Source organism: Hibiscus syriacus, unplaced genomic scaffold (assembly GCF_006381635.1).
Source record: "Hibiscus syriacus cultivar Baekdansim isolate YM2019G1 unplaced genomic scaffold, ASM638163v2 tig00111837_pilon, whole genome shotgun sequence".
Classification (NCBI taxonomy): domain Eukaryota; kingdom Viridiplantae; phylum Streptophyta; class Magnoliopsida; order Malvales; family Malvaceae; genus Hibiscus; species Hibiscus syriacus.
Genome location: NW_024063194.1, coordinates 546882 through 618970, shown reverse-complemented (window position 1 = coordinate 618970; position 72089 = coordinate 546882). Strand labels below are relative to the sequence as shown.

The 72089-nt window shown below is 34.9% G+C and overlaps 2 protein-coding genes and 1 pseudogene across 3 annotated transcripts; 2 read left to right on the top strand and 1 right to left on the bottom strand.

Moving 5' to 3' along the window:
* The first annotated feature begins 6216 nt into the window (after positions 1 to 6216).
* On the top strand, positions 6217 to 13782 carry LOC120171766 (two-component response regulator-like APRR1). Of its 2 annotated transcripts, none has more exons than XM_039179419.1 (7): positions 6217 to 6828; positions 7763 to 7924; positions 8043 to 8176; positions 8330 to 8497; positions 10069 to 10153; positions 10817 to 11232; positions 13572 to 13782. In XM_039179419.1, exons 3-7 carry the CDS (start codon positions 8156 to 8158, stop codon positions 13626 to 13628), a joined length of 747 nt encoding a protein of 248 aa, XP_039035350.1. In that variant the 5' UTR covers positions 6217 to 6828; positions 7763 to 7924; positions 8043 to 8155; the 3' UTR covers positions 13629 to 13782. The 2 variants fall into 2 exon arrangements, with proteins under 2 accessions (XP_039035350.1, XP_039035351.1); XM_039179420.1 differs by lacking the exon at positions 6217 to 6828 and adding an exon at positions 7582 to 7591.
* Positions 13783 to 27202: 13420 nt separating this feature from the next.
* LOC120171918 (two-component response regulator-like PRR1) lies at positions 27203 to 27583 on the top strand. The gene has a single exon (XM_039179525.1). It carries the CDS (start codon positions 27203 to 27205, stop codon positions 27581 to 27583), a length of 381 nt encoding a protein of 126 aa, XP_039035456.1.
* Positions 27584 to 50558: 22975 nt separating this feature from the next.
* LOC120171798 lies at positions 50559 to 65927 on the bottom strand (annotated as a pseudogene).
* Positions 65928 to 72089: the final 6162 nt, after the last annotated feature.

The window sequence follows — 72089 nt, the reverse complement described above, 5'->3', positions numbered from 1 at the left end:
GATTAGTATCTCATATTCTCAAGCTTGGAGAGCCAAATGATATGCCTTGGAATTGTTGAGGGGGTCGCCAGAAGCATCGTTTGCCCAACTGCCGGCTTATTGTCACAATTTAAAGCTGAAAAATCCTGGGTCGGTAACTCATATCAAAACAGATAGAGATGGACGCTTTGAGTTGCTGTTTATCGCCATTGGTGCTGCGGTTAGTAAATCAATATAATTTTGTTGACTCATTTTTGTTAGTTACATGCATTTCACATTTAAATGATTATATTTTTTGTGTATATGATTTTGTAGATTTGTTCGTTTATTACTTGCATACGCCCAGTTATTATAGTTGACGAAGCACATTTAAAAGGTCGATACCTTGGAGTAAACTTATTAGCAGTAGCCGTGGATGCTAACAATGGGATACTGCCAATAGCTTACGGGGTTGGCAAATCTGAAACCTCTGATTCATGGACATGGCTTATGGGGCATCTTAGGGATTGCATAGGTCCTATTAGCAATCTGACAATCATATCCGATAGGGCAAACTCAATTGACAACTCTGTTAGAATGTGTTTTCCAGATGCTTTTCATGGACTTTGTGGTGTTCATTTGTATAGAAATCTAAAATCAAGGCCTGCTGGTATAAAAAAATCACAAATGGACATACTGGAAGGCTGTAAAAGCTTATCGGGAAGTGGATTTTAATAAGCATATAAACTGTTTAAGACGTGTTTTACCTCAGTGTGCTCAAACACTAGAAGATGTCGGGTTTGAAAGATGGTCAAGAGTACATCAACTTGGAGTAAGATATGTTTCATGACGTCTAATAGTGCAGAATCAATCAACGCTTTAAGTCGTCATTCCCGGAAATTACCCATTACTATGTTAATGGAGTTTTTTCGAGTCTCTATTCAACAGTGGTACTACAAGAAAAGAAACCATGCAGGTATTATTTCTTTAAATTCGTAACTTATCATATATTTTACTAAGTATTATTTATTTAAATTTACAGGAACATTGGAACATCGTGTTACACCATGGACTGAAAAAAAGATAACGAAACGTGTTGTAAAGTCAACGTCATGGAGAGTTGAACCATGTTCAAACACTTTGTTTGAAGTACTGGATAATAACTTAAATGGGCTTGTCGATCTAAATGCAAAGACGTGTAGTTGTATGAAATGGCAAACATCTGGTTATCCGTGTGGCCATGTTATAAAAGTTGCTCTTCATCTAAACCAAGATGATTCAAGCGCATAAGCTATGGATTGCTACACTACAGAAGTATATCGACAGACTTATGTCGAGATTGTCTACCCTATTCCACATCCTTCTGAGTGGGACATACCAGATGACTTACAAACAGTTTTGCCACCAGCCATGGACAGAAGGCTACCTGGCCGACCAAAAAGTCACGATCGTATACCGTCTAAGGGTGAAGAGAAGAAGAGACCGACATGTAGTCGGTGCAAGGAAAGTGGTCATACAAGGTTGACATATGGATCACCAGTGCCATAACAATCATCTTTTCCTCTACCAAAATATGGATCCTCATCAAAATCCCAATCACAACCGGCTTCACCTTTTGGGACTGTTAACTTAGGTGATTTTTAAATGCAAACGTTGTATTATGTGTATATTATGTGTGAACTTTTAACATTTTCAGTTAGGCATGTATTAGTAACTTGAGTTTGAACATTGCTATGATATGTTCAGTTGTTATCACTTATTAGACATTCATTTGACTATAGCAATGCGGAAATGACTATCGCAACGAGAGAATCGCAATGCGAAATGAAAATTGCAACGAGAGAATCGCAATGCGAAAATGAAAATCGCAACGCGAAACTGAATCTACATTATGTTGAATGCAAAACAGACTATCGCAACGCGGAAATGACTATCGCAACGAGAGAATAGTAATGCGAAATGAAAATCGCAACGAGAGAATCGCAATGCGAAAATGAAAATCGCAACGCGAGTTGCGATAGTCATTTCCGCGTTGCGATAGTCTGTTTTGCATTCAACATAATGCAGATTGAAATCAACAAATCAACTATTACTTTTCAATCAATTAAACAAGCACAAATAATAATTATGTACACATTAATTAAACAAATCAACATTTATAAATCATATTTTACAAATCAATTAAACAATCAAAAAATAATAATAAGAATTATTTCCTCATCAATTATTGAATCAACTTTTACACCCATACATCCATTTCACGCAGCTCACTTCAGGATTAACCTGCATAAACCAAACATTGAATCAACAACACTTTCTACACATCTAAAACCTACAAATAGAAAATTATTGAATTCTAGCTACTTAACCAAACATTTTCAAACCAAAAAGAGTATATATGTTTAACAACACTTGCATTTGACTTACAAATTGTTTATGGATACTTTCATAACGCAGATGCAGGTAGGCAACGTCTCGCATATATCGCTCTAGCCATAAAATGCCAAAACCACAAGCCTACTGCACCTCTATCTCTATCGGTGGGAGGTAGAAACTGTGTAATTCATGTCGTCAAACGCTCCAAGCACATGCATACGAGAGGACCACAATCCCCTCTGGCTTCCTTCGTTTGTTGTGGCGCGGTCTCGTCTCTGATAACTGTAACATTGAACTTCTTTGGCTTCTTGTTTCCAGAATTAGTCCAATAATTAATTGCATCCAAGAATTTAGCTAAATGAGAGCTCCATCCCTTAATAATATCTCTCAAATCAGACAATGATATGTAATTTATCATGCTGTCATATACTATTGTCTTTAGGTATGGGAGCTGAAGCTCGACGAGAAGCCAATGAGTACGTTCCAAAACATGGATAAACACCTGCATCGAAATGTAATAATTCAAATTGCGCACTTATTTATGAACACCTTTAAAATATTTAAACAAATAAATACTAACCTTATCGACCTCCCACCATGCAGGATAAAGTTTAGCTTGTCCATTAGCCAACACATATGATTCATGTCGTTGATTCTTCAAGTGAACTACGTGAAAAGACGTCGGCATAATTGTATATCGTGTTTTTTTTTATATTTTTCTTCAATTTCCTTACAATTAGAAGACGTGTCACCCATGCATCAATATGCTGTTTTACAAAAAAAGACATATATTAGTGAATTACATAAATTTTAAAAAAAATTAATCAAACTGAAATATAAGAAGAAATATAAGACTTACCCCCCATCGAAATAGCCGTTGTCTTTAACCCCTAATAATACACCCCACCAAGACCGTTCAATCAACAAATAACACCCTTGCTCCGCTCATGTAGATAAAAATCAACGCGATCTTAGCCCAAAGGGTATTATCCAGAATTGTTTCCGGTAGTTGTTCCTCTCCACTTCATCTGCCGGAATAGTATTGGCCGATAACTTATACGAAAGCCAACAGTATCCATCATGTCCGGCACGTGAGGGGGCTTCTCAATAATTCGATATTACGCCGTGTGAATCGGGCTCTGGAATGTTGGGAGGGACCTCTCAACGATGACAGTGGCCTCTTGAACGGTGGAGGGGACTCTTGAGGGATGGGGCATCTTGAACAATAGGGGAGGCCTCTTGAACGATGATAGGTGAGTCGGGCTTTTCTTACGGATTCTTCGCACTATTGGGGTGAACGGAGACGTAATGGCACATGCACGCCGTCTGATGCGTGAACTCCGTCTTGCAAGAAAAACCCGACGTAGAGCATCCACCTTAGCGGGCCGCTAAAAATAAATTAATACATAATATTAAACAGTGAAAATAAAGACAAATATATTTCAAACTTGCACGGTATTCTCCCAAGTCATTATTATATCATTGTTCACAAAATGCATCAGATAACATTCCAGAAGTAAGCACTTATATAAACATTAAAAGGATAACATATAGGTTTAGTGCAGGTTTAATGACAACATAAAGAGTAGTAGTTTATTCTTGAAACTTAAATTTCAACACTGTGAAGTTAGTTGGTATGAAGTAATGCAATTTTTCAAGTTTCAATTATGCAAGAATGAAGAATCAAGTATCATCGAATTTGACTATAGAAATCGCAACGCGAAATTACTATCGCAAACGCGAAAAAATTGACTATCGCAACGAGAGAATCGCAATGCGATTTTCATTTCGTATTGCGATTCTTTCGTTGCGATAGTCAAATTCGCATTGCGATAGTCATTTTCGCATTGCGATAGTCATTTTCGCGTTGCGATTTTGTTGTTGCGATTTTCTCGTTGCAATAGTTATTTTCGCATTGCGATAGTAAACTATTCTTCTTCTGCAAATTGAAACTTGAATGGATTGCATTACTTCAACCAAAATACAACCAAAAACAAATACTAACTTCACAGGGTTAAAGAATAAACAGTTAAACAGTATTGACACCAACCGAATGAATTTACTAAGCAATCTAAGTGAAATTACGAGTAAATTTATCATCAAGTTAAATATGAAAAATATTAAACTTACCTCGTTGCGTAGAGTATGAACCTCATTCTGCAACAATGCTACAATCTCACGTAGAGCTGCTACCTCACCACGTAAAGTAGACACCTTAACACGCCATGCACCATTGTTATCGCGTAAAGTACCGACCTCCTCACGCAAGGCATTGACCTCATTACGTAACTCCCCTAACTAATCCCGTGGAGGTGGAGGTGGAGAACATGGAGATAAACGTCGTGGCATCTTTGCCGGTCGCCTATCATGAGGTGATGATGGAGAAGAGGCTCGATGATGTGACAGAATAGGTGATGACTCTCGTTGTGGAGGTGTATATTCGGATCGATCAGGTGATGGCTCTGGGTGAGGTGATGACTCTCGAAGTGGTGGCTGCTCATCATCCGTGCCATCAAAAAAACGCTTACTAGCTTGCCACCAATCAGTGGCAAGCTCAGCTTTCGTGGGTGTCAGCCTCTGTAATGGAGTGTTGGCCTCCTAACAATATAAAAGCTCAAACAAAGTTAAATGTGTACTAGTAATAACTTGTTTATAAACATATGATAGTATTTGTGTTAACTTACATTATTTATTGTAGTATACGATAGTAAATCTTCCCATTGCTGCAAGGACCGTTTCCTCTTCCAAGAAATAGCCCTAGGAATATCATTAGAAGTTTTTAATGCATATGTCTGCATGGCGGGAAAGGCCTCAAATATCCAAATCTACAAACAATATAATAACAAACATTAGTAATTGTTAAAGAATTAATTATAATTTTGGAAACATTATATAAAAATTATTACCTTAAAGGCCCAAATAAAGCCTGACAAAGTGTATTTGGAACCATTGCCACGCAAACTTTTCCGATCATCAAAGGCAGATGACAACTTATTCCATGTAGCTTTCCATAGATACGAACCCCACGGAAACAGGTTCCATGTATTTAGGTCCTCTACCAATTTAATTAGATCATTAGGAATAGGTTGTCGGGCCTCTCTGCCTAAAAAGCCGGCTTGCAAAAGTATTAGAAGGCATACTCGGACAACATCGACGTCATCCATCCGAGTAAAACCATCTTTCTTATTCAATAATCTCGTCAAGTCTTCCACGTGTAAATTCGACAGCTCAGGAAAAACTCGGGAAAACCATGATAGGCAGGTAATATGTCTAGTGTACCGATCTACATCATCGTTTCCGAAGCGTAGACCGGTGATTAAGCAAAACTCTTCCCGCCCAAAACACGTATACGCCGGTGGAAAATCAAACCATATCTCTTCATCACGACGTTGTATAGTCTCTGGTAGATCGCTAGTCACGGTTTGAAGAAACAGATGGGTCAACATAGCATCTCCACCCGGATGTTATACTTTCAGCCATGACCCGAAGCAAGTATCGTCAAATATTTTTCTTTGTGCATGTGAAAGCTTCGACGCAATTGTTTTGGCCAGGCTTACTTTATTTCTTAAGGTCAATTGAGCCGAATAAAAGTTCTGCAAAAACAATAAACATATCAAGTTAGATATACCAAAAACTACACTGTGAAGATATAACAAGAACAATAAACATAAGAGAAAATAACCTCAGTGACAAAAAATGCCTTATAATATACGATTTTAACCAACTTTTTTTGGATTTGCCAAAATGACCGACTAAATCACAGTACGATCGATAATTCGCAATGCAATCTCCGATATCGTAAATCAGTTTCCGCAACGCGATTATACCCACTAATATTATAGTATCTTCTAAAAATTGTCTGAAAAACAAGACACAAAAGAACCCAAATCAAAACCGTAATTCAGAAACCCTCTTCTTCGTCCCTTCCCCTTTGGCGTTATGTTAATTTGTATCGGATCCTTGGCGACCTTAAGTGTGAGCCGTTGATGGCTATCTCCATCGTCATCACCCCACCGTCAGATTGGGTCCACTTGAGCTTTTGCTTGCCGTTTATGGAAAGGGATTCGATAAAAAAATGAGGAAATATAGGAGTTTTGACTAGCAACAACCTTTGTGTTTTATTAGGTTTGAGTGTACGGACGGAAGAAAAGGGATGCAATCTGAAAATGTTCTCTGGAAAATTGAAAACCCTAACCCCAATTTTGTTGCCAATTCGGATTGTTGGAAAGAAGAAGCCTATCTTGGGGTTTCTCTAGTACTTATTCTTTTTTGTAAATTTTTAATTTAGAAAGAAGGGGTTTCTTGAAAAAAAGTTATTTTTTCTGGGTTTAGGAAATATGGAGAGCAAAGAGTTGAATTTGAATAAAGAGTGTAAAGCAGAAGGATCCGGAAATGGGTTTATAGATAGGAGTAAAGTGAGGATTTTGCTATGTGACAATGAAACCAAGAGTTGCGAGGAAGTTTTTTCACTTCTTTTGAATAGTTCTTATCAGGGTATACTTCAATCCTGTTATTGCTTATTTTTCTTTTCATCTCTCATTGAGGTGTATTCTTTATATTTTTGTTTCTTTATTTGTACTTTTTTTTATGTTGATCTTGCTGTTGTTGGTTTGTGTGTTGGATATTGGGTATTTGAAATCAAATTCTATGTTATAAATCTGTAGAGTGTTTTGCATTAATTTATTTGTTGCTTTGGCTTTGTACTTGTGTGATCTAAATGGTTTTTGAAGTATAGTGGATGATACTGGTTGAATTTTAATTTATAAATTTGAACATATGTTTATTTGTTTTTTCCCCTTTCTGATTATGCTACTTTTGCTTTTTGAATTTAGTCTTCTGTTTTGACTTGCTTTGATTCTGGGAAGCTCAGTTTTCATCACTTGGTAGAAAGGATATTTGGGCTATACATTTAATTGCCTTGCCTGGTCGTCTTCTAGATCCTTGATTCTCATGCTTTGCCTTGTAAATAAACAACTGTGTACAGCCCCAGTGAGAAATTGTTGTAGGATGTGGATGAGAAGTGAATTCACTTGTGAGGAATCACCAGTTAAAGAGAAATTGGGAAATGTTATGTTTGTTTGGACCGGGGCCATGTATGTTATATCTAGAGCCTTTTGATACATATAGAATAATAAGAGTAGAAGAAGATGGACAATCACATGGGTGACATTCTCAGTTGAGTTTTGTTCCCTTAGTGGCAATCCGCTGATCTAAATAAGGATTTTCATAAATCTTAGAGCATGTTTGTCTTGTCTTGGTTTAGATTGCTTTTACATTTTGTAGCAATCAACTATTTAGCTATCTTCCATGACTATATATTGCGTTTAGGAGTGCTTTTCGTATGTTTACCTTTTGAAGTATCGTGTCAGCTCTATTTTTTTTTGAAGTATCGTGTCAGCTCTATGATTATGCTACTTTTTATTCACAGTGACTTCGGTAAGGTCTGCCAGACAAGTTATTGATGCACTGAATGCTGAGGGTCCTGAAATTGATATCATACTTACTGAAGTTGATCTCCCAATGACCAAAGGAATGAAGTTGTTAAAGTACATTACGCGGAATAAGGAACTGTGCCGCATTCCTGTTATTAGTAAGTTTTCCATGTACCTTCTTTTCTTCAGCCATCCAACTTTCATGACCGTGAGTTTCCTTTTCGTGTTTGTGGTCTTATAATTTTTTATATATTTTTCTTTCTTTCCCATGATAAGTGATGTTGGCCCAGGATGAGGTCTCTATTGTTGTTAAGTGCTTGAGGCTCGGTGCTGCTGACTACCTTGTCAAGCCTTTACGGACTAATGAATTATTGAACTAGTGGACACACATGTGGAGAAGGCGGCGCCAGGTTTGTGGTCCATTTTTCTCCTATATTATAAAATTAGATCCATTCCATTGGACTGATAGTTCCATCAACAGCCATTCCTTCACAGGTTTATTTTGTATTATAGGGATGTGAATCAAAAACCATTTATATTAACTAAGATGCTTTCTCTGGCAGCTTGGTCTGGCCGAAAAGAATATCTTAAACTGTGAATTTGATCTAGTGGCATCAGACCCTAGTGATGCCAATACAAACAGTACTACTTTGTTCTCGGATGACACAGATGAAAGGTCCCGGAAGAGCTCTAATCCAGAGATGAGAGTTTCAACTCATCAAGAAGAAGAAGTAAGTATTGATGTTGGATTGCCAAAAATGTGCTATTGTGCATTTAAAATTCGGGAAAAACATGTTTTTACTGTACAGTATTAGATGCTGAACTCTTACGCTCTAGTAAATGACATTGCAAATTGCAATTGATTATCTGGGCATGAGAGCTTGATTCCATTATAAGTTCTAATTGCTCCAAAAATTATATTCATAGTTGCTGAGAAGTGATTGTATCTTCCAAGAATGAATAGAATAAAACTACAGCCAACACCCCTCCCCCAAAATACCTGAAGTCATGTCCCGTGGATTTTCAATCCGGGTATTAGACATGCTATTCTCTCATATTTCATAATCATATGGGCTTCCAAATGTCTCCCCAGCCATCTTTACTAAACTGATTTGAAGGGATACTTCGGTTGCTTCTTATTGATCATATGCAATTCAGAAAAAAAATGTAGCTCTGTATATTATATTTTACCTTGGATTTTGAACTCCATAAACATAGTTTCAACCTTACTTTTCTAAGGCTATTGATACCCTATTCTCTACTTTAAGAGGTTTAAGATATGGAGCCTTTTTGTTAATGTCCCACACTTCCAGTTACGTTCTTAGTTGCTTGATTTTCTTAGTGATTTGATATTTGTTCATTTACCATTTTGAATTACCTGAACTTTAGAGAGCAATTTATATACCAAAAAGTAGAGAAATGATGTTCATTGTTTGAGTGGGAATTTAAGAAATAACCTTGTTGACATATGATGGCATTCCCTCCCTCCTTTCATGGTCCATATGCATGAATTCAAGCTTGGCAAATATCGTTGTCTATTTTCTGTTCTGTAATGATCTTAACCGAGTTTTAGAAAGCAAAACGTGTGGTTTAAGGGTATTTTCATTATCCTCTTCCTGTTTATATTGTTGCTGTTAACATTATTCCTATGTTCATTTTATGAAACCAACTGTGCCTGAGTTATTATTAGTATTTGGAACCTGTAAATCAGAAGACTTGAATATGATCTTTGCAGAATTTTGAATTATAGACATTTTTTTTGGGGGGGGGGGGTGTGTGTGTGCAAGAAATTACTGTCTGAAAAAGGAAAAGAAGAATAAGAAAACTAGCCTTGACCAAATTATATCCAACACCTAAAATATGAAGTGTTTAATGAATGTTTTTATATGTGAATGCATATGTCATGAATATGTGTGTATAATATGAGCGATAAATGTAGCGAACTTAACTTGAGAAATAAATGAATTATTGTGGTCAACCTTTGGGCCATATAACTTGCGAGATTCTATGTGCTAAAAGAAGTAACTGGTGTACCAAATTGAAATTAAAAGGAAAATGAAAATTATAATTTCAGATTTGCAAATGTCTCAAACTATTTGGTCCTCCAGAAAGATATATATGAATTATTTAAATTTGAAGAACTATCATCAAGCATGCTGTTTGATGCTTTCTGCATGTCTGATCAGATGTCTGTGCATGTCAGATCTCTGTGTGTACTTAATGTTGGAAATGTATGGTGCATCTATCATGTTACAAATCAAATGTATGGTTTGTGTTCATACAAGTATTTTTCCTCTTTCAGTCTGCTGCTGTTACTGCTGAGCCTCCTCAGACTGAATTACCAGAATGTCGTCCTGATGTTCCTGGAATAAGTGATCGCAAAACAGGTTGATTTATCTTAAGCTGCTTCTTGCATTGAACTTGTTAGGTTGTCCCTTGAACTGGACTTGCCTTATTGTGTTAAGCTTACGGATTCTCTTCCATCAATGCATAAGCTATTCTTAGGAATAGTGTGATATGACATCTTTTTGTCTGTCTATTTTCATGTTCTATGTAAAAAAAAAAAAAGCGAAGTCTTAGTCTGAAGTGAGTTCGCTTAATGATGTCTATGAATGCACAGGATATTATCATGTTCTACCATTAATCAAATCAGACTATTTTTCTTTATCTTTGAATTGAAAAGCCTTCAAAAGGAGTACTGACTTCATAAGACTATCTGAAGTTTTGATACGGGATTTGATTCAAGTTTATTTGATGGCTAGGTTTTTGTCTAACATTTCTGTATATTTTATAACACTACATGGATGCTTTTGCATTCGAGGCTTCACAAACGGATCCTGGCTTGTTGATTTACATGCTTGAACCAGACTTATTGCTGAATAATCTGTTTTCTCTCGAATTTATAGTTCATGACAATGTGAGTACTGTTTATCATGGTGATAACTTTGCAATTAAGGAAAAGCATGACTGTGATTCTCTTCCGGTTTCCAACCTTGTGCATTCTTGGATTTCTCTAACTATAGAGTTGTTGGAATGTTTATATTCTGCAGGGCTATTTTCATCTGTCCCGAAGAAGAGTGAGCTAAGGATCGGTGAGTCATCAGCCTTCTTTACTTATGTGAAGTCAAGTGCAGCCAAAAACAGCAGTACTCAAGTGGCGTCCTCTAATAATGAAAACGGTGCTCAAAATAAGAGCATTGAAGAGAATCTTCCACAATCACTTCAACAATTGGTTAATGATACCCTACCTGAGAACGGTGAAACATGGGAAAACAACTCTCTAGGTGACGATTTTCATAGCAGCAGTATTATTCCAGATTCCCTTTCCTTGGAGAGGTCCTCAACTCCCGTGTCGGTGGAATTTAAGGAAGACAAGTTTTCTCATTCTCAGGTACTTGTGCCTCCAAGAAGTGAACCTCAACATGATGCATCAGGGTTACCTGCACAAAGTGCCTATCTACACTACATGTCTGGTGTAGACACTAATTTTTCACTTTCATTAAAATTAAAATTATTGTTTTTATTATTATTATTATTAATATATATTATTATTATTATTATATAAATAAATTACAAAACTGGAGGCCCGTTTACATGCCCATACCCAACTCTAGCCCAATAGTGATTGGCCCAGATCCAGAAGCTCACAGGAAACCCTAAACCTAATTTAGGGTTTGTTTCATCATCCCAGCAGCCAGCCGCCTCAGCTCACAGCCGTTGGATCTGGCTTTGATCCAACGGCCCAGATGGTTCCAGTAAAAGAAGCCCTAGGGTTTCCTAACCCTAGGTTATCATCCAAACTGCCTCAGCCAGCGCCGCCGTCGCCTTAGATCGACAATAAACGGTTGTCGCCTATGATTTCAGATGATCCATTCCAGCAACAGCCACGAAGCCACCCTCTTCGAAGACTCTAGAAACACCACGTTGGTTATCCACGTCGCAGCTATGGGATGAGTCACCACATAGTTTGGTGACTCACCAGATAAACCCCTTTGGACTGGTCCGATGAGAGCCTCGTCGAGGCTTATAAAAGCCATGGAGGAACCCGCAAAATAAAAAAAAAGACAGACGAGAAACAGAAAACCAACAGACGAAGCAAACACAACGAACACCAGCAACCAGGGGCAAGAAAACAACCAAAAGAAAAGAAAAGGAGAGAAGCCTTACCCTTGACACTTTGTTCGCACTCAGAAATCCCAAACGTCACCGGAGATCCAAATATCGAAGGTAAATAAAACCTAGATCTACGGGGTTTGAGGGATTTTTATGACAAAAGGAGGTTAGATTTGGTCTTAGTGTTGAAAGAGGGCTATTTTAGGGTAACTTGGCGATTTTCGGCCATCGTAGAGGGTGGCCGACGGGGCAATTGGCGTTGAAGCAAGGCGATCGACGGTGTTTGGTTCTCCCTCCGGTGAGGGAAAACCAGAGAGAACGAAAGTTTCTCTCTCAAATGAGAGAGAAGCAAAAATTAAAAATGAAGGAAGATGACCCTAGGGTCGGCCATTTAAGGATTTAAATACCCTTTTCCAAACGACGTCGTTTTGGGATGGTGTTTATGTAATTTCATAAGGGGTAAACCCTTTCCGCGGTGTTCCATGTTTGTAATCTTTACAAAATAGTCACCACTAGTTATTTTTGTTTATTTTAATTTGACATTTGATTTTTTTAGTCATTAATCAGTAAATATTTATATATTTAGGATAAATATTATATTTAGTCCCTCATATTTTTATATTTAATATTTCAATCCTGAATAACTAATAGGTTAAATCACATTGTTAGCGCTCAAATTTTATAATATTTCGAATTGTGACTCTAGTTTTATAATTTTACATTTTAATTATTAATTTTCATTTTTGACTATGAATTTTTTAATATTTTACATTTTAACACTATATTTTTAATACCTTTTATTTTAATCATTATTTATTTGAAATGTTATTTTATTACTTTTATATTTTAATTATTGCTTTAATTATTATTTTATTATTATTTTTATTTTAAGCATATTTAATTAATTTTATAAATAACTTTTAATCATATTTTAATATATATTTATTTTTCAATATTAAGAAAGGGCAGTCTTAAAGCAACTGGATATCCATTTTTTGATATTTCTAAAATAAATATAAATTATATATATTAATCTATATATTTTAATTATTTTTATAAAAATATTTTATTAATATTTATTTATTTTTTAATATTAAGAAATGAGCTGTCTTAAATCACCTAAAAGTCATTTTCTTATATTCTTAAATAAATAAATATCCTATTTTTTTAGTTATATATTAATTTATTTTAATGTTTTTAGAAAAATATTTTATTGATATTTATTTATTTTCTAATATAAAAAAGAGTTGTCTTAAAACACCTAGAAGTCCTTTTCTGATATTTCTAAATAATCTTATATTTATATATTAATATATTTTTGTAAAATTATAAATTTGAAAATAACAGAATTATAAATTAAATATATCTTTGAATTTTTAAATTTCTAATAATAGAGATAACTTATAATTAATAAAGTACCAATTTTGGGCGTTGTAGGGGTGTTAATCCTTCCCTAAACGTAACCGACCACGAATCCCTTTTTATTTCTAAAAAGAATGAATTTTTAGTTATACACAGATCAATTTATCTTTTAACTGATGTTTTCTTAAAAACTCTTTTAAAAGATAATTTTTAGGTATTCGACCTACCTGACCCAAAAGGCTGATGGCGACTCCCAAATTATTTTAAACCATTTATTCACATTATTTTCCCGCCGAGTAAAAAATTCGTGCCAGGGCGAAAACCGGTTACGACATCTGGAGTTTTAAATCAAGTTATGATGCCGTCATCGACTCAGTTGTTTCATAACAATCTCCACGACCTTCATAATCATACAAGCACTGCTATGGTGCCTCATTATAATCATCTTCAACAATGCCTTCCCCATCCTCATGTAAGCGGGATGGCACCATTTCTATACTATCCAGTTAATATGTGTGTGCAACCCGGTAATCCACCAACTGGTCACATGTGGATTTCGAGGTTCATATGCTCTATGTCTTCGTGAGAATTTATTCTTCGTGTCAGGCATAGAGAAATGTGTCCCCTCGAATTGAACTCGATCCGTTTAAAGTCTGAAGTGGACTAGGATTGAGGGTTAGCAGCCCAAGGGGGCATCAACAAGGACAGTTCGAGTACCTTTACTCCTAGAACTGAAACTTTGCATATAATAAACCCTAGAAACTCTCCCGATCTGCAACCATGCCGAAATTTTGTCCAAAATAGGTGTACACAAAAGAGAAATAAGTTCTAACTTTTGTTTTTTATTGATTTTTTTTTTCTGAATAAATGCATGTGAATTGGTAATCATGTGGTTATGTTAATTTTTCCAAACAAAGCATGGAACTAGAAAACATGAGGTTAGGATTTATATACCATGATAGATAGGATTTTTTCCTCTTTTTATTAATTGGTACTAACCAGTTTATTTTTTTCCTTTCTCATTTTTATTAGTCTAACCTGTTTGCATTAATTTGTTTTGTTTGAATTGCATGATCATGACATAACCAAAAGGTGTTTACTTGAAAGACTGTTCATCAAATTGGAAAGAAATCGTAAATAGACAAAACGTTTTATGATCAAACAAAATATGATGCGGCCAAGGAAAGACATCCTGAGGAAACTCTGAGGATAGAAGCAAGCAATGCACACAGAGATCCTGTTATATTAATACCAAAAGTACTCCACAAAGATCCTGCCAGATTGATACCAAAAGCAGTCTACAGTAAGAGTATCAGTCGGGACATGCAGAATAGAGGAGGTTTTTATGAAGCTCAAGCATGTTGTTTAAAGGATCAAAACACGAAATTGAGCACAAAAATAGAAGCCATGCATGAAGATTTCCAGAAGATCAATCAAGCCTTTCGAAATGCTGGCATAGGAAACACCCCAGAAGAGTGGATCACAAGGGTCACCAAGCTGAAAAAGAACTGCAACATATATAAAGATCTTGTTCAAGAACTTCTTGGACAGAAAGGTTCTCTTACAAGGGAAAATGAGCAACTCCGAGAAATGACACAGAAGATGAAAGAGAATGTCATGGAAGAAGTTGCAGTCCAGACAAATAATATGGTTCTTAAGTGATAGATTTAGCTGATTTACAAGGAGATGAAGCAGACTGAAAACTCAACTTTGAGCATGAATGGAAACTAACGGGCTTTGGAGAAGTTAGGAGTGAAAGATATCCTTATATGTAAAGTTTTGTTTGATGTACCGAAACTTTTGTGTTTAATGAAATCTGTTCTAAGATGATCACTCTTGAGTAAACACCTTTTCATACATGCATTTGCATTTTGCATCTTTGCATTTTTCATTGTGCATTTATACTTTTATATTTGCTTTTGTACTATACAATTTGCATTTTTATTGTTACATTCACATATTTACATTTGCATTTACATTTTCATTTTTTACGTTTGTATTTACATTTTCATTTTTACATAATTACATTTGGTTTTAAACTATTTTACATACATTTAAACATGAAAACATGAGAGTAATTCGTGGAAGATTCCATGAAAAAATTTATGAAATCAAAGTGGATCTAACTTGGTCTTCCTAAACAAGGATAAGAACCATGAATGAGATTTTAGCAAGGGTTGGTAGAATTGAGAAACTACAAGAGCAACTTATCAAGACTCAACAAAAGATGACTGATCAAGTAAAAAAGTTCCAGGAGGATTCAAAAGAATAATTGACCAAATTGATGGACCTGGTGAATATTGTAATCCATGGAGAGAAACCCTTAGAGGATCCTGTTGTGAAAGATTTGAATGGGATTATGAATAATGTAGATGATACAATGGAAACAAATGACCAGAACTTTGCCAAGGAATGTGGAAATTCGATAAATATCCAAAAATCGAGTATGACCCCAGAAGATGAGACAAAGATCAAGTTGAAGAGAAGCATAGAAGAAATTTCAGTACCATTGAAGAAAGCTAAACAAAGCAAACATCTAGATCGTAAGTCACAAGGTCTTCAAGAAAGCAACGAAAATAATTGTAATGTGACAGTGATGTCAGGGGAAATTCTACCCAAGTTTCCTTCAGTTTTATGCAGCAAGTTATATCCTGAGTTACTCAAAGCCCATCTTATTGGCCCATGTCAAGCTAAGCCTTTGTTGCCTCCTTACCCGAGATGGTATAATGAGAAAGTCTTTTGTGAATATCATGCTGGAATCCGAGGACACTCTATCGAGAATTGCGGTAACTTCAAAAGACAAGTTCAAGACCTTTTGGTTCATAAAATCATAAGAGTGGATGTTAACAATCAATCCATTTTGATCAAACAACCGGGATTCAAACCCCAAAATGAAGTTAACACAGTCAAGGCATATGAAGATCATACAACAGAAGATATTGAAAAGAAAAAAGGCAAAATTAAGGAATATGAAGTATGTATGACAGATTCAACTCCTGATACTTCTCTGATACTAAAGAATGAGAAAGAAATGAAAAGAGAGGTAATTCGAGATTGACCCATCAGTTTAAGAATGAATGGGAAAAATGTGACTCTGAAGAAACCTCAAACATTATTATCAGATGTTCTGAGGACAAGTGAAGTAATGGGCAATATAAAGAGTCTAGTGAATACTACTCCAATCACAGCTGCAAGATGCATTCAGAATCAGAACAAAACTTTCATCACCAAAGGAAGCTGTTCTGAATATAAAATTGAGCCCAATTTCCACTCGGGGAAGAAGAAGATGATGATAGAGACTGATCAGGAAGAAGCAAAGATTTGTGCATTTGAGGGTTTATCCAAAAAATTTGACACAAAAGATGATCAAGAAATGGGGGGCAAATGAGGACGAGAACTCTGGTCCAATTGCACACTTAGCCTTATCGGAGTAATGAGGCATGATAAGATAAATAAAGTGGAAGTGTTATCTACCACTGTAGTACTTTCTATTTTCAGCATCTTGTTTGAACTTGTTTTTTGTTCCTTTCTACACCTTTTGTGCAATAAATAAATGTGTGTTGCTTTTATGGTTATGAGCAAGGAATCAAGTTTTAACCTTGAGATTATTGAGTATCAAGTAGATTAAATATTCTTTTAATTTTTCAAGAGTTATAGATCTCTTTGGCAAGTGGTAAAATTATATCTTCCATATCCAATGCCAATTACTCAACCCTTACCAAAACCAAATCCTGACACTACAAAGACTCTGAAGAAGTGTCTCTACCTGTTTTTGAGACACCTACTCCAGATGTTTACCTTTTCGGGTAGAGTTGATCGATTCATTATGTTACCTTCCACCATATACATGACTTTAAAAGTCACACATTTATTCTTCCAAACACAAAACCATCATAAACCAAAATACCTCAAAAGAACCAAACTTTCAATTATCTGGGAATCTTCCTGCAAGAAGAGACGATATGAGGCATCATGAATCAACTTATTGAAGATGATTTCGAGTGATTGGGGCATACTCAAAGAAGAAGGAAAAATTTATTGATTGAAATAAATATATCATGCATTAATTACATTTTTTTCATGTAAATAAAGTTAATCTTGAATATTCATCCCCCTGGAGATACCTCTTTTTACAAGGACTTCTATGTATGAGATGACTGAACTTCGCACACAGATCAAGCATGCAAATTCAGTAACATATCGCCCAAAGATGAATGGGGCATTTGCAGGAGCAAATAAGAACCTTAAGAGGATCATTACAAAGACCACTGAAGCTTACAAAGATTGGCACGAGAAGCTACCTTTTGCCTTATATGCATATTGAATTACTGTGCGAACATTTACTGGGGCAACACCTTATTGTTTAGTCTATGGGATGGAAGCAGTATTACCAATTGAAGTTGAGATCCCATCATTTTGTATCCTAAAGGAGGAAAAATTAGAGAAGACTGAATGTATCCAAGCTCGATTTGATCAATTAAACCTTATTGATGAGAATCAATTGAAAGCTATTTACCATGAGCAAATACATTAGAAACGGATGATGAAAGATCACATCCGAGAGAGTTCCAATAGGGTGATCTAGTGTTTAAAAAGATCTTGCCTATACATAAAGATTTCCGTGAGAAATGGATGTCTAATTGGGACGGGTCAAATATTGTAAAAAAATAGGCCTTTTCCGGAGAAGCATTGATTTTGGAAGAAATGAATGGGAAAGTTCTGAGAAACCAAATAAACTCAGATTCTGTCAAGAAATATTATACTTGAAAAAAACAAAAGGAAAAAAGGAGAAAAAAAGAAAAAAAGGGAAAAAAAGAAAAAATTGAACCAAGATGGGTGACTCATAGAGCCTCAAGTTACAAAGTTGATCAAGTACAATTAGTTCAAAGATTCATATTCGGCAAGAAGAGCAAGAAATGTTGAAGATATGAGAAAGTGGGAATGGACCAAAAAAAAATTGGCAGTCTAGAAGGATCCAGATGATAGAAAAATCCCCAGCAAAGTAGATCTAAGTCAAGCAAAACAAGATTGAAGGCATCCAATTAAGAGAGAATATCTTCATAATTCATTCCGCCTCTCAAGATTGATTTTTATTTGCAAAAATTGGGTTTTAAAATCTTTAATGCATGATATAAAAAATGATAAAAGGGGGGTTCAAGATGTAAATTTTTAAATAACATTTTGAAACCAAAGGAGGATTCGAGTTGAAAACCTGAAAAGGCGGCTCGAATATTGAATGGTGCAACAACGACATAAGAGACGATCTTAACCTCTTAATGAAGCACCACACATCCCAAAGATGTTCCTGAGAGTCAGACACAAGAAGTATCTCTACCAGATGAGCATAACAACGAGAAGTATCTCTACAAGATGAGCATAACAATCATTTCTTCAAGTTAACCCAAAGAGACATATATGCTCGACTAACCTGAGAGACCTACTTTACCAAAATCAACCTACACCTCAAATCAATCAATAATTTTGACACTTGCCATAGGACTATGAATTTTGAATGATTTAAAAGTGTAGTTGATTTATTTGATATTCATTAAACTTATTGTTTATGATTTGATTATATTGTGAACCTAAAAGGGGTAATACTTTACAAAATTCTTTCATTCTTCAATAAAGAAAGGAAAAAAACATTTTCAAACAGGACAGTCTCAAATGAGGAAGGTCCTTGAAGCAATTGTTGCTTATTCTACCTCTGTTGTAGAAAAATAATGAACGAGGCCAGAATAATGAAACACTTCACATTTTTGAAGGCAAATGGTCCAAGAAGCCAAAATGTCTGGAGAATTGAACTTGTGACACTCTCCTAAGACATTATTAGCAGCTCATCAAGAAAGATTATCGTTTATCTCATGCTGAGGGCGATAAGCATCACCAGAAAGATTATTTTCCCCAACCATCAATTCATGTTCTCTAGAAGATTACATCATAGAGCCATGAACAAGTCACTACCTGCACTCTGGTTATACCGTGATGCTGGCTCAAGTCTTGATACATCATTGCTACTTCTTCTATGGCGATCATTTTCTTTGTCAAGATGATATCCATTATGTCCTTCAGAAGATTGCTGAATTTGAATTTGAGGACTTATGGCACAGAATAAGACATTGGAACAGAATCTACCCTTATAGGCCTTTTATATAGGATAACATTGGTTACAGGATTCCAAAAGTAAAGATAACCAGTTTTACTATCAACTAAACCCTTCCATGGTTCGGGAAAAGTGAGATATAGCAGTGAATATCTTGAAACAGCAAAAGAGACAGTCACTGTAGCATTCATTCCAAGAAAATGCACCAACAAAAATCTTATAGTTCATCCCTATGATGTTTATTTCTTCCAGTAAGGTTGTTACACTGGATGCCACCAACAACAAGGTCGAGTCCGTTAAATCTACTCATCAATTGCTCCAAACGATCACATTCAGTTCTTGAACATTTCAAGGATATGCCAAGACAGTAAAAGGCAACATTTGCATCACTGATTCCAGAGAAAAAAGACAGAACATTGATACCACCTGAGAACATGTCTTTAGCAGATCCTCCTCCTCGTGTATGGTTTTTAGGGAAACCTAGAAGCATTTCCACCTCATCAGGTTCAAGAGGAACAACTTTATTCCTTCCAACCCATACCAGATTCCATTTTCGACAATCATCAAGAACATACTTCTGGACACTCGAAGATGACTCATCATAAGCTTCAAGAGCCTTACGGATCCTTTTTGTCAATTTGACACTTCATGTATATATTTGTAAACAGTTCAACTTTGTTCTGGGAGCCCAGAAAGGCCACCATTTTGTGTCAATGAAAAAGCATCATGTATGGCGCAAGGAGGAAGCAGAATAAAAGGAAATCTGTTCTCAATTGGCAGATTATGAATATAGTTCCTTTTCCGTGCAGCAGCACAAAAATACTTCAAATCTACAAATTCTGGATTTACATTGTATAAGTACCATGACATTTCAGTCCAAGCACCAACTGGAGCAAGTTCCACGTTCTCATAGTAGAAATAAGGAGACCCAATAGCATATTCTAGAAGTGTTCTTTGAGTTATCTGATCTGGTTTGGTATAAACCCCAAAACCAATCATTGGATTTGAAAGATGAATTTGCTCATAGTAGAAATAAGGAGACCCAATAGCATCTTCTGGAAGTGTTCTTTGAGTTATCTGATCTGGTTCGGTATGAACCCCAAAACCAATAATTGGATTTGAAAGATGAATTTGATGATAGTCTTCATTAAGAAGCTTCTTCTTTTCAAACTTCCTCTGCTTCTTCCTTTTCAAAAAAAATCATAACCCGAGTTTTGCCTTTTCTTGTAATTGAGATCATTGCATAATGGCTTCCTATCTTTTACTGAAAGAAGTGCGTCAGCAGCCTTAGCAATTTGAGCAGCACATATAAAATCTGTCAACTCTTTAATTGATGAATTCGGACCACATCTCTCCATGGCTATTGAAGCCTCAACCTCTGAATATCCTGTTTTTGTCAAGTATAACAGTTTATTCTCCTCATCAGAATCAGAATTCAGGATTTCCTCGGTATCAGAAAGAACTATCAATATCTGTGAAATCATCCTGAAAGATCGCTTCATAATCAGATGAATTGTTATCAGAATCAACATGTTGCATGGGTGTGGATTTTTGATGAGCCTGTACCACTGTATATGTAGTCTTGCTATTGCATCAGATTACTGTTCGCATAAATTGGTTTCTCTCCCATAAAAAAGTATATTTCAGAGATGGCCTTCACTGAAAGATGATAAGCCACTGTGTCAGCCTGGAACGGATTACCAAGCTATTTATATTTCTCTGTCTGACTAAATCCCTCTAGATACTGAAAATGATCACCTCATTCAAAAGACACATATCTAAGACGTTTTTGTCAGAATGATTGAGTACTTCTTAAGTTTGTGACAAACATGAGGAGAATTTCTCCAGTTACTTGACAATACTACTTTTTAGTGACACCAGAATGAGAGTATTCAAGATAAACAGATTTGGGGCACGAATAAAGCTACAAGTACCTACAACAGTTCATTGTCAAAATGGACCTCGTGGGATCATGACATTTCATCAAACGACATTGAGAGTGAATCAGACAGATCTAGAGGGACATCTTGAGGGCCCATTTCAACCAAAATAAATATTGGGCATTTTGAAGGCTCACACAATATGAATATTTGGGCATTCTTGGAGGCTCATCTCAACAAGAAGTAATGTTGAGCACTCTTTTAACATCTTTATCAGCAAATGTTGGGGCATTTTAAAGGTTCCTTCAGACAGATCCATGTGGGGCATTCTTGGAGGCTCATCTCAACAAGAAATAATGTGAACACACTTTTAACATCTGTATCAACAAATGGTGGGGCATTTTGAAGGCTCAAATTAGCAAGAAGCAAATGTTGGGGCATGCTGAAAACCCTTTTCAATCAGAATCAGGAATATTGAAGTTTTCTGAATATTTATATCAGCAAAATGCTGGGGCATGCTGAAAGCCCCTTTCAATCAGAATCAGGACTGTTGATGCATTTTGAACACTTCTATTAGTCAATGTTGGGGCATGCTGAAGGCCCATATCATCCTGTGTTAAAGATCATTAATTTGAGAAAATATTTCCAATGAGACAGAAAGATATGAAGAATGAAAATGATGAAACAGTGACAGTCGAGCTGACTATACATAATTGCTTTATTCATCAGGCAGTTGCATTAGAATCCTGTTGTTGAACAAATATTTATTCAGCAAGTATGGTTTCAAATACCCAATCTTCTTAAATCATGTGTCACATGACAGTGTGTTCTTTATTAAACTACATCATGGATAAAGATGGTCCCCAGGCAGACTACTCGATCCAGGGTTCAGTTCCTCAAGATCTCAGCTTTGAATTTTGTATTCTGTCTGTCTGTGATGATTTGAAATATTTCTTTGAGATTCATGGCAGTTAGTTACAACCATACTGTTGGGATTACGAAGTTGTTTTTCACAATAGTTTTCGCTTAATCGATGACATTGGAAAGGGAGACTCTAGTCACTTACATTACTGTTATTCCCGCTGTTACTGGGGTTATCATTACCAGCCAGGCTGAACTGAATTTTTATCTATTTTGGGTTTATCATGTACGTTTCATCCCCAGCATCAAGAATTCCACATATATCTTTCTGTACATGGATCCTATAGCTGAAGTGTTTCTACTTTCTACAATGCTCATTACAGAAGAAAACGTGATCAGTATCACACTTGCCTTTTCCCGAGATGATATCAAGAGCAATTAGTGTCTCCTATTCAATTCGACACCAGCACATTTTGTGAATTTGACCAACTTTTTTGGTCATACCAGTATTTCACTTGTATTCCCATTGAGTTTTGTTCTCAAGTGATCTTGTGACATCATACAAAAACTTTGAACACTAGGTAAAGAGCTTCAATGATTGAGAAATCTGAGCAGAAGCCACAGAAAAGGATGAATGTGTTGTCAAATGCTTTACGAACATCTGAGCAGAAGCCACAGAAAAGGATGAATGTGTTGTCAAGTGTTTTACATCTGAGCAGAAACCACATGAGATGATGCATGTGTTGTCAAATGTTTTATGAACCAGTTATTCTGATGCTGAACCAATGTTGTGATCATATGGTTTCCATTTTTGATCCAAGATGAAGTTTGTCTTCTCCAACTTCAAGATTATAAGTGAGATATAATGAAGATTTCTTTCCACAGAAGGAGAGCTGAAATTTTAACAACAAGAAACTAGTGGAGCCAATTAATGTTGAACGACAGGATGTTGTTAAACATCTCGACATGATATGGTCCAAGTTGCCTTATTCGAGATCTGATTAGATGTGAAGACATGAAAGGAATTAGGATAAATCCTGCTTATGATATGTTTCAAGAGCCAAATCAGAACAGACTCTACTCTCCTAATTAATCTCTGCAGAGTTTGACATATCTACATCTATACTATTCAAAGATGATAGATTCTATTTTCAAAGATAAAAGCTTTATTGAATTTATGCACAAGTCCAAGCAGAGAAAGTTGGTTTTATCCAAGACAAAATAGGGCATCAAAGTCATAATTCTGACTACGGCAAGAGTTCCACAAATGAAACATTTTTTCTGAGACTTAAATGAAGCAAAGAAGACACAAAGATACAGATTGATAAGATGATTCTGCAGAAATGCAAGCTTGATAGCATAAGTTTCTACACTGATATCCAGAGGTAACCCTGGCAATAAATGATGAAGTGAAGGAAGACCAAGTTCACCACTTTGAAGTCAAATGAAGATTGCATCAACATTCATGCATTCATAAGAATATCATTTACACAATAGACAATGCATTACATTGATACATCTGAGTGCATTCAAACATGAAGTTTTACAGATCTTCAGAAGAACAAGAAGATTCATGGAAAAAATACCTTACAAGAATAAGGTATTCAAAACCGCAAATACAGGAATCACGAAAACATCTGAAGAATAGATGGACGTAATCCACAAAAATGAGCATTATCTTGAGATTGGGGCATGTTACCCAATCAACATGTTATTTCAAAAAAAATAATGAGAAAACGATTTCCATAGTTTCTCATTTTATCTTTTCTAAAATGAAATTGTTGAAAAGTAAGAAACGATTTCCTTAGTTTTTTTGCTTAGTAAACTGTTTCCAACAGCCTTATCTTGAGATTCGGGCATGTTACCCAATCAACATGTTATTTTGAAAAATAATGAGAAAACGATTTCCATAGTTTCTCATTTATCTTTTCTAAAATGAAAATGTTGAAAAGTAAGAAAACGATTTCCTTAGTTTTTTTTACTTATTAAACTCTTTCCTATATCTGTAAGTCCTGTAGTGCATGATGTTTCCAAAAAGCCTTCGGGAGCTTTTTGATGTTTTCAAAGCCTTAGGGTCATCTGTAAGTCCTGCAGTGCATGATGTTTCCAAAAAGCCTTCGGGAGCTTTTTGATGCTTTCAAAGCCTTAGGGTCATCTGTAAGTCCTGTAGTGCATGATGTTTCCAAAAAGCCTTCGGGAGCTTTTTGATGTTTTCAAAGCCTTAGGGTCATCTGTAAGTCCTTCAGTGCATGATGTTTCCAAAAAGCCTTCGGGAGCTTTTTGATATTTTCAAAACCTTAGGGTTATCTGTAAGTCCTGTAGTGCATGATGTTTCCAAAAAGCCTTCGGGAGCTTTTTGATGTTTTCAAAGCCTTAGGGTCATCTGTAAGTCCTGCAGTGCATGATGTTTCCAAAAATCCTTCGGGAGCTTTTTGATGTTTTCAAACCCTTAGGGTCATCTGTAAGTCCTGTAGTACATGATGTTTCCAAAAAGCCTTCGGGAGCTTTTTGATGTTTTCAAAGCCTTAGGGTCATCTGTAAGTTCTGCAGTGCATGATGTTTCCAAAAAGCCTTCGGGAACTTTTTGATGTTTTCAAAACCTTAGGGTCATCTGTAAGCCCTTTAGTGCATGATGTTTTCAACATTTCCATATTACTTAAAATAAGCCGAATGAAAAATTATTGTCTTTTTTGTCTTTGCTTTATTCTTGTTAACACAAGAATGAGCAAAGAGGGGCAGCTGTAGACACTAATTTTTCACTTTCACTTTCATTAAAATTAAAATTATTATTTTTATTATTATTATTAATATATATTATTATAATTATATAAATAAATTACAAAACTGGAGGCCCGTTTACATGCCCAGACCCAACTCTAGCCCAACAGTGACCGACCCAGATCCATAAGGCCATAAGAAACCCTAAACCTAATTTAGGGTTTGTTTCATCATCCCAGCAGCCAGCCGTCTTAGCTCACAGCCGTTGGATCTGGCTTTGATCCAACGGCCCAGATGGTTCCAGCAAAGGAAGCCCTAGGGTTTCCTAACCCTAGGTTATCATCCAAACCGCCTCAGCCAGCGCCGCCGCCGCCTTAGATCGACAATAAACAGCTGTCGCCTATGATTCCAGATGATCCATTCCAGCAGCAGCCATGAAGCCACCCTCTTCGAAGACTCCAGAAACACCACGTCGGCCGTCCACGTCGCAGCTATGGGGTGAGTCACCACATAGTTTGGTGACTCACCAGATAAACCCCTTTGGACTGGTCCGATGAGAGCCTCGTCGAGGCTTATAAAAGCCATGGAGAACCTGCAAAATAAAAAAAAGATAGAGACGAGAAACAGAAAACCAACAGACGAAGCAAACACAACGAACACCAGCAACCAGAGGCAAGAAAACAACCAAAAGAAAAGAAAAGGAGAGAAGCCTTACCCTTGACACTTTGTTCGCTCTCGGAAATCCCAAACGTCGCCGGAGATCCAAATATCGAAGGTAAATAAAACCTAGATCTACGGGGTTTGAGGGATTTTTATGACAAAAGGAGGCTAGATTTGGTCTTAGTGTTGAAAGAGGGCTATTTTGGGGTAACTTGGTGATTTCCGGCCACCGTAGAGGGTGGCCGACGGGGCGATTGGCGCTGAAGCAAGGCGGCCGACGGTGTCTGGTTCTCCCTCCGGTGAGGGAAAACCAGAGAGAACGAAAGCTTCTCTCTCAAATGAGAGAGAAGCAAAAATTAAAAATAAAGGAAGATGGCCCTAGGGCCGGCCATTTAAGGGTTTAAATACCCTCTCCCAAACGATGTTCGTTTTGGGGGATGGTATTTCTATAATTTCATAAAGGGTAAACCCCTTCCGCGGTGTTCCATGTTTGTAATCTTTACAAAATAGTCACCACCAGTTATTTCTGTTTATTTTAATTTGACATTCTAATTTTAATATATTTTGTTTTAGTCATTAATCAATAAATATTTATATATTTAGGATAAATATTATATTTAGTCCCTCATATTTTTATATTTAATATTTCAATCCCGAATAACTAATAGGTTAAATCACATTGTTAGCGCTCAAATTTTATAATATTTCGAATTAGGACTCTAGTTTTATAATTTTACATTTTAATCATTAATTTTCATTTTTGACTATGAATTTTTAATATTTTACATTTTAACACTATATTTTTAATACCTTTTATTTTGATCATTATTTATTTGCAATGTTATTTTATTACTTTTATATTTTAATTATTGCTTTAATTATTATTTTATTATTATTTTATTTTAATCATATTTAATTAATTTTATAAATAACTTTTAATCATATTTTAATATATATTTATTTTTCAATATTAAGAAAGGGCAATCTTAAAGCAACTGGATCTCCATTTTCATATATTTCTAAAATAAATATAAATTATATATATTAATCTATATATTTTAATTACTTTTATAAAAAATATTTTATTAATAATTATTTATTTTTTAATATTAAGAAATGGGCTGTCTTAAAGCACCTAGAAGTCATTTTCTTATATTCTTAAATAAATATAAATCCTATTTTTTAAAATTATTTATTAATTTATTTTAATGTTTTTAGAAAAATGTTTTATTGATATTTATTTATTTTCTAATATCAAAGAAAAGAGTTGTCTTAAAGGATCCAGAAGCCATTTTCTGATATTTCTAAATAATCTTATATTTATATATTAATATATTTTTGTAAAATTATAAATTTGAAAATAACAAAATTATAAATTAAATATATCTTTGAATTTTTAAATTTCTAATAATAGAAACAACTTATAATTAATAAAGTACCAATTTTGGGCGTTATAGGGGTGCTAATCATTCCCTAAACGTAACCGACCACGAATCCCTTTTTATTTCTAAAAAGAATGAATTTTTGGTTATACACAGATCAATTTATCTTTTAACTGATGTTTTCTTAAAAACTCTTTTAAAAGATAATTTTTAGGTATTCGACCTACCTGACCCAAAAGGCCGATGGCGACTCCCAAATTATTTTAAACCATTTATTCACATTATTTTCCCGCCGAGTAAAAATTCGTGCCCGGACGAAAACCGGTTACGACATCTGGAGTTTTAAATCAAGTTATGATGCCGTCATCGACTCAGTTGTTTCATAACAATCTCCACGACCTTCATAATCATACAAGCACTGCTATGGTGCCTCATTATAATCATCTTCAACAATGCCTTCCCCATCCTCATGTAAGAGGAATGGCACCATTTCCATACTATCCAGTTAATATGTGTGTGCAACCCGGTCATCCACCAACTGGTCACATGTGGCCATCGTTTGGGAATTCATCTTCCAGTGAAGTGAAACCTAGTAAGGTTGACAGAAGAGAGGCAGCCTTGATCAAATTTCGGCAGAAAAGGAAGGAGCAGTGTTTTGATAAGATCAGATATGTTAATAGAAAGAGGCTAGCTGAAAGAAGGCCTCGAGTGGGGGGACAATTCGTGAGAAAGAATTGACCTCAATGGCCAACCTGCTTCTGCTGATTATGACGAGGACGAAGAAGAAGAAGCAGAGCAAGTATTAAGGGATTCGTCACCTGAAGATGATATTTCTGGATGCTGATGCTTGCTATCATACCCAATCGCCGTGTTTTTGTTTGTGCGTGCACGTCTTCTGGTTTTCACCATGGATGAATGAGAACTAGTTGCAGTGTACCAAATATCAATCAGGTGAGTTCGATCAGGGTGCGGAAGTCAAACCCTGGCTCACCGATTGACGGTGAAAACGGGGGGTTACAGTGAAATGCAAAGCATTGGAGCAATTTCTTTATATCGGTGCTTCTCTTACTACCTGTTCCGGTTCCATGCAAGTGCAGAGTTAGTGATTATTTACAGGATTCAATAGTGAAAAAAAAATAGCACAAACAAGAAATGAATCCTTGTATATTTTTTATCTGTACGTGGCTGTTGGAATTTGAATTTCAAAACATATTTAGAAATATAACATGGATTAATTTTCAAATCCTCAAATCTGATAATTATCGATATAGAAGTGATTTCTTACCTTTTTTTTATTATTGAAAAGAAAGAAATCAAGCTACTACAAGGCTACTACGTTTGTTGCCAGGAACCAGCAGCCTCCGGTTTAAACGTCGTAGCTATCTCCAATAGTGGTTGCTGGAAAATTTGGACACCGAAATCTGCCGAGCGAGCCAACTTAGCCATTTCATCTGCTATTGTGTTACACCTCCTCGTTACCTGGCCGAGATTTACCCTCCAATTCTGCCTCATCAAATGCGAAATATGAGGAACCAACGAAGAACCAACTCATTGATTACCTTCCTCCTTCAAGACTTCAATAGCTTGATACTATCGTTTCAACATGAACAGCAGCGAGATGCATATTCCAAGCTATTTTGAGACCTTCCAAAATGCCCCATAGTTAAAACGACTAACAAAGAACAAGAGCCTATATGTTTAGCATAACCTATGATCCATTTACCATCTTCATCGCAGATAACTCCCCCACACGACGTTGTCCCTAGGCTGGTGTGTCTCGCTCCATCAGAATTCAACTTAACCATCCTCGGTTAAGTGGTTGCCACGTTCCATCTTGTTGGTTACTCGCTCCGCGTTGCATCAACCTTAGTCTCGTGTTTAAAGAAACGCTAAAGCGTTCACCAATCGATTACTACAATCTATAATGCTCTCACCTGCAACAAAGCCTTCATCGAAAAGCAAACTATTCCTCCTTGCCCAAAGACTCCAAATGATGGTTCCAAACCGTAATTCCCAATGCCACTCACTACACGGAAAATAACCAAGGTGTGTGATGTTACACTGAATCCAAAAAAAAAAAAAAAATCAATTTGCATGAATTCCCTATATCGTTCCGGTTTGACCACGGTAAGCCAAGTAGATTTCGCTATTGGACACATTCCCTTAAGACATGGGAAGCCGACTCAAGAGCAACCCCACATCGCACAACTGATCATCGAAGTAAGGGGTCACCTTGCTCGTTCTTCATTCGAAAGCAAGCGCCTTTACAAATTAGCCACAGTAACATTCTTATCTGAGGCAGCTCTTATACTTGGTAATTAAGTCCCAATAAACCATACCGTGCTCTGATGTTGTACTGGCACGCCTTCGGTAAGCACTCTTCGTTGTGAAGCATCTATTACTCTCCCATTTCCAACCCGGTTTGTCCGTACCTCTATTTGAAAACGGAGGTGGGATTGCTGCAACAAAAGACAACACCGTAGATGGGAGTAATATAGATAGCGCATTCCAGTCCCAAACCACCTCCGGAGTCACCCATTCGATCGCCTTAGAATAGCTAGGCACCACATGTCCATTAGACACTAGCAAATCACCCAGTGGACCAATTTCTCTTAACCAATTGTCTCGCCAAAAGTCCACGGTTAAACCATCTCCCAGACTCCACACTAATCCCTCTCGGATGTCTCCCCTGAGCGATCCTAGTGCCCGCCACATGCGAGAACAACCAGGTTTGGAGATTGAGATTGGACAGACTTCCAAAACTTTATATTTAGAGCGCAACATAAAGACCCATAAACTATCTTGTTTGGAAATAATTCTGAACGCGATTTTCATAATGAAGGCTTCGTTTTGCCACCTTAGATGCCGCATACCAATCCCACCATGTTTCACATCGGTACAAACCTCATCCCAGTTCACAAGATGAACCTTTTTCCTTTCATCAGTACACCCCTAGAAAAAGCCCCGAATTAACTTCTCAATCTCATCGCAAGTGCCTTGTGGTAAATGGCACGATTACATCGTATAAGAAGGAATGGCCGAAAAACGGACTTTACGAGCGTAAGACGACCCGCCAAAGACAGATTCGAGCCTTCCACCTAGACAATTTATCCCACACTTCTGTACAAGGAATTGATAAGTCTCATAGGTGACTCTTTTATGTAACAGCAGCACACCCAGATATCTCTCAAGGTCATTTACAAGAGTGTACTGGAAACCATTGCTTATATTTCTCGTGGATGATTCGTCAACATTCTAGGTGAAATTAATGTTTGTCTTAGAAAGACTGACTTTATGAACAGAGACCGCACAAAAATTTTCAAGAACTTTCTTAATTACTTCTAACTGGTTCAGAGACATTCTTCTAACAACACAAGATCATCTGCAAAAAACAAATGGGACTAAACAGGACCCCCTCTCGACAAATGAATGGGCTTCCAATGCTTAAAATCTACTTCACACTGAATTGCTTGAGAAAATCTCTCCATACACATCACGAAAAGATAAGGTAAAAGAGGGTCACCTTGTCGGATACCCCGAGAAGGCTTAAAAGATTCAGTCAGTTCATCATTCCAAAGAATATGTGTCAATGCCGAGGACACACATAGCATGATTAGAGTACGGAGCTCATCCAGACATCTGATATCATCAAAGTATCATCGATAAAGGACCATTCTAACCTATCATAAGCTTTTTTCAGTCAATCTTAATTGTCATCCAACCGCATTTACCTGACTTCCTCTTCATAGAATGAATGACTACTTGTAAAATGATGACATTATCGGTAATTTAACGAGCAGTCACAAAACTAGTTTGTCCCTCTGAAATCCAAGTCGGAAGAAACGGTTTCAATCTGTTTACTATCACCTTTGTAACCGTTTTGTACAAAGTCGTACATAGAATGATCGAGCTAAATTGAGAAAGAACTTCCGGACTCTGGACCTTTGATAACAGAATTACAGGAGTACGATTTGCCTCACCCGGGGTCCTATTCAACACAAAATTCTTGCAAAAAAACGAGCAGACATTCGAGCCCACAAGATCCCGGTTCTTCTGATATAAAAACGCATGGAAACCATTAACACCGGGTGCTTTCGAGGGAGACATCTCAAAAACAGCCCCTTTAATTTCCTCATCAAGAACCGACAAGGATAACCAAGAAAGATGGAGATTCGGATTTCGGTGGAACCTTCCTCTCACGTTGTACCCATATCCATTGACACCATTGCTACAAAAAAAGAGCAGAGTAGAAGTCAACAGCTAACACGCGTAAACGAGTACTATTAGAGCACCAAACCCTATCATCCATTTTTAACGAAACAGTCGTATTTGCACGTCTTCTACTTTTAACACAAGTATGTAAATATTTCGTATTCTGATTCCCAAAATTTACCCAATTACATCTCGATTTCTGCTTCCAAATACTCCCCTCTTGCGCCAAAATAATGTCAACCTCATCCTTCAACTTAATCTCCAAGTCCGAAAGGAACTCCGAGTCATGACATGCCAAGGCTTTATTGATGCCTCGTAACTAACCATAATATGATATTTCCTCCTGCCTATGTCACCAAAAGTTTCGTTGTTCCAATCCGACAGCCTTGCTGCAAGGATTTCCAAATTAGCCTCTACACTTTTGTCCTTTGACAATGCAGATTGCAAAACCTCCTTAAAATTTACGTGCTCCTGCCAGTAAACACAAATTTGAACAGTTTCGGACCAACTCTTCGGGGACCGACCTTAAACTTAATCAAAATGGGATTATGGTCCGATCCAAGTCTGTTTAGATGCACACTAATGGACTCCGGGTACATGTTAAACCAACACTCATTGCCAATAAATTGATCCAAACATTGTCTAAGAGACCCATGAACCTATGTAAAAGGATTACCACCTCAGGTCCTTCAGAGCATTGTTAAACACAAAATTAGTGAACCCCTACCTGGCCCAGCTTTAGCATGCACACCTCCCCTACGATCTTTGGAAGCGAGGATAGGATTAAAATCACCCCAAGTATCCAAGGGACCTCTTCACCCAAAGTATCCCAGGCTCTTAAGGACTACATGCGATAGCCACTTACCCTAGTCTCGAGCAAAGCAACCAGCGAGTTGTAGCCAAGGCCTGTTCGGTGTCCACGATAGTCTACTTCTCCCTGTCTTTCACAAAAATATTTAGCAGACCCGAGGCGGATTGAACCCACTCATCTAAGGAGTTTTTATTAGGAGGTTAATAAGGACATTGTTTATTTTCCAACCTGTCATTTTTCCAACCCTACCATCTTTTACCGTCTCTCCTTTCCTTTGACGAAAAGAGCGTTTACCAGTCACTTCTTCATAGATAGTTATCGCCATATGAATACCGTTTATCAAATTTTGAGTATAGATCCTCATCGACATTTCATGTCCGCTTATCATGGGTTCAACTTAGACTCCACTTAAATTCTGCTTATTTTGCATGTTCGATTGCGCTTGCCCATACGTGTTTCCCTTGTATTGTTCCTTCATCGGTGGTCTTGAAAAACTAGCCTATGGCAAAACCCCAAACCTAACCAATATCTTGAATATTAACACTCGAAAACTCCGTTAAAACCCCTAGCCTTTACGTCTACCACCGCCCGATGTACCTGTTGTACCCTCCAACTCCAACAGCACATTCCGACTATCGGGAAGTCCCTACATCATCCACTATACTAGTTCCTCCTAACGTCCCAAATCTATCATGAGTACGAAGCACATTTTTTTTAGTATCCCCTCCCGTTACGAGGCCACGCTACCATCCATGGCCCATGCAGCTCCTCTTGTAGCACCCTAATCCGATCTGACCCGAAATTCGGAGGATTTGAATATCACACGGAATCACTACAATGGCTAATCATTTTTCATTTAAAAACACCATATATTTGTGAAAGGTATCAACAGTAGTAATAAAATCATTTTTATAAATCGAAGCTCCATGATATAGTTTAAATCAAATAATACAACTCAAAGTTTACAACTCATGATACATAAGTAAGGGTCCTATGAATTCACATGCCCACTTCAAATAACCATACAATACTATGTGAGGAATACTGGAAATCTTGCTACGGCAGTGCTTCTTGAACGACTCAGTATACTAAACTGCGAACGAAAACATTCGAATGCTGAATTTACCAAGCCCAGTAGTTTAATATCTAATCTAGAGCAACATATGAATCTCATAAACATAAGCATGCTGGAAGATATGATAATAAGCAGTAGGTACATGCATTATCCTAATAAAGTACTAACAACTTAATGTTCAACATTTCTACCTCTTTAGTGTATGCCTCACTTTTCCTTAGTTTCGGCTAAGGGTCACGCCATGACTAAACGTATACTAAGTCTCTAACCTCAGTATCATCCCATAATGCATCATCATGAAACACACAATGATAGTACCCAGTATTACAAAGACGCAAGGTACAATCACACAACAATAAGTAAGCATCTTGGTGTAGCTCAGGTCACATAGAATCACGGAACTCACACCTCTATTTGCTTACTACTGGAACTTAGGTGAGATCTGGGTCACACAACATCAACATCTCCCTATTACTTTAGATGAGTTCCATGTCACACAACATCGAAACCTCTCACATACCATAGGCTATGTAACACCATAGCTCGTATACGTATCATAATACAAACTAAAGATGTCACGACAGCTTAACAAACATTTTCTGAACATAAATGCTTAAAAATTTGTTGCATTTTAAAATATCCTTTTCTTACAATTTAAAAATTGTAATTTCTTTAGCATAAATAGTCATAACATAATAATTTATTGTTCCAAACAAGGGTATTTTATGCAGCAATTAGGAAGTTCCATGCTGTTTCATATCTATATACATCTTCCTAATATTGTTTGATTTAAATTTTTTTAAACTATTTATAATATTCATTCATAAATATGATTATAGCTAAAATTATCCAAAATTAAAACAATCCTAAATTACTATTACATACCCTTTTTAAAATAAATCTGATAAAACAACTCAACAAATATAATGTACATGCCACTAATAAGTCAAAGTTAGGATGTCTTACCGATATTTTTGGTAGGTTTGATTCCCCTAAGATGCTGGAGAGCTCTTCACTTTATGTTATCTACTGTATTCAAATCTACGTATGAAAACCATCATGCGCTAAGTAAAACTTAGTGAAGCAAATGCATAACTAAAATGATATAAAAAAAATTCGTAAAGTATTATAACATTAAACTGTAATTTAAAGCAAAACATTAAAACTTTCAAACTGAGCTGATCAAGCTGATTTTTCTTTGAAACCTGAAAATTATCCTCTCATGATTTCATCAAAAATCATATAAATCAATATCAAATAACATAAAAAATTCATATCCTAGTCATTCGTACATATTTCAAAACTTTTCATTTCATTTTCATATTCTATTTGATAAATTAATAATATCATGATTTTTGTTAACTGAAACGTCATTCATAACTTTCATGTTTATTTTCATAGCCCAGTGCATATTTATAAGAATATAAGGTACGTGAGTAGAACTGAAAGGCACACACTAGGCACTTCAGTGCCAATCATAACTGAAACTGAAGCATATAATGCACTTCAGTGCAATCATCACATAAGCACCAACGGTGCAGATAACTGAAAACTGATAATTGATAACTAATAAGTAGTCACTTAATGGCATACCAATTGTACATACGACTCTCAATGCAACATATAATGGGCTTTTAGATTATATCTTGTTCGTTTCATAATCAATATTTCAACTCAGAATCATTTTCTAATTATTCTGATACTATCCAAACTAGCTCTAACTTTCTCCATGACTTGATCACACAATGGATGTTATTCAAAGATAATTCTAAGGGAGTTCTTCCTTACTTTATCCTTTATTATCTTTTATATGCATCACTTAATGTTATAAGCATGTTTTTTCTCCTTAAACTATGCTTGAATAATCATATGTTATCATTCACTTACATACTATATGATTTTCATGCATAACATATGTTTCCACATCTTTACTTAGCTTTATATTATGTTTTATATATGTTTTAGATTCATTTATTATGTTTTCATATCATTTACATATCATGGTAGCATGTATTCATTCATTCATTCATTCATTAACTCATGACATGTTATTCTAGCTCATGTTATGTTTACATTAGCTCACTAGCTTTAAATCCATGTTTCTTTAGCTCATTTGCATGTATGCATCTCTTTTCTAGCTCATATATGTTTTCTTAAAGGTCATAAACGTCCTATACCTTCTATCTAGCTTATATACATGTTATCTTAGCTTCTAAACTATCATTCATGTCACTCAAACACCTTACGTCAGCATACATTTTACCTTAAATGAACTCACACATTGCTTACTTTATTTGTTTGTTGATTCCTATAGGTGAAACACAAAGCAAGGCATATTATGGTAGCTTGGTTAGCTAAAAGAACAAGAATAGAATCTCACACTAGCTCATGAACGTTATGGAAGCTCATTTCATCATTTAAGGAACTTCAACTTATCTGGAGGAGCTAGTATATAGCGGGACTTAGCTGGAGGAGAGCTTTGGACCAAATTACTGAAAAGTTGACTAAAGATAGCTCAAAGTAGCTGGGAGAGTAGCTGAGGAGCTGAGAAGACCAAAGTTAACTAGCTTGAGTTCATCAAGTTATAGCTTACCTAGTTAGCTACCAAGACACTCACCTAGCTTACCTTGAAGCTATTTCATCTCTAGGCTGCCCAAGGACTTCAAGACATCATCCTATGGTTGCAACCTCACCAAAGCATTGCAAGAAGACCCATTTGCATTCAATTAGGCTTCCATGTGCATCATTCATGCATTTGCACTCCATGTGACATCAAATAGGCGCCAAAACACCAAGGGATGCTTCCTATTCGACCAAAGATTCATACCTCTTCATTTTTGGCACCAAGTAACTTCCAAATGCATTCAAAATACCCTTAGGACCGAACCAAAACCTTACCATTCGGCCAAAAACATGTACTTTCATTGAAATCATGTATTTTCATTAAAAATCATGTATTTTTAAAGGGATTTCAACCTTAGATGAACCATCATGTATCTATTTAGCCTAAACCCTTTGAAAACTATAAATAGGCTAGTCATATTCATTTGTAAACACACCTTTCATTTAATATAAATGAGATTATTCTCTTTTCTCAAGTCCTTGTGACTTTTATTGACTTATCAAGTAAGTTAATTACTTGTGGCATCAACCCCTATTCATTGATACTTGTGGTTCTTATCTCCTTATATATAGTGGGTCCAAGTCCTTTGTTACCACCCCTTAGAGAGATTTGTAAGGCTGGATCTTTGCTCATTGTAGCACTGGTTCTTCCTTGGTCTTTCTAAGATGCTATCCTCACCAACTGTCCTTTGTTTCATCACCCATATCTTAGCCATATCATCATACTTCCACTACCAACTTCATAACATAAATAGCCCTCCATTTCACCTTGACATCTACCACCAAGCCATCTCTTTGAGCCATTCACTTATGCAGGTTGTTTTGCTTCCTTCATAGATCCATAATCAATTAAAGGTAGAAATACCTTACATCAAGCGGTATTCAGAGCTTTGGTGGAAGAAGCAACGTTCAACAAAAAGAAAAAGAAAAAAAGAAGTGCAAGTGATAGAATAAAATATCAGCAAAGAAATTGCAAGCACTCAAATACAAAAAGAAGAAAAAATTTGCAAAGAAAAGTTGAAAGCACACAACAACAAGTCTCATCACCAAGCCATTCAAGTAAGCATCTAAAATTGGTTGTGGTGATAGAAATGTTGTGAAGTTGCTTAGTGTAAGTAACCCCTTTATTATCTTATTTCTTATTTCTAAGCCATCATTTTCATTATATTTTTCTTTCCATACCTACTAACCATTGGCAGCTGACACACAACAAGGATGCTTTACTTGGTATAGTTTTGAGTAAAGTTACATAGAACTCGAGACAAAGAGATTGAGAGGAAAAAGGCTTGAGCGTGGGAGACTAGAAGAGGACTAGTAAAAGCCTTGAAGTCATAGAGTGCAAACACAAGCGGATTGAGTGACATTCAAGTTTCCTTGGAGTGAACTCATGAGGCTTTGTGAGAGCATTATTTGGTAAGATCCTATACACATTTCCTTTTCTTATTTTGCTAACATGTCTCTTTCTTCCAAAATCTTTGTAGTCAAAAGGACTTTGAACATTCAAAGTCAAGAAGATGAACAAAGAGAGAATATCTTCCATACAAAATATCATGTGGGAGATAAAGTCTGTGTAGTGATCATTGATGGAGGAAGTTGTACAAATGTAGCAAGCCCTCACATGGTGGAAAATTTGGGCCTAAAGACTTCCAAACATCCTCATCCTTACAAACTATAGTGACTCAATGATGTGGGGGAAGCAAAGGTAATCAAACAAGTCATTGTTCCTTTCTCCATTTAAAGGTACAAGGATGAATTTCTTTGTGATGTGGTGCTTATGAGTGCAAGTCACATTATATTAGGACGACCTTGGCAATTTGACTAGAAGGCTACTCATGATGGATTCTCCAATGAGTATTCATTCCAACACCAAGAGAGGAAAATCATGTTGGAACCTATGCTTCCAAGTAAAGTCCAGAATGCCAAGTACCCCTTAAGTCATGTATAGAGGAATGGGAGAAAAATAAAGTCATGAAGAAAGCTGAAAGAGAAGTTTTGCAAGAGCAACAAGTATAACAAGTGGAAAATCAGATTGGTATTGGAGTTGATGAGTGTAGAAAAGAAAAGGAGAATGGAGAGCAAGACTCGCCTAACAACTCTTTCCCTCCAATTATTTCTTTTGTTTTGCAGGATAATCCAAGAGACATGTCACTTCAAGTTAAAGATTCAAGAAACATGTCTTTTGAAGAACCAATAGTCATGACGTTTAGTGATTCACAAGACATGTCTTTTGAAGATCCAACAGTTATGTCTCTTGACGTACCAAAGGATATACCACTTGAAGTACCAAGGAATAAGATCATTGATAATCCAAGTAAATTGCACATATTGAAGAGAATTCAACAACCAATGGAGTTTTCCATCATCAAGCAACCAACACCCATTAAACATCCTCCATGGTTTGGTATTTCCATTCATCTTGTTAATAATTTTTAATTTACTAACTTTGATTTGTTTTATATCAACTTGTAACATCCTTATGGTGAAATCCTACCAACCTTAAAGGCAATCATTTGGAGAGGCAAAAAGGTGAAAGGATATGATAATTTAAATTAGTACCAATGAGTCATTCAAAGAACAATTATCTTCACCAAGTGACGCGATGATTCCAACCAAGAGACAAACCTTTTCACCAAGAAGCATGGTGAATTAAAAGGAGGAATTAAAGAGATAGAGGTCCTTTCCAAGCATTGTGATGATTCAAAGAATAAAGAAAAGGGATCAAGTTGGTTCATGAAAGGAAATGTTTCTCGCGTTCAAAGGACATGTTATGGTTCCCAAACATTGTGTCCTCCCATCAAAGGACGTTAAGTTACCATAATTGAAGCCAAGAAGTTGAACATTTCGTGTGAATCATATATTGGAGGAAATCATACGGATTCAATCCTTCCTACATCAAGAAGGTATTCAATGAGAAACTACTTCGATTTGAGGAAAATCACCTAAAAGAAGGGGACGATGATACGATCCAAACTAGCTCTAACTTTCTCAATGACTTGATCACACCATTGATGTTATTCAAAGCTAATTCTAAGGGAGTTCTTCCTTACTTTATCCATTATTATCTTCTATATGCATCACTTAATGTATAAGCATGTTTTTTCTCCTTAAACTATGCTTGAATAATCATATGTTATCATTCACTTACATACTATATGATTTTCATGCATAACATATGTTTTCACATTTTACTTAGCATTATATTATGTTTTACATATGTTTTAGATTCATTTATTATGTTTGCATATCATTTACATATCATGGTAGCATGTATTCATTCATTCATTCATTAACTCATGACATGTTATTCTAGCTCATGTTATGTTTACATTAGCTCACTAGCTTTAAATCCATGTTTCTTTAGCCCATTTGCATGTATGTATCTCTTTTCTAGCTCATATATGTTTTCTTAAAGGTCATAAACATCCTATACCTTCTATCAGGCTTATATGCATGTTATCTTAGCTTTTAAACTATCATTCATATCACTCAAACACCTTACGTCAGCATACATTTTACCTTAAATGAACTCACACATTGCTTACTTTATTTGTTTGTTGATTCCTATAGGTGAAAAACAAACCAAGACATATTATGGTAGCTTGGTTAGCTAAAAGGACAAGCATAGAAGCTCACACTAGCTCATGAACGTTATGGCAGCTCATTTCATCACTTAAGGAGCTTCAACTTAGCTGGAGGAGCTAGTATGTAGCTGAACTTAACTGGAGGAGAGCTTTGGACCAAATTACTGAAAAGTGGAGTAAGGGTAGCTGGAAGTAGTTGGGAGAGTAACTGAGGAGCTGAGAAGACAAAAGCTAACTAGCTTGACTTCATCAAGCTATAGCTCACCTAGTTAGCTACCAAGACACTCACCTAGCTTACCTTGAAGCTAGTTCATCTTTTGGTCTTTCTAAGATATTATCCTCACCAACCATCATTTGTTTCATCACCCATATCTTATCCATATCAACATAGTACCATTACCAACTTCATAACATAAATAGCCCTCCATTTCACCTTGACATCTACCACCAAGCCATCTCTTTGAGCCATTCACTTATGCAGGTTGTTTTGCTTCCTTCCTAGATCCACAATCAATTAAAGGTATAAATACCTTACATCACATTTTCATAAAAAAATATAATTTGGGTAAGTCTTACCCTAAACATTCATAATACATAAACATTATGAAAATAATAATCCATGCTTAAGATAGAAAACATACTTTAAGTAATGCGAGGTTGACTTATCATAAGTCGTCCTCAATCAAAATAGATAATAAATAAATTGCATTCACTTTGACACTTGATTAACAAATCAAAATATAAGCCTCACTAAGCTTTAGAATTAATCCTTTGTTCTCAAATGCTTCAACTATCCAATTTTATCAAAATTTCATGCTCTGGTAGTTTGTACTACCTTCAAAGAAATATTATTCTGTATTAATATACGTACTTAAAAATTATTCCGTTAATACCAATGGAAACTATACTCGAATACGAATATAAACATATTAGGCATTTTTCTAGTTCAACTTGTATAATTTATAACGAATTTTCAAAGTTTGTTAACAGAAGCTGTTTTAAGCAGAATATGTTGTCCTGTTTTCTGACCTATTCTCGATTAAAAATTCATATCTTTTTGTATAAACCTCTAAATAAGTATCCGTTTATTTTATAAAAAAACTAGACTGATATACAATTCCAACGGTATAAAATTCATTCTCTAATCAATTCTATATAATTTATGGTGAATTTCTAAAGTTGTTGTTCAAATCATGAATTTCTAAACAACTTTTCTTAATTTGCATCCTTAATTCTTTTCCCTAATTCTATAAGCTTAATAAGTGAACATATAGATTAGAATCACAATTCATATAACATTAGGAATCACTTTTTATTGTAGTAATTCCGACACTGGCTCATTGCATGCTAATGTTTGTTCGATAACATAAATACAAATTAAATGCACTCACATTTTCCTTGCTATTAAACCTTCTCTACGATAACCTTCTCGATCTCAAACTTTTTCCTTTCCTTTGAGCTACTCGAATCACTATATTTATAGTAGTCTAACGGCGTCATATAATAAGATAGAATGCTCATACTACATGTTAGTATCCAATTAACATAATCTAAGCGTAATTATAAAATTCGATAGAAATAAAATTAATACTTAAATCATTATAAACTAAATCGTACTTCCATTGTAATTTTAAACTTCTCAAAATATTTTCTTAAATTCCATAAGTATTTATTTCCATTATCAACCCTTCAACTTTTTCTAAATACAAAATCAAGCCATTAATTATAAATTCTTTCTAGAATTCACCTTAACTTTTCCATTAAATTCATAATAACCCCTCACCATTTAGATCATTGCACTTTAATTTCTAAAATTTCCAGCACCTTATAAAATTTCTAAAACAATACTTTAACATTCAAAAACTTACAATTTCATCCTAAACTCTCTTAGACTTTTCGAATTCAACCATCAATCTTTATAAACTTAAAATTTGATCACAACTCAATAGATGAACTTAAAAGTTAGCATGTCCATAAAATTTCCAATATTATAATAGTTTACCCAAATGATACCTTCACATTTAATAAACTTGAAATCAAGTCCCTATAATATTTAGACCTTTCGAATTCTACCCTTAAACTTTACCAAACTTACAATTTGGTTCCAATCAACTTTCTAACTTAAATTTCCATCATTTCAAATATTAAAAATTAGCATTTAACCCTTCAAATATCTCATTCTTGCAATAATGTCCTATAATTCTCAAAACTTGTATATTAGCCCTTTTTCTTATTCAAGCTTCCAAATTGATCTCCAAGTCACATGAAACACTTCTAATATCAATACAATACCATACGGATTATTTCAACATTTCCCCCAAAATTTCCCTAATGGTCGAATACCCTAAGTGAATTAGGGCTTCATTTTCATTCAATTTCAAGCATGAATTTAACCTCATAACATTAAATTCATGTATTTCCAATCATCCTAACATTAAATGAAATCAAAATCCATTCAATCTCCATAAACTCTAATTTGGTCAAGCCTAACATAAGGCTTTACACATGATTTTAATCATCATACATGCTTCATGATTAATCACTAACATAAAAAACATAAAAATCCTTCATCAATTCTTTAAAATCCATAAACCCTATATAAACCCTAATTTTCAATCTCAACACATAATCATCCTCACCATGAAATATTGGTACCAAATGATAGAGAATTTCATGTACATTAATTCTCTATCTAATAGCTTAATTCAAAAATTAAGTGTTTGACTTCAAAAATCAAAAATAAAATTCTTACCTTGGTGAGCTTGGTGTTTTCGGCCAAATGAAAGAAAATGGCTGACAATAAGTTGATTATCTTGATTATTATAGAATTTAATAATTAATACACTTGGCACTAAACCAGTTTAATTGAATTTAAAATTCAATTCTTAAGAAATTCTATTTTTATCATTAATGAACCTTATTAATTACCAAATGTCATGGCCTTGTTCTCCATTAAAATATTCCTTCATCAAAGATAAATCAACTTGGCTTTGACTTTTCAAAAATTGTATATATCAACTCTTATTAATGAAATCATCTTATTTTCAAAAATTGTATTTTAATCACTAAAATTCCATTGTTCGAAAAAACTCTGAAAAATTACACTAATATAAGTTAGATTTATCTGATCTAAAATATGAGAATAATATTTCCAACCATTTTATAATGTCCTTCAAATTTTCGTAAAAAATTAGGTTTAATCTGATTATTCGACTTCAGTACCAAACTTTATCACTTTATAGCTTTTAACACAATTCCCGTACCAAAAATCTGATTCACACAAAAATTCTTGTTTTAAGCCAAATTGTTCTTTTGCGGGCTAAAATATATAACTTTTCAAAATTACATTTTTACTGCATGAATGCTTACAAATTTAACTTTAGCGAACAAACTTTCAAAACTTACATTTTAGTCACTAGACAAAATTTGGTGTATTTCAACTCCTCCCCCTTAAACAAAATTCATTCTTGAATTTTTCATACGTATTTACATATCTGATGTAAATTTACTTTTTCATACTCTTTTCTCATTCCTAAATTTCTTTCTCATTTTATGATTATGACTAAGAACTCTTATTAACGAAATCATCTTATTTCTCAGTTCTTTCCACTTCGTGTACTATAATATTTATTGGTTCCTCCTCATATAACTAGTCTAATTGGATGTTAATTTCCTTTGGTGTAATTGCATGTGAAGAATCTAATCTATATTTTCGAAGCATCAAGACATGAAACACATTATAAATTTTAGTTGAGTTAATTGAATGGATGAAATAACCAAGAGGGGGTGAATTGATAATTAAAAATTTTAGTGGAAGCTTGAGAGAAAAATACAAAAATTGAACATAAGAATTTAGAGTGGTTCGACTTTATCAACCAAAGTCTAAATCCACTACCTTAGCTATCCACACTAAGGATTTCCACAATTCACTAATTTGTATCTACCTTTGATAATAAGGTGTAACCTTACAACTCCCTCAAGAATTATACCCCAAACTCAAGAGACAATTTCTCAAAGAGAGAATTAAAAATTGCAAACTTATAAAATCCTCACTAGGAAAGTGTTTGTACAATTCAAGAAAAAATAAGAACACTTGAGAAATGAATACAAATGTGTACAAGAAGTGTTCTTTGAAAGCAAAAGGAATATTGAAAAGTGTTGACTTGATTTGGCTCAAATTTGTTGTTTTTGGCTTTCTCTTTTGTCTATTGTCTTCACAAATGACTTGGGATCTTGTTTTTATACTCCATCAATCAATTTCAACCGTTTGAGTTGTTGTGGGAGTGAATAGAGCTGTTGGGAGGTAGTTTCCCGCATTAAATGCTGTCCAGAAGCTTGTAGTATTGGTACTATGTCTCTCGGTATTAATACTCTCTGCATTAAATACAAAAATTTGATCTTTGGGAAACTCTAGTATTGATATTATCACAAGGGTATCAATACTACTATATTCAGTAGTATTTATATTGTATATAGTACCAGTACCATTTTAGTATACTGGAATTTTGACGGATTCAAAACCAAAAGGTAGTATCGGTACCACCATTAGGAGTATTAGTACTACTATACTAAGTAGTATCGATACTGTATATAGTATCAGTACCATTTTAGTATTATGTTTTGACACACTTGTATACAGTATCGGTACTACTTCATCATTTTGGGCTTCAACATCGATATCTGTATCGATACTTCTTGAACAATATCAGTACTGTTCTAGTAGTATCGGTACTAGTACGCTTAAAAATCATTTTGATCGATTGAAGTTCGAAACCCTTTAGTAAAAATTATTTCAAAAATATTTTCAGTATAGGACTCAATTTTTCAGTAGAGTGAAGAGTAAAATTGAATTTTTAACTTTAAAGAATAATTTATATATTCTATAACTAAATCGAGTATAATCTTAAAAATTTGTAAAAACTATTTAACAATTTTAGGTATATCAAAATATCAAAGTGTTTTCAACAATCTCCTCCTTTTTGATATAACAAAACATTTAAGAATTTTTATTTTTTCTTGAAAAAATACTCCCCCTTACTCTAACATTTCTCTCCCCCATTTTGTTAAATCAAAAAATATAAGTTTTAGAATAAAACAAGATAAATAATAAAGTTGTGAAGATCAAACGGGCCAAACAAGTTAGTCAACATAATTAATATCCATATGGAGTGGGGATGGTCAAAATTAAAAGGAAACATGGCTAAAAACATGTGAAATATTATAAAAATAAACATATATCAAACCATCCAAAACATAAAAGAAATACCAAATCCAAAATATCAAAGTCTAAGAAATTCAAATTAAAATGTAAGTTCAAAGTATGACATGCAACACCAACGAAAAAGCCACTAGCAAAGCAAAATCATCATCTAACGGAGTATTGGTACTCTACTTGTCGTATTGATACCCTAAATCAAATATTGATACCCCTTTGAGTATCGGTACCAAAAACGACGATTGGATTGCAAAATTGATTCCTAGTATTGATACCAGGGTAGCAGTTTCAATACTTCCCTCTAGAGTATCGATACTTCTCTTATGAATTGCCCAAAATTGACTCGGTTCATCCAATATCAATACTCGAACCCATAAATGTCTTATTTAAACTCGAAAAACACCCCAAAGGTCTTAGTTTGGTTTCTAATCATGTGCTAAAGCTTTTGGAAGTTATTTAGGGTCTTAAAGTGGCATAAAAACACATTTTTTACAAAAAATTCATCATCAAATAATGATATCAAGTATAAACCCTAGAAATGCTTAAAAACCCAAATCTCAACAAAACTTAATGATTATGAAAGCCTCAACACCACAAAGGATTAGAAATACACTACATTGATGTTAGAATTCTAAAATGGAGCTCCTTTAACCACCAAACACTATCCTCTAATGATTGGATGACAAACCCCCACGTTTTCTTGCAAATAAAGAACCTGAATCATTAAAACAAGTTTGCTGGAGGGATTGAGGACAAAAATGAAGCTCAAAAGATTCACTTTCAATTCTGGCACATGGAGCGGAAGAATGAGAAGCAAATGAGAAGGAGGAAAATGTAGAGAAGAAGATGAATGAGGATATAAAACCCAAATCTTTCCATAAATGGAAAAATTACACTTTTAGTCATTCACATTTTACTTTATATTTAAAAATCTTTTTTAAGCCTAATTGGGCCCAATTTCAACCCAATTAAGCCGAATTTAATTATGAACTTTACGAGGTCCACATGTCTCTCGGGTAACCCGAAACTACTAATTCATAATTTGAGGTGTTACACCTTATCCTTCGTCTCTTCCATCACAGGAGCACTCTACTTATCTTGTACCACCGGATGTTGCTCCTTCAAAACTTTCACATTCTTTCCACAAGCATCCTGCCAATGTCCATATTCCCCACACTTAAAACAGATATGAGGTTGGCCTTTATACTTTAACTTTTGAACGCATCCATCAATACCTATACAAGGTAAGAATGGTTTATGTAAGTCAACCGCCACAGCTAATCTAGAAAATCTTCCATTTCCTCCGACATTTGTGTTATAATGTACTTTTACCACTCTCCCAATCTCAATTGCAATTGCCCGAAAAAGAGATTTAGCATAGTAATGATAGGACAACCCGACAGGCAGATCCACACCACAGTCTGTGCCAGTAGTTTTCTAAAGTGTTAAAATTTCGACTCCATGGCTGGAGTGTGAGGTAGTGTCCAAAAAGTACACACGGACCCTCCGTTAACGCATTCGTACAATCACACTCCAGTTCCAATTTGACAAGATAGTACTCATTCTCTAGATAATCAATTGAACCCTACCTTGAGGCTTTCATAGCATTTGGATTTTATTCCATAGCGTGCGATAACCCACCATCTTACCAAGCATTCGGATGATAATAGTTTTGCGAATATTATAATCATTCGTTGCATGCACTCGGTCAGAGAAGTGATTTATTACTTTATTTTTAAATTTGATAAATTTTAAATTTTATGCTTTTCTGACTAGATAATAAATTTGAATCTTAGTTATTCATTTATAATAGGCTTAATGTAAAAATAAGTGTTCAAACTATAAGTTAATTTTAGGTGTATTGAGAATTTTTCGATAAAAGTAGGTATCTAACGTTTTCTCGGTTATATTTTTAGGTATCTATGTTGTAATGACCGTTAGAAAATCTATTAAGTGACATATGTCATGTTTATATTATTTTTAAAAATATTTTTTTAAAAAAAAATTTAATATTATTAATTTAAAAAAAAAACCCTCATTTTTTTTCTAAAATTACAAAAAAAAAAAAAACTCTGAAACTCTAAAATCTATCATTTGAACCCCACTATTATCACTGGTTGCCTTAACCATCATCGAATAATTACTCACTCATCAACAGACCTCTACTTTCAATTTTCTCTTTTATCATTGTTCTAACACCCTTAATCCATTAATTTTTAAACTTAAATTCTTAAACTTAATACCTAAATAATTGAGAATAAAAATATAGTTTCACTAGAAGTGATTTTTCACAGCAAAAACTAAAAATATGAACTTTTAAATTTGGGTTGAAAATCACTTTTCCAACAATAACCTTAAACCAATATTTAAGTGTTTAGAAAATCACTTTTCCATTATCATAAATATTCTCAAACTAGAAGTCTATTTCGTTTCTTTATTACAAATGTTGCTTTTTTTTGTTATCAATTTCATAAACATTCTCAAACTAGAAGTCTATTTCATTTTTTTTACTACAAATATTGCTTTTTTTCTTATCATTTTCATAAACATTCTCAAACTAGAAGTCTATTTCGTTTCTTTACTATAAATGTTTCTTTTTTTCTTATTCAAATGCTCTGTGTCACAACTTTAGTTGAAGAGGAAAAGAAACTGAAAATTTCATTGAATTTTTTTTATTGAAGTAACTAGTTTTACTAAAAAAAACTTATAATATAAATATTTGTCTATAATTATTAACATAAAAAATAACCACTTAAAATCACATAATGATCATAAAAGGAGAAAGTTAAAAAAATGAACTAAAGAAATTAGAATAAAAGATAAATATGACCGCATCGACATCGACAAACTGTAAATCAGAGTCGAATGACGTGAGAAAATTATCTACGAACACAAGTCGCGTAACCAAATCTTATCTAGTGATCTAAAATAGCGAAAATTAACATGATAATAAATAAACACCATCTTGATCAGTTATGACGATACAAAATCTAACAATAAATAAAAAGATAAACGAAAACAACGACCAAATGTCATAAAAACAAAAAAATATATCATAAAAACATAATTATTAAAAATTAAAAAAATAATATAATAAAATAAATAAAAAAACAATCAATATAAAAATTAGTACCATCAGCCTATACTAGGTTTTAAAAAGCGTGTCTAAGGCGTGCCTAAACGGAAAGTGACGATGGGAGCTTGAAAAATTGCCTCTAAAATTAGAGGCGGAGCGTGGTACAAGAAGCTCGCCTTTTATGCATTTGGGAAGGCGGCAAAGCGCACCGCTTCTGCCGCTTTATCAAAGTTCTCTGTTTTTTGCTTTGTGTTATGACAGAGTCAAAAACCTATTATAATAGAAATAGAATCTTACCTTCTTATCCCGTCAATGTTCTTTATTCATTTATTCCCATTACTTTTTTTTATTCTTTTATTATATTAGAATAAATATAATATATAATATATTAAATTAATATAATAAATAGAATAGAAAAACAAAATTCAGCTATAAAAAATTTAATAATTAATTTTATAAATAAACAATATTTAATACATACAAAATAAGAAATATACAACTATATTTATAATTACTTAATAATTTTTTTTATAATTATAATGAATTTTTATAATTAGAATATTATATAATTGTAATATTAAAAAATTATTTACACAACTGATATTTTCATCTAAATTTTTATTAATATACTTGTATTCTTATATCAGTTTTAAAAATAAATCATTATAATTCATTACTTATAGTGAGAAAATTCTATATAAAATATTAACTAAAACAAAATTTATATAATTTTTAAATAATCCAGTATTTTATTTTAAAAATAATTATTATATTCACATATTATAAAATAATTAATTTAATTCAAAAACCAAAATACATAACTAACATTATACAATTTCTTCATACTTAAACATATAATTATTAATTTTTATAGTTATTAATTTATTATAATGTAACCCTAATTTTGTGTTTATGTAATTTGAAAACTAAGGTTTCGAAGGTAAAATAGAGAAGTAACTGTTGGGACAGTAGGCGCATCCCATGGCACAACGGAAACAAAACTCGACGGTCTCACCAGCGATCCAAGTACGAAAAATTGAAATCGGGAGGAAGGGATGTGAATACTTACAGCGGGTTCCTTGAAAAATAGCAAGGACAACAGTGAATACTGGTGGTGTAGATCGGTTAGAATCGTAAGCCTCCACAAAATCACGTCTCAGCCTCTACTCAGTTCACCCGATTGAGAGCAATATTTTTCTTCTCCAAAACAATTTTGAGAGAAAAACGACTGCTAGACCTAACACACCCTTTTATAGTCAAGTTACCCTAATCATATTAGGGTTTTATTATTTAAAATTAATTAAATCTATATTTAATTAATTAGAATTTAATAATCCTTTTATATCCAAGTTACCCTAATCATATTAGGGATTTTATTATTTCAAATTAATTAAATCTATATTTAATTAATTGAAATTAAATATTCGAGATTATTAAAACATATATTTAATTAACTCTAGATATATATTTTAGTAATACATCTTTGCTCGTTTCAATCCTAGGGTGTGACCTTGTAGGTTCTTGCAATGTTAGCAGTAATTATTAGAACAATTCTAATATTACATACAATGAGTGACATCTAGCAATATATCATTGTCACCTAAGTTACAAAAAAATATGATTCGACATATCATCTTGGTGATTAACTCTTTTATGTATTACATCCTTATGTCCTTTATATCTAGAATAGGCACAAGTCTTGGAATAGTCACACTTGTATAGCTCATCTATTGTTTCTTGATATCTAGAATAGACTGTAAGTAACGAATAGTTTATGATATCTCATATCAACTTATTCGAGCATGGCCATGTGTTTCTAGTCTTACTCAATCAAGTGGCCTATGATATATTTCCTATTATGTAGGAAGGACAAATCCTATCTTAATCATACACACCCACTACATATATTGAGATATATTCAATAACAGTCTTTATAGAGCAACCAGTTACGGAGCTTGTTTAGCTGTATCAAAACATACAACAATATATCTTGGGATAGTATTGATCTCAAGTCTGAGGATCATACATATAGTCATCACCATGAGCAATGTTATGACTGCCACATAATAATCCAAGACATATGTTCATGGTCGGTCAATCCAATACATTGTTCTCTAACAATATAATCATGTATCAATTGTGACATCTCTATGTAAATGACAACTCGTTATCATAAATCAATAACATGTTAGTCTTAAGCGTATTATTATTGTCCATGCCCATAATAATACTTGACTATGGATCTTTTAATAATAACAATTATGTCATTATATGGACTTTATTATCTTCCAGTTTATGTTAAACACATATATAAAAATGAAAATAATAGTTGCAATGCCTTTATTCAATAAAATCGATAAATAAAAGTATTATTACAATCATCATATAATTGATCTTTGGGCATACTCTAACAGTAACATGATCTAGGAAAGAGATTAAATGATTTATGAGTGAATTAATGGGTAGTTTGTATGGATATATAACAGACTTAATTTATAATTTTTTTTATACAAACGAAAGACGTGTCTCGCATAAAAAAAAAGTACACCTGCAACTCCGCCTAGACTACACAAATTTCTGAACTTCTATATGGAAATTTCAAGCATGTAAAATGATTGCAATGAAAATAACAAAGTCTTGTCTTCTTTCCATCCTATGTTGCTCTGATTTCCTTTTTCCTTGAAATATCCGTATCCGACAATCGTATCCGATAGACTGATATACTTTAAGATGTGGGTATGGAAATGTATCCTTTCACGGACCCTTCAGAGAAAAAAAAAAAAACATAACATACTCGTATTCGAGTCTGAGTGACAGTTTCTATCATCTAATAATTGTTTCACAGAACGAAGAGGCACATCAAAAGCAGAAAAAAGATGCTAATGTGGAAAAATGTGATGTGCAACTTGCAATATAGACATGGATTCCCTAAGTTTCATTCCATTCAATACCAAACAAAGAGAAATTCGAGACAAGCGAAATCGATTCCCAAATGCAATAAAAGAATGCAAAAGGAGATGAAGTAAGATTGACTATTAAATTTCTTTCATAAATCACTCAAATATAGAAGAAAGACAAATTGAAAGTTAATAAAACTTAAACATAAAACATAAAACTGAGATCAAATTGAAATGGCTTTTCAACAGAAGGAATCACATTACCTACACATTATTACACATTAAATATGTTTCAATCACTAGCTCAGCGGTTCAGTTTTCCCTTGCCCCGAACTACGGATATCGAGCTGATCAACAATCTCCAAAGGAGTCAGTCTCGTTCCTGATCCTCTTAATGTTGGGGCCTAGCAATCCCCTATGTCTAAACCCGTACAGTTTAAGCACCTGATTATCTGCAAAGTTGAATGCCCTTTGCATGCTGCGCAAGCACCTCTCGACAGGGTAATCTCCATAACTCCCACAGGGCTTGCAACCAACAAAATGGGTCACAAATGGCCACCTCTCGTCTCCCAGTCCTGGATGATATTTGTCGTAACAGGTTTTCGCCCGGGCACGGATTTTTACTTGACGGGAAAAATAAAACGAATAAATAAATGATTTTGATTTAAAAAATATTTTGAGAGTCGCCATTGACCTTTTTGGGTTAAGTAGGTCAAATACCTAAAAACAATCTTTTAAAATAGTTTTTAAGAAAACATAATTTAAAAGATAAACTGATCTGCGTATAACAAAAAAATTTTAATAAAAAGGATTCGTGGTCGGTTACGTTTAGGGAAGGATTAGCACCTCTATAACGCCCAAAATTAGTACTCATTAATTATAATTTGTCTCTATTATTGGAAATTTAAAAATTCAAAGATATATTTAATTTATAATATTATTAATTCAAATTTATGATTTTATGAAAATATATTAATTTAAATATAAATAAGATATTTATTTATTTAGAAATATCAGAAAAGGGCTTTTAGGTGCTTTAAGACAGCTCTTTTCTTAATATTAAAAAATAAATAAATATTAAAGCATTTATTTAAAATAGATATAATTTATAAAATTAATATATTTAATTATTTAAAATATCAGAAAATGGACATCCAGTTGTTTTAAGACATCCCTTTCTTAATATTTAAAAACATAATTAAAATAATTTATAAAATTTATAAATAGGATTATAAATAAATATTACTTATTGTATATATTTTTATATGAATAAATAATAATAATATTCAAATATTAAGAACATATAAAAATAAATAATAACTAAAATCAATATATATATATAAAAATAATAATACTTATAATTAAATAAATATATTAAATGGCCAAATTATAACATTCTTAAAATTAGATTCCTAATTTACCAATAATTATTTAATATTCTAGTGACTAAACATGCAATTTTACTCGTATTATTTATTTATTGATTAAAATAAAATTGTGTAAAATTTGAAGATCAAATTAAAATAAATTAAAACATGTTGTTCGGGATTAAAATATTAATTTCTAAAATTAATGGACTAAATATGTTATTTATCTAAAATATATATAATTACGGTTAAGGACTAAAATACATATATGTAAAATTCAAAAACCGAATTAAAAGAATCTAAAAATTGATTTAGTGACTAAAATATAAAGTTATAAAACTGATGGACTGCGGATGGGGTTTACCCATATGTGAAAAACACAGATACCCTCACCAAAACGACGTCGTTTTGATGAGGGTATTTATACCCATTTAAGCCGGCCCCAAGGGCCACCATTCTTATTTATTCCTTTCTTCTTTTCTCTCTAACAGAGAGAAAAACATTTTCTCTCTGTCTTCTCTCTAAACCCTCCACCAGAGGGGGATAAATTCCGGTCGGCAGCCGTGTTCCGGTACCCGTCACCACCGCCGGCCATCGTGAACGGTGGCCGAAAACTTACAAAATACCCCAAAACTTAGATCTTCACTTTCTAATTCCGAATAAGGCCTTTATTTATCCTAAAAACCCTTAGGATTTCCTAGATCTAAGATTTTACCTTCGAAGCTCGAAGGTTTCCAGTGATGTTTCGAAGTCTCAGATGACCGAGTAAGCTCTCTTTTTTTTTTTGGCTTCTGGTTGTTGGTTGTTGTCTGATTGTTTCTATTCTGCTCTCCATCTTTTTTTTTTCTTCTATGCAGGAGATGGCCATTTATAGGCCTCGTCGGTGTCTTCTTCGGACCAGTTAAAGGAATGGCCCTCGGTGAGTCACAAACTATGGTGGTGACTCACCATAGGGTAGCAACGTAGATAAGGCAGCTGGCTTCTGGAGGCTTCAACGTGGCAGCAGGGCGTTGGATCACCTGACAGTGCTAGAAGCTGCTGCAACTGATGCGTGGAGGGGCTACTCGCTGGAAGCTGCTGGGAATGATGCGTTGAGGGGCTGCTGGATGGAGGGGGCTGCTCGGGTAAAAATTTAGTGTCTGCAGCTGCCCCTCTTTGCTCATTCTTGTGTTAACAAGAATAGGGCAAAGACGAAAAGACAATAAATTTTTGTTCATTTGATTTCTATTGATTAAGATGGAAATGTTGAACAAGTTCTTCTTTGTTTGGATTAGTTATTCTCATTATGAACTCTTCCATTCTTCCACTGGGGATGATAATTTATCTTCTTCTATGATGTAATCTAGCAAAGAGTTGAACAAATTCTTCTCTTTCAAATGAGTTCTTGTCATTATGAACACTTCTGGTAATGTTGATGCTGGTCTATCTCTTTCTGTGATAGAATCATGAAAAAGATTGAACAAGTTCTTCCTTCTTTAGATGAGTTCTTCTCATTATGAACTCTCTCTAGAAAAGTTGATCCATCAAGTAATGAATTCGAGCAAAAAGTTGAACAAGTTCTTCTCATTATGAACTTCTTCTTCCTTCTTCAGATGAGTTCTTCTCATTATGAACTCGACCTGGCAATGCTGATCCATCGAATGATGAATTCGAGAAAAAGGTTGAATGAATTCTTCTCATTATGAATTTCTTCTTCCTTCTTTAGATGGGTTCTTCTCATTATGAACTCTTCCTGGCAATGCTGATCCATTGAATGATGAATTTAAGCGAAAAGTTGAACAAGTTCTTCTCATTATGAACTTCTTCCTTCTTCAGATGAGTTCTTCTCATTATGAACTCGACCTGGCAATGCTGATCCATCGAATGATGAATTCGAGAAAAAGGTTGAACGGATTCTTCTCATTATGAATTTCTTCTTCCTTCTTTAGATGAGTTCTTCTCATTATGAACTCGACCTGGCAATGTTGATCCATCGAATGATGAATTCAAGCAAAAAGTTGAACAAGTTCTTCTCATTATGAACTTCTTATTCCTTCTTCAGATGAGTTCTTCTCATTATGAACTCTTCTGGAAATGTTGATCCATTGAATGATGGATTTGAATCTTTGCTAAAATCTTTGAAATTCCTGTCAAATTTCAACATGGATTAAATGAATGAAAATGCACCTATTTTTGCAAATGCCTAAATATGTTGCGTGAATGTTAAGTTTATCTTTATTTGATTTCAAATTAGTTAACTCGGTCTTCCTTCACTTCATCATTTATTGCCAGGGTTACCTTTGGATATCAGTGTAGTAACCTATGATATCAAGCTTGTATTTCTGAAGAACCATTTGATCAACTTATATCCTCGTGTTTTCTTTTCTTCATAAAAGTCTCAGAAGAAATGTTTAATTTATGGAACTCTTGCCGTAGTCAGAACTATGACTTTGATGCCCCATTTTATCTTGGATAAAACCAACTTTCTTTGCTTGGATTTGTGTAAAAATCCAATAAAGCTTTCATCTTTGAAAAGAGAATCTATCATCTTTGAAGAGGGTAGATGTAGATATGCCTGACTCAGCAAGGATTAATTGGGAGAGTAGAGTCTGTTCTGTTTTAACTCTTGAAACACATCACAATGAGGATTTATCCTAATTCCTTTCACGTCTCCACATCTAATTAGATCTCGAACAAGGCAACTTGAACCATGTCATGTCAAGTTGTTAAACAATAACCTGTCATTCAACTTTAGTTGGCTCTACTAGTTTCTTGTTGTTAAAACTTTCAGCTTCCCTTCTGTGGAAAGAAATCTTCATCATATCTCACTTCTAACCTTGAGGTTGAAGAAGACAAACTTCATATTGGACCAATAAATGAAAACCATCTGATCACAACATTGGTTCAACATCAAAATGACTGGTTCGTAAAACATTTGTCAATACATTCATCATCTCATGTGGTTTATGCTCAGATGCTAGTAAAACATTTGACAACACATTCATCCTTCCTGTGGCTTCTGCACAGATGCTATTTGACAACACATTCATCATTTCATGTGACTTATGCACAGATTTCTGGTCAGGGAGGCTCTTTCGTAGCGCTAAGAACTTTCGTATAACGGCACAAGACCACTTGAGAACAAAACTCAATAGGAATACAAATGAGATGCTGATGTGACCAAAAAATTGATCAAATTCGTGAGATATGCTAGTGATGAATTGAATAAGAGATACCAATTGATCTTGATATTGTCTCAGGCAAGGATAAGTGTGATATCGATCACGTTTTCTTCCGAAATGAGCATTGTAGAAAGTAAAAACACTTCAGCTATATGATTCATGTTCAGAAGAAGGTTTATGGAATTCTTGCTGTTGGGGATGAAACACACAGGATAAACCAAATAGATGAAAATTCAGTTCACCCTGGCTGGTAATGATAACCCCAGTAACAACGGGAATAAGAATAACATAAGCTGGGCCTCTTTATTTGTTCAATATCATCAAGTAAACAAACACTGATGTGAAAAACAGCTTTGTGATCTCAAAAGCATGATTGAAACTAATTGTCAAGAATCTCAAAGAAATATTTCCAATCATTACCGACACACAAAATACAAAATTCAAAGCCGAGATTTTGAGAAACTGAACCCTGGATCAAATGGTTTGCCTAGGAACCATCCTTATTCATGCAACCGTGATGTAGCTTAACAAAGAACATGTTGTCCTGTGAAACATGATTTAAGAAGATTGAGTATTTGAAACCATTCTTGCTGAGTAGATATTTGTTCAATAATATGATCCTGATGTAACTGTTTGATGAACGAAACAATAATGTATAGTCAGCTTCACTGTCACTGTTTCACTATTTTCATTCTTCATTCATTTCTGTCTTATTGGAAATTTTTGCTCATGTCAAATGATCTTTAACATATGACGATGTGGGCCTTCAGCGTGCCCCAACATTGGCTAATACAAACGTTCAAAATGTGTCAACAGTCCAATTGATTGAAATGGGCTTGCAGTAAGCCCCAACATTTGTTGACGTAAACATTCAAAATGAGCCAATGTTCCTGATTATGATTGAAATAGGTTTTCAGCATACCCCATCATTTGCTTCTTGTTGATGTGAGCTTTCAAAATGCCCAAATATTTATACTGACGTGGGCCCTCAGAATGCCCCACATGAATCATTTCTGTCTGAAATGGGCTTTCGATATGCCCCAACATTTGCTAATACAAACGTTCAAAATACATAAACATTCCTGATTCTGATTTGAAAGGGGCTTTCAGTATGCCCCAGTATTTTCTTCTTGTTAATCTGAGCCTTCAAAATACCCCATATGGATCTGTCTGAAGTAACTTTCAAAATGTACCAACATTCTATTTCTGGTTGAAATGAGCCTCCAAGAATACCCAAAATGCGCCACTATTCTATTTCTGTTTGAAATGGGTTTTCAAGATGTCCCGCATGAATTTTTCTGAATTGGACCTTTAAAATGACCCCAACCTTCTAAACTGTAAGGCTTACTTCCAATGTTTGTTTGATTTCAATATCGTGATCCCTACGAGGTTCAATTTTGACAATGTACTGTTGTGGGTACTTGTAGCTTTATTCATGCCTCAAATATGTTTATCTTGAATACTCTCATTCTGGTGTCACTAAACAACAGTTGTCAAGTAACTGGAGGAATTCTCTTCATGTTGTCATAAACTTAAGAAGTGCTCAATTATTCTAACAGAGACGTCTAAGATATGTGCATCTTTAGAATGAGGTGATCATCTTCTGGATATGAAGGGGTCTAGTCGGACAGAGTGGTATAAATTGCTTGGTAATTCATTCCAGGTCGACACAGTGGCTTATCATCTTTCAGTCTTAATAGGCATATTTCCCAGGTACATCAATGTCCTGTCTCTTTTCTCTGGGATCAGTGATGCAGAGGCTACCTTCTACTGTCTTGGCATACCTTTGAAAATAAATGCACAAGAACTGAATAGTGATTGGTTAGAGCAATTGATGAGTAGATCTGGCAGATTCGACCTGGTTGTCGGTGGCATCCATTGTAACAACCTTACTGGAAGAAATAAACATCATCGAGGTGAACTAGAAGATTTCTGTTGGTGTATTTTCTTGGAATGACTACTACAGTGACTGTCTCTTATGCTGTTTCAAGATATTCACTGCTATATCTCACTCTTCCCGAACCATGGAAAGGTTTAGTTGATAGTAAAACTGGTTATCTTTACTTTTGGAATCCTGTAACTAATGTTACCCAATATGAAAAGCATACAAGTGTAGAATCTGTTCCAATGTCTTATTTAAGTTCAACAATCTTCTAAATGACATAATGGATATAATCCTGACAAGGAAAATGATTGACATGGAAGAAGTAGCAATGATGTACCAAGACTTGAGACCAGTATCACGGTATAACCAGAGTGAAAGTGGTGACTTGTTCATTCCCATAATACACTTAATGGAACTTATGACTCTGTGATTGAAGAATCTGCTAGAGACATGGATTGATGGCTGGGGAAAATAATTAGTCTAGTGATGCTTATCGCCTTCAACATGAGATAAGTGATAATATTTCTTGATGAATTGCTAATAATGTCACAAGAGAGCGTCATGAGTTCAATTCCCCAAACTTTCCGGCTTCTCAAACCACTTGATTTCAAGAATGCTTCATCATTTTGGTCTGACTTATTCTTTCTACAATAGATGTAGAATAGGCAACAATCTGCTTTAAGGACCTTCCTCATTTGAGACTGTCTTGTTTGAAAAATGTTTTTCCTCCTTTCTTTATCGAAGAATGATAGAATTTTGTAAAATGTTGTCTATCACAGGTTCACAATAAAATCAAATCATAAGCATGAATTCAAAGAATATCGAAAGAATTAACAACTCTTTAAAATTTAAGAATTATAGCTCTTTGACAAATATCAAAATTTGGGTTGGTTTCAGGATGGCTTTCCTATTTTCTATGGTTACATCTATTTAAGATGTCACTCATCTATTGCTCTTTGTGAACTTTGTCACATGCCTCACTTTGAGAATTTGGTATTTTAACCAGATACGTACAAAATGACGCAACTAGGATTGCCAATTACTAGACCTTCTAGAATCCTTCCATTTTAATTCTCTGGAATTTTTCATTTAGACTCATCTAATCAAAGTAGTGTGAAAATATCGGTCTAAAAATGAAATTTCTGAGTGCTTGTGTGAAGTTGACTATAACAGGTGTTTCGTAACTCCCTTAGTCCATTTGTTAACATATTTGCCATTTTGACTAGCTGAATTCAGCTTTATTGTATATAATAATATAATCACCTTTATCAGGTTAATTGAAACTTATCCATAAAGCCGGGGCGATTAACCAATTGCTCTAGAGGGACAGTTTTATTGCATATAATAGTATAAATAGATTAGCTGAATATTATCCATAAAGCCGAGGCGATTAACAGTTTGCTTTAGTGGGACAACTCAAGCTTTATTGTATATAATAATATAACATGGGTATCCAAATCCAATTTCTTAAGCTTGTTAAGAAGAACCTATTATAGTCTAGGTGTTTTGGTGGAATTCAGAAAATCTCTTCGTTAGATTTTAATTCCCAAGCAACTGACTTAAACTAGATTTACCTATTTGTAAAAATTATATTCATCATCGAACATTATCAATAGAAAAGTATTCTAATAGGTTTTGTAATGTAATACATCAACGATGCCCCATGTTGTACGCTCCTATATATAAATACCAAGCCTTTTTGTAATTTCTTTCAATAGGAGTAGGCTATCTCATATTTGTAATAGGATAGTGTTTGGGTGTATTTCTTCTGAGGTAAGGTCAATGGTCCTTGTTTTTCTGGTTTTCAATCCTGATATTCTGTCAAATATTATAACTCTAATCATGAATAGATTTTTAATCCAGTTGATATTCAAAGAACTGCAATATTACAAAATTGCCTCAATGCTCATAACCTTAATAAGCAACACAAATTTATTTATTGCACAAAAGGTGAAGAAAGGAACAAAAAACAAGTTTAAACAGGATGCTGAAAATAGAAAAGTACTACAGTGGTAGATAACAACTTCCACTTGTTTATTTAGCTTGTATCTATCATTCCTTGAATGTTGGGTGTGTGCTTGGCTCAGGATTCTCATCCTTATTTGTCCCTCTTTTCTTGATCACTTCTTGTGTCAAGACTCCCTTGTCAACGAGCATCTCTATTTCTTTTAAAAATTGACCAGTAATTCCCTGTGTAATGCCCAAATACTCCCAAGTGAAAATTACAGAAGCTATTTTGATCATAGCAATGGGCATAAGGCTTTGGTTACACTTTCACCAATCTTGGTGTAATGTATTGACCTTTAACCAAATGAGGGTACAGATCTGAGATAGATTCTTGAAACACCTTCAGAGTTTTTCTCGCTCAAGAGATTATCACTTTCTTTGATCGTTCTGTGCGAATAAATGCTCTCCTGTGATCGAGGGGGTTCTGGAAGCTCATTTCAGCTATAACTGGGGTAGTATTAACTAGATTCCTTAAGTTGCCCATTACTTTACTAGTTTTCAGAAAATCTGATATAGGTATCTCAGGTGTCTTCTGGGTTATTTTTGCTCCATTCTTTCTTAGACCTAGGGGCCAATCTCGAATTACATCCATGGAAGTCTTTTAATTTTCTTGCACCCGATATTCTTTGCAGGATTTGGTCACATTAGTCTCTGTTGAAGCAACAATTTCGGAACATTGAACCTTCACCCCTTCTTTTACCGTATATTTTTGAATTGTTTGCTCTAAAGGATCTTGGAAATTTCCCTCAAGGTTACCAGGAACCTTAGCTGAACAATTTGAAATTCCAGTCTGATTTATCCAAGGAACCTCCTTATAGGTCCAATTCTCATTTGGAGGCCACTGTGGTGGAACAAGTCGTGGAGTAGTTAATTTGGCTGAGTGCATTTTTGAATGCAGTTTTTCACTCGAACAATGGAAGGGAGGAAATTGAAAACCCTGCACATTCTTTTTCTTCTTGAACACTTTATAAGGTTTGGCACCATGTTTAACTGAATAAGACCTCATTATATTAACCTCAGCTTCTTTCTTGACGTTAGTATCGTCAGAGCCGCTTATCTTGCCATTCTTGATAGGTATTTCGATCATTTCTCCAATCATGACGATGTCAGATAAATTATTAGTGGTAACCCATATCATGTGATTAATATAGGGAAAATTTAATGTACTGATGAACAAAGTAGTGAACTCCCTTTCAGTCAATGGTGGATGCACTTGAAAAACGACGCCATTCCATCATTGTGAATACTGTCGAAAACTTTCATTGCACTTTATATTCATGTTTTGCAACATTGTTCGATCAGGGACCATATCAGCCATGTGATTGTATTGACCCAAAAAAGCTTGAGATAAGTCCCTCCAAGAACGTATTTGAGTACGTTTTAGCTGATTATACCATTTGGATGCAGACCCGGATAAACTGTCTTGGAAACAGTGGATCAACAATTTTTCATTCTCTACATAGCCAGTCATACGACGACGGTACATAGTGATATGATATATAGGATATGTGGTCCCATTATACTTCTCAAAATCTGGAATTTTAAAATTTGGTGGAGAATTAAGTCGGGGACCAAGTTCAGTTCTTTGGCGTCAAACTCATAAAATGACTCAACCGTCTCTCTAGAAGTAGTACAGAATTCATTTGGCTTTAACCCAGAAGCAGTAAGACAGTCAGTGGGGAACGAAACTCCAACATGATATTGTTGGTTCTTAACAGTGAAGTGAACTGGTGATTGGATTTCCTGACGTACAGAGGTGTGCTCAGGAATGTGAGCAGGTGTAATACCCAGAGGATTTGTGGAGTTTTCAACAAGACTCTTTCTAGCAGTCAAATGATTCTCAATCATTTCTTTCATATTGTTCAGTAGATCGATCTGAGAATTAGCTTCGATTTGTTCCAACTTGCTCCTCAATTCTTCCTGTATCTCTTTTTGCTCTATCTCTAATTTGGATAGCCTGTCCTCAGTTTCTTTAGACATTTTTCTTGTGTCATGCTAAGCGTTCTTGCTACAAGGAAAAACCAAGATCACTTCGGTTGAAATCTTTATTTCAATGAATGAATGTTTTAATGTATTATGACAGAAAAATGTAAAGATGCCAAATGCAAATACAAATGTAAAAATGTAAATGTAAATTATTTAAAATACCAGAATAGGACATCCAGTTATATTAAGACTGCCCTTTTCTTTGATATTGAAAATAAATAAACATTATTATTTAATTAAATATGTTTTAATGCATGATGTAAGTTTAAAAATGTAAATGTAAATACAAACGTAAAAATGTACAGATGAAAAATGCAAATGCATGTATGAAAAGGTGTTACTCAAGAGTGATCATTTTAGAACAGATTTCATTGAACACAAAAGTTTTCGTGCATCAAACAAAACTTTTACATATAGGGGACATCTTTCAGTCCTAACTTCAGCAAAACTTTACATATAGGGGATAACTTTCCCTCCTAACTTCTCTAAAGCCAAGTTAATTTCCATTCATGCTCAATAGTTGAATTATCAGTCTGCTTCAATTCCTCGTAAAATCAGGTTGGTCTATCAGCTTATCTGTCATATTGCTTGTCTGGACTGTAGCTTCTTCCATGACATTCTCTTTCATCTTCTGTATCAATTCTTGGAGTTGCTTATTTTCCCTTGTAAGAGAACCTTTTTGTCCAAGAAGTTCTTGAACAAGATCTTCATATAAGTTGCAGTTCTTTTTCAGCTTGGTGACCCCTGTTATCCACTCTTCTGGGGTACTTCCTAGGCCAGCATTTTGAAAGGCTTGATTGATCTTCTGAAAATCTTCATGCATGGTTTTCATTTCTGTGCTCAATTTCTTGTTTCGGTCGTTCAAGTCCTTCAAATAACATGCTTGAGCTTCATAAAAACCTCCACTACTCTAAATGCCTTGACTGATGTTCTTATCATAGACTGCTTTTGGTATCAATCTGGTAGGATCTTTGTGTAATACTTTTGGTGTTAATATAACCGGTTCTCTATGTACAGAACTTCCCTCGATCCTCGTAGTTTCTTCAGGATGTCTTTCCTTGGCCGCATCATATTTTGTTTGATCATAAAACTTTTTGTCTATTTACGATTTCTTTCCAATTTGATGAACAATCTTTCAAGTCAACACCTTTGGATTATGCAATGATTATGTAATGCAGACAAAAGAATATAAACAAATTAGAGCAATGTAACATGCATGGAAAAATAAGAAAACAAAAATAGAATAATTAGTACCAATTAATGGAAAGAAAAATTCTATTTATCAAGGTATAAATCCTAACCTCATGCTTTCTAGTTCCATGCTTTGTTTGGAAAAATTAACCTAACTGCATGATTTCTAGTTCGCAGGCATTTATTCAGAGAGAAAAATAATAAAAAAAATTAAAAGCTAAAACTTAGTTCTCCTTTGTATATACCTACAGATAGAGGTTTAGTATTGTCATAGATCAGGAGAAGTTCTAAGGTTTATTATATGCAGGGTTTCAGATCTAAGAATAAAGGTACCCGAATTGTCCTTGTTAGTGCCCCCTTGGGCTACTAACCCTCAATCCTAGTCCATCACAGACTAAAGTGAATCGAGTTCAATTCGAGGGGATACACTTCTCTATGCCTGGCACGGAGAATAAATTCTCACGAAGACATAGAGCATATGAACCCCGAAAGCTACTTGCTAGGTTTGACACGGAGAATAAATTCTCACGAAGACATCGCTTTCACTCCCACTTAAAAGAGACAAGCTTGATTATAAAGCTTATGTTATGCAATGCACGTGATGTGTGTGAGGAGAAATGTTCAAACTTTTGACAAACAAATAAATAATGAAAATTAATATTTGAAAATAAAACAAAAAATATTAATAAAAAATAATATATATATATATATATAAATATTATTAAAATAATAAGTATATATAAAAATTTTGAAAAGAAAGAATTATAAATTAAATATATGAATTTTGAATTTCTAATTAATAGAGACAATTTATAATTGATTTTAAAGCTTGACGGTCCCCAGCAGAGTCGCCAAGCTGTCGTAACCAGTTTTCGCCCGGGCACGGATTTTTACTTGGCGGGAAAAATAAAATGAATAAATAAATGATTTTGATTTAAAAAATATATTGGGAGTCGCCATTGACCTTTTTGGGTTAGGTAGGTCAAATACCTAAAAATAATCTTTTAAAATAGTTTTTAAGAAAACATAATTTAAAAGATAAACTGATCTGCATATAACAAAAAATTTTGAATAAAAAGGATTCGTGGTCGGTTACGTTTAGGGAAGGATTAGAACCCCTATAACGCCCAAAATTGGAACTCATTAATTATAATTTGTCTTTATTATTGGAAATTTAAAAATTCAAAGATATATTTAATTTATAATATTATTATTTCAAATTTATGATTTTATGAAAATATATTAATTTAAATATAAATAAGATATTTATTTATTTAGAAATATCAGAAAAGGACTTCTAGGTGCTTTAAGACAGCTCTTTTCTTAATATTAAAAAATAAATAAATATTAAAGCATTTATTTAAAATAGATATAATTTATAAAAGTAATATATTTAATTATTTAAAATATCAGAAAATGGACATCCAGTTATTTTAAGACTGCCCTTTCTTAATATTTAAAAACATAATTAAAATAATTTAAAAATAATTTATAAAATTTATAAATAGGATTATAAATAAATATTACTTATTGTATATATTTTTGTATGAATAAATAATAATAATATTCAAATATTAAGAACATATAAAAATAAATAATAACTAAAATCAATATATATATATATATATATATATATATATATATATATAAATAATAATACTTATAATTAAATAAAGATATTAAATGGCTAAATTATAACATTCTTAAAATTAGATTCCTAATTTACCAATAATTATTTAATATTCTAGTGACTAAACATGCAATTTTACTCGTATTATTTATTTATTGATTAAAATAAAATTGTGTAAAATTTGAACATCAAATTAAAATAAATTAAAACATGCTGTTCGGGATTAAAATATTAATTTCTAAAATTAAAGGACTAAATATGTTATTTATCTAAAATATATATAATTACGGTTAAGAACTAAAATACATATATGTAAAATTCGAAAACCGAATTAAAAGAATCTAAAAATTGATTTAGTGACTAAAATATAAAGTTATAAAACTGATGGACTGCGGATGGGGTTTACCCATATGGGAAATTACACAGATACCCTCACCAAAACGACGTCGTTTTGATGAGGGTATTTATACCCATTTAAGCCGGCCCCAAGGGCCACCATTCTCATTTCTTCCTTTCTTCTTTTCTTTTCTCTCTGTCTTCTCTCTAAACCCTCCACCGGAGGGGGATAAATTCCGGCCGGCAGCCGTGTTCCGGCACCGGTCACCACCGCCGGCCACCGTAACGGTGGCCGGAAACTTACAAAATACCCCAAAACTTAGATCTTCACTTTCTAATTCCGAATAAGGCCTTTATTTATCCTAAAAACCCTTAGGATTTCCTAGATTTAGGATTTTACCTTCGAAGTTCGAAGGTTTCTGGTGATGTTTCGAAGTCTCCGATGACCGAGTAAGCTCTCTCTTCTTCTTTTTTTTGGCTTCTGGTTGTTGGTTGTTGTCTGCTTGTTTCTTTTCTGCTCTCCCTCTTTTTTTTTCTTCTCTGCAGGAGATGGCCATTTATAGGCCTGGTCGGTGTCTTCTTCGGACCAGTTAAAGGAATAGCCCTCGGTGAGTCACCAAACTATGGTGGTGACTCACCATAGGGTAGCAACGTAGACAAGGCAGCTGGCTTCTGGAGGCTTCAACGTGGCAGCAGGGCATTGGATCACCTGGCAGTGCTAGAAGCTGCTGCCACTGATGCGTGGAGGGGCTGCTCGCTGGAAGTTGCTGGAAATGATGCGTTGAGGAGCTGCTGGATGGAGGGGGCTGCTCGGGTAAAAATTTAGTGTCTACAATATTTCTCCATCATTTCCTCATACCTATCACCCAACCCTGCCCAATAACCCTGCAAATAATATTGATTCTCAAGAAACACTTTATCCATCCACGTTTCCTTTTGGGAAAGCAACAAGTAAATCAAAGCCGATTGATCATCAGCTTCAAATGTCAGCCTTCCTTTCAAGTTAGCTGTCAAAAGTTTCCTAGCCTCCTCACGGATAGGACCCTTAGGTCCCATTGGCACCCAAGCATCGAGCAAATCCAACGACCATTGGCAATTCCTAAACAGGAAACTCCCCGTATTCAAAGCAACCATGACTTCTGCTCGAACATTAGACCGGGGTAACCATGAACAACCAAATTATATTCATCATACTTGGACAACGATATCTCAAACACCATATATGTAAAAAAAAATCACTATCCATCTACCAAATCCAATCAACTTCAGGATAAGACAAAATCAACCTCCTAATCAAAGGCAATTTCGCCCAATACCCAACAAGCTCCCTATCTAAATGAGCCATATTATAAAGAATTTCAAGCCCATAAAACCTACAATAATCAATCTTATTCTTTATCGCTTTCAAAAAATAATGATCTCCTATAGCATTATCACATGGGTTAGGGGGCGACCCAGTAACGAGAAAGATTCAAGCTCTTCTATTAACAAAATTAGGGAATTCAGGGTTTTTCGAAAGCCAAACCTTACGCTGCTGATCCCAGTCCGATACTGGCAACGATTGTGCCCCGTAGAATGAGTATGGAAACGAAGCCGCAAAGGATTGTGATTTTAATGTTGTTGAAGGTCTTGTGGATCTGCCTCCCACGCGTCATTCCGGCTAACATACAAGCTCGTCCGCCACCTGCGGCAGCGTCGTTGGTGGTGGGTAAGCCGCCACCGCCAATGGAAGATCTCTTTTGGGGAGTGAAACTGTCTTGACCCATAAGGGTTATTCTGTGAAAATAAGCAAAAACAGATCCGGGAAAGAGATCCAAGTGATGTTAATTTCTTTAAATGTTTATCACTGAGTAAACTAAACTAAGCCCATCAATAGCGTTGCATTGACAGTGGAATCCCATGTATTTTTCTTTTTTGGGAAGATTTCAAGGTGAAGAGCGATCTGAGTGTGAATTTAAAACAAAGAGATTGACTGGAAGTTAGAAGGTGAGACGAAAAGTGGGAAAGATTGGAATCGGACAGCGAGATTGGTGAAACATGTTTTTGTCTTAACCATGCACTTTATTATTTATGGGTAAATTACACCGTCCTCTCTAAACTATTTTCTCTCCTATTTTCCTCACCCAACTTTCAATTTGTTCAATTTGCTCACAGAACTTTACAATCGAATCATTTTGCTCACTCAACTGTTTTTCCTCTAACGGATGATGAAGTAGAATTTTTTATTATTATTTAATGTCGGATAATTTTTAAAAATAAAATAAAAATAGAAGGTGGTCAGATTTCACCGTCGGCCGTTGTAGATGGTAGTCGTTCGGTCCTAAAATGGGATAGGTCACTTCGCCTCGACACCTTGAGTCCAAATCCGACCTCCATTTAGTCAGAACTTGCTCCAAAGTCCACGAATTTGAGATTGAAAGTGAGGAAACTGAAACATTTCAGTCTAAATTCACGAGTTTTAGGACATTTTCTAGTGAAACAACCACTATATTCGGACTCAGGGGTCGATATGAACCGACCCATGAAATTTGGGACCGAATGCAAACAATCTACGGTGGTCGATGGTGGCCGGAATGAAAATGACATGGTGTCCGGTAGAGAGAAAATGAAGAAGAGAAGGAAAAAGGGTAAATTACACCATGAGTCACTGAACTTTACTTTCTCCTATTTTACTCACCGAAACGACATTGTTTTGGAGTATATTTAAGTTTTTCGAAACGACGTCATTTTGATGCCTGTTCCATATCATAACGCTGTTTAAGAGTTAACGATAAAATGAGCAAAATGATTTAATTTGTAAAGTTCAATGAGCAAATTGATCAAATTAAAAGTTGGGAGAGGAAAATAGGAGAAATAGTAAAGTTCAGTGAGGAATGATGTAATTTACCCTTTATTTATTTTATGGATATAAACTCAATATTATTGGTAATGGTATATATATATATAGGGCATTTTTCACGAAAAATCACCGGTGACCAATATATTTACCGATCTAACACCGGTCAGACTATATTTCCCGATCTAACACCCTTAGCAGTAAAGCGCGCCCCCTGAACCGCTCTATATGCTGATTTGGCACCACGTGGGGTAAGGCGCGCCCCCTGCACCGCGCTATATACTGACATAGGATACACGTGGGTATAGCGCGGATCAGGGGCCGCGCCTTACCTGTGTATCTGCCATGCGTCAGAAAGGCACGCCCCGCCCCCTGCCCCGCGCTAAATGTTTAATTACCCCCATACCCCGACGCTTCACACCCTAATCCTCCCTATAAATACCCACATCCTCAATCAATTTCATCACACCAAATTCTCTCAATTTCTCTCAACTTCTCTCAAATACTCTTATATTCTCTGTTTAAGGTGTATTTTATTATATTTTTAATATTTTGTATTTAATTTATTTAAGTATTTTAATTTATTTAATATTTTACTTATATAATTTTTTTGCAGATATATAATGGAAGGCGGTCTACTTTTCTTGGATGAAAATCATATATCTTGACACTTTGCTGATACGGTAACATTTTAACGTTTTAATTTAATTTAAATTATTAGTAATAATTTTTTGATTTATTTAATGCATGATTATTAGATTAAGAATTAATTTTTGTAATTATTTATTTTTAGGAGAATGACCGTGTATTAGATCCTTTTATTAGGAACCTTAAGTTAGTGATACCTAGCCGTGTCTTGCCGTATTTAGTAGAGGCTGAATTTGGTTACATAGGTAGATATCAGGGTCACTGTAAGATAGAACCATACCTTATCTCTGCCTTAGTAGAGCGGTGGAGGCCGGAGACCCACACATTCCATCTTCCGTGCGGAGAGTGCACGATTACACTTGAGGATGTTGCTATGCACCTGGGGCTTTCGGTGGATGGGGATGTTATATCAGGGATTATGCAGGGTTCTTGGACTACTTTGTGCCGGGAAAATCTAGGACGTGTCCCGAAAAGTTTTAATGGTGGTCGGATACTGTTAAATTGGTAAGATGCCAATTTTCGGGAGTTGAGCGAGGACGCGTCTGAGGATGAAGTTAAAATATATGCACGGGCATGCATACTACAGCTGATATGAGGGTTGTTGATGCTGGACAAATCACGCAACCAAGTTCACTGCATGTGGTTGCGACATCTAAGCGACTTTCATCTGGCCGGATCATTCAATTGGGGCTCGGCAGTTTTGGCTTTAATGTACAGGGAGATGTGTCGAGCCACTTACTACAGGTGTAATGCTATCGGCGGATGTCTCCTGCTATTGCAGTCTTGGGCATGGTATCGATGACCCTTTTTATGTCCTGTTGTGCAGAACCCATTTGTATTTCCACTACTCTTGAGGTAATTATAAAACTGATTTCGTATATTAATAATTTTATAAAGCGTATAATAAATTTTTTTCCTTGAATAGGTGGCCTACTGATAAGAAAAATCATCAAGAGCTACCTGATGATTTAGAAAAAAATAGGATGCTAATAGATCAGAAGGTTGGCACAAGGGTATGAATTTTAATGTTTAAAAATCGATTTTAGATTATAGTTATATAATTAGATTATTATTTTGATAAAAATTATATATATTTGTTTTAGTTTGAATGGGTGCCATATTCTACTGATGATGTGAGGCCGGTGATCCCACCTGAGTTGAGGGGCTCATCAGATGTTTGGATGGTGATGGTCCCTTTGATCTGTTATGCGACCGTTGAGTGGCACTCCACTGATCGCGTGCTCCGGCAATTTGGTTGTTTTCAATCAATTCCGGAAGCACCTCGCAATATGGACGAGTTGCATAGAACAGATAGATGCGGCAAGATAGATACAGATTGGCTGGTAAGGTATCATGAATGGGTCGTGTTGTGGGATCGACATCGGCGCCTTCCCCGTAGAGAGCCCATTTTACTTGACCTCTTGATAGTTGCTGACGGTTTTTATGAGTGGTTCAACAGTAATGGGAAACCATTTCTGCTTCCTGAGGATGCACGAGGGCAGACCTTTTCGCGACGTCGACAGAGACGTTCACTGACACAGCACCATCGTCCCCCGACTCGTGGACGGAGAGCAAGTGCTTTCGGTTCATCCTCAGCTGCACCAACAGGACCTTCACAGCAGCCACCGTATCCAGCGACTTATATACCATAGCCATATATGATGCCGCCACTGCCTTTCCATTACCAGATGCCGCCACCACCACCTTCACATGGTTTTATGACCCCACCGTCGTCGTCACAGATGACCCCTCCTGGAGGCTATTATGGGTCTATGTTTGCAGATCTGACTTGGGGTTCATATGTAGGATATTTGGCGGGTTCAACCTTATCACCCATGGTCGCAGCACAGATACTTCCTGTACAGTTTTCACACTCAGCGATGTCTGGGTTTTATGAGTTTTCCCAATTTTTGCAGGCCGGTGGGATAGTCAGTCCTACACCTCCAGGGTCCTTATTCTATGGAGGTGCTTCATCGTCATCAGCTCCTCATCAACCTAATGTACCTACTCAGGACGACGACGACGACGATGATAATGACAGCGAGGAGTCACAACCAGTGATACGAAGAAATCCTCCTCGAGACCGATAGTCACTACCCTGCGGAACACATTCGCGTCGTAGGCATCGATAGATTTTGTTTTTTATTATATTTGTATTTAGTTTATTGGACTTTTTAATTGTAATTTTTTATTATTCCTCATTTAATACTTACTTTATTTTTTAAAATTTGTTGGACTTTTTTTTTGATGTATTCCAGTTAATTTTGTTTATTACCATTTAATATCAGTTATTGTAATTTGGTTATCATTTACCATTTAATACTTATTGTAAGTTTGTTATATTTAAAATTATTTTGAAATACCAAATTGTTATTAGTTTGATAAAATTTAATGATTGTGTTCGATAACTTTCTTAAGTTTGTCACTTATTATCTCTTTTATTATAATCACATATAACGCAAACATCCAATCTCGTATTATTGTATCGTTTTTTTAATCTTCATCAGCAATTATCGAATGAAATTAACTTGAAGTAAATGAAAATTAAAGTACAAGAATTATTATTTGATAAAAAATACATCATTTTCTCATCAATTGTTACTTGATGGCAACAGAAGTGGACATGTTTTCCTAGTATGTTCTGGGTTTCTATAATGCCAACATCTTCTGTCTTGTCTAGATCTTTCTTGAATATCCATATCGCAATGAATTTGATTGGATTTTGGATGACCATGCTCCCTCAATAAACTCGGATTTGGTACAATTGGAAGCCAATCTTGAACCTCATCAGGGTCTTTGTCATTACCTATAGGGGGAAACTCAAATTCGTATACCTTAAAAACTTCAGATAGTAGGTATACGGGATCCACAAAATGGTTATAGTCTTGACGTGTATGCAAGCAAGCTGCTATCACATGAGAGCATGGATACTTCAGAGCTTGAAAAAACCTGCAGTCGCACGTTCTGTCCCTTAGATTTACTCTTAACGACACAACTTCAATCCCTTGAAGAGGTCGCGACAACTCTGTGACACGAAACATTTCATGCCTTCTAGAGAAGCTTGTTATAGACATTCCATTTGATGCAGAATTTTTTTTCTTTAGATCTACAACTAATCTAGGGGGATAGACATAACCGCCTTGCATCCATGTTTGAGCTTGTCCCTCGAGCTTCGCAAAAATATCCCTAAACGAAAATATGTAGTCTTTACCAAAGCCGCTACTGGTAAGTGACGTGCACCCTTTAAGGTTGAATTGATTACCTCAGCCAAGTTGGTCGTCATGTGTCCATATCGATATCCACCATCATATGCGTTCGTCCATATTTCTTTATCGATGAGGCTGATGTAATCGTATCCTTCCTCGTTCTTTGCCCGTAAATCTTGAAGCATTGATTCAAACGTTCGAGGAAGTAATTTGTAACCTGATCAAAAAATGTATAACTTACTAACTTGCTTTCTTTTCAAAATTAAAACGATCGAAAGAAAACAAACTACATCAGTTTCTCTTACCCATGCACACAATTAATTGACGCTCATCATTCTTCTTGTACCTTCATGGTAGTTCGCAACAATGTGTCAGAGACAATACCTATGTTGGACAAAGGTTGGTTTCCACATTGGACCCAAATACTCCATTGTTTCTTTGATCCCAGCTACACGATCTGAAATGACACTGATGTTTTCCCTCGTGATAACATGTGCACGTAAATTTCGGAGGAAAAAAGCTCAAGAATTTGTATCTTCTCCTTCGACAAGAGCAAAAGCAACTGGAAGAATGTTGCGATTGTCATCTTGGATAACTGTTAATAATAAAACTTGTTTGTATTTTCCATACAAGAAAGTCCCGTCGATCTGGACCACAAGCTTACAGAATTTGACAGCATTAACGCACTATGGGTAACTCTAAAAAACCCGGTAGAATTGGCATCGACCGCGAAGAACTCGATCATTATGGTATGCATAGGAGGTTTCGAAGTCCACAATTATCTCAGGATTCAACATTCGCACCAACCTAAACTAACCTAGAAGTTCATTGTAAGATGCATCCCATTCTCCATGAAGTTTGACAATGACATTTTGTTTTGCCAACCAAGCTTTTTTATAGGAGACAATGTACCCATACTGCGATTGTATAGCTGAAATCAACAGTGCAACAACTATATGAGAGCTTGTTTTTACCATGGGCATGATGGCTTGGCATATCATTTTAGAGTCCAAGTTGAGATGATCTTGGTTGACCCCTCCAGCACAATATGTGTGAGGACCGCTGTATATTGTTAGTTCCCATATGTTGTTTTTCCTCTTCAGTTTTGATATGCGAACCATCCAATTGCATCCATTTTCACATCAGGCACAGTAGCATACATATTTTTCGGTCGTGGATTGGTTGACTCTGGACTGAACAGAATTACGAATATTGTAATTTTTTATAGCCATCATCGCTTCATCTTTGCTTGAAAATTCCATGCCTAAAGATAACTCACCATTATTTATTGATGAGTAATATCCATAGTCACCGAGATGAGGCATATCCGCAAATTCTGGCCCATACATTGCACCATAATCAGCTTCATACATGTGTGTAGGAGGGTCAGTTTGTGCCACATTTCCTGGAACTTCATCATCATCGGAGTTGAATTACGGTGATTTTGGGTGAATGAATAGTCCAATCTCAGCACCATCCGCACTAGGCTCACGAAGCAGTTC

Bases quoted from the DNA above. Each gene is read 5' to 3' on its own strand.
- LOC120171766 (XM_039179419.1), top strand. From the start codon at position 8,156: ATGTGGAGAAGGCGGCGCCAG. The intron at 8,177-8,329 runs GTTTGTGGTCCA...TTTCTCTGGCAG, and splicing joins TGTGGAGAAGGCGGCGCCAG to CTTGGTCTGGCCGAAAAGAA. The intron at 8,498-10,068 runs GTAAGTATTGAT...TTCCTCTTTCAG, and splicing joins CAACTCATCAAGAAGAAGAA to TCTGCTGCTGTTACTGCTGA.
- LOC120171918 (XM_039179525.1), top strand. From the start codon at position 27,203: ATGCCGTCATCGACTCAGTTGTTTCATAACAATCTCCACGACCTTCAT.